The sequence below is a fragment of the Seriola lalandi genome, unplaced genomic scaffold (genome assembly GCF_002814215.2).
Source record: "Seriola lalandi dorsalis isolate HSWRI2012SDOR001 ecotype SW California unplaced genomic scaffold, Sedor1 jcf7180002054474, whole genome shotgun sequence".
In the NCBI taxonomy this organism is placed as follows: Eukaryota; Metazoa; Chordata; class Actinopteri; order Carangiformes; family Carangidae; genus Seriola; species Seriola lalandi.
In genome coordinates this window covers 1,295,602-1,367,306 of record NW_019525027.1, presented here as the reverse complement: position 1 = coordinate 1,367,306, position 71,705 = coordinate 1,295,602, and the positions used below count along the sequence as shown (strand labels likewise).

Genomic DNA, 71,705 nt, shown 5'->3' with positions numbered 1-71,705 from the left:
GCTTTGTTTCTGGAATGACACATTCACACTGAAAGTTTCCAGTGCTGCAAGCACCGCAAACAAAACTCCATCAACTTGTACTGTATCAGGGTGGAGGCAGAGATCTCAAATATCACAAAATGTTGGCATACTAAACTAAATCCGATGAAGCAGTAGAGGTGCTGAAAGTAGGACTACTGAAAGAGCAAAATCCCACCTTTAATAGGGGTTTAGTTCACTTTTGTAAGTGAACACAATTCAGTCTTCAGCTGAGGTCTTGTACCTCAGTGTTAATGTTCTGTTTGCAGGGAAGTTGTTTTACATTTTATATTGAATCTGAACATAATGTCAGAAGAGTTCTTGCACACCATAGAGTCTGAGTGACAACTAAAAAATGTATGTTCTTGACAGTCTGTCACATCATCTAATTAGTGTAATTAGAAATATAAGTTATCTGGAGAAATATTAAGTTTACAGGATTCATAGGAGAAGCTACATAGAGATGAATGATCTAGTTTTAATCACATTACACATGGAAACATGCTGTGATTCACCGAAGATCTCCATCCCTACATATATAAAGAAAGAGCAAGTGTTTATGTGAATATACAAACACTGATTGATCTGGGGAAGCCCTGCCCACTGTGTCAGCAGCCATGTTAAGGTTAAATATTTTAAAAGCTGTGCACACTGTTATATCCAGCAGGACGTAGGATCCGCAGCGTGCCTCCAGGCGACTGGACTCCATTGTTGCACTGCAGACACAACCACACACAGAACAAGTGATTAGTTGTCAGCTATCCAGCAGGTGTCAGAAAATTCCCTCTCTTTTAGTCTTAATAACAACTTAAATATTACGTCTATGGAGAATCATATGACACACATGGGTAGTACACTTATATTGCACAGTTTTCATGTTGTTGCCTCTAAGTTTTAATAAATAGCACCAACTGTGACCTGTCTCCTGTGTCTGGTTTAATATGATGCAAGTCCAGGCTCTCTTCACAGGCAGGATATTTCGATCAGAAAGACAACATCGCACATCACACAACATCTCCAGGACTGTCAGAAGTTAAGAGCATGTCATTCTGGTACACATCATCCATGACATTTTCAAATTCAGCACTGACTCTGCAGAGATGTTCTCCTCTGTGCTCTATGACACGACTTTGTGGAGGACAATGTGCTGTCCCTGGATCAACAGTAACAGGGTTTTAACTTTATGATAGTACCTGTGACACAGATTGATGGGAAGCCAGTTTGAGAAACTCTGAGGAGTTATCATCAGGGATAAAAGCACCAGGTGCAATGGTTCGTAGGGGATTGAGATTGATCAAAACCTTGCTTAACATGATTTACCTCAGAGGAACTAAGTAACCAACATTTTCTTCTAATTACACTTTTCCCACACACATAAACACAGCCCTCAGTCCATTAATAGGAAGTATGACATTAAACAAAACTGTTTCTTGAGCCATGCATTAATAGACCGTTCACACCCTACACCTTTAGGATGAAACCTCCATCTGTGAATGTTAGGATAAAATGGAATAATTATATATTATTAAAAGAATTTCTATGCAGTCGCTGGAAATTACAGGCATGTCGACCTATGATATATGTGTTTGATACATGTGCAACAAGTTATCTAAGTCCTTTTTTATACATATGTTATGATGTTTTATATTGTTTTCAGAGGGCAGACAGTGGCCTCGCTGTCACTGACAGTATGTGAGGGCAGTGCGCGCCCTCTAGTGTTCAGAGGCTGACAGTGACAGTACAGGCTCGACAGACCTCAGTTCGCTGGGCTTGCCATTTCAACTGCCAGGTCCTGATGCGTGCTGGCAGCCCTCCATGATCACATTTCACCCTTCAGTGAACAGCAGGGGTGTAACACAGCACAACAACAGCAGCGGCAGCTCTGGAAGCTCCACAGTGTTGCTTCTCATCTGTTCAGGTCCCAGCACGGTTGACAAGCTCGTTCCCAAAGTCTATCAGTTACAGATTACTTTCTCCATGCTTAAAACTGGAGCTTGTATTGTGCTGTTTCTCCACATTGCAATATAATGCTATTAATTTTATTTATCTGGGCATTACTTGGCTACATTGACATTAAGGTTATTTACTATAGAATTAGAGTTAGTTCTGTTTATAGTGTACATACAGTATTTCTCTATGTGTGCACTGGCTACACATGCGCACACAGCAGCGAACCACTGTACCACATGTTCCAACGCACACACACACACGTACGCACGCACACATGCACACACACACACAAACACAGAAACAGAAAGTTGTAGCTTGTTGTCAAGGACATGTTATTTCAAACCTCACATGATCTGTGTCCATGGCAACTGAGAGCTGTTTGGCCTGTCAAACTGGACTGAGGACGGCCTGGAAATGATTAAAAAAAAAGAAAAAACCTTGAGGATCATAAACAGTGAAAACACGTGTGAGTGACAGTTACACATTTCAGCTCAGAACATAAATCAAGTGCAACTGTTTCAAGTGCTTGAAAAGTGACATCATCGTTGTGCATTTAATTATCTCCCGTACACGGAAACGTACGAACTGTATGTCAAATTATTTACATCCAAATATGGATCAAGACATCACACGGCTTCCTGTTTCAGGTGGTGAAGTAGTTTGTGAGCTTTAATCTGTGGGTTGGGATGTTTATGTCCTAAACAAATATGTAGGAATCCCTATCCAAAGTTTACAATTTGTTCTGAGACCAACCGTGAAAAAAGTTTGAATAAGCCGATAGTCTTTCAAAGCAGAATTTAACAGTACAACAGTTAACAGTAGAATAACCATAATGGTTTCAACTCTGATTTATCTGAAATGAGAAATTTATCTCATCCCATCCAACTTTCATCAGGCACAGGAATCAATAGAAAGATCCAGCTTTAAGAGACAAAAACTCCATTGTGTGTCTTGTGTCTTTTATCATTGCACATATATAAAAACATTTTTTTTTTAAAAACCCATCAAAAAATGTTTTTTTAGTGTTTTTGTGGTTAAGAGGGTCAAATGCGTTAATGCAGGGTCAAACAACAGAGAAAACAGACAAAAGTCCAGAGTGAGTCCTCCATCAGAGCATTTGCAGTCACGTGCCGTTCTCAGTCTGCACAGAACAACCCATCAGCCAAATGACATGCAGTGTGAAAGCCAGCTGCCAGGCACAGGCACAAAGAGGGACCTGGAGAATTTTTCAAGGCTTAAACACTTTAGAAGCCATTACTGGCTGTTCAGGGTTGGCAAAAAAATGCGTTGCGTATGATTGCCTCAGCGACTATGACACACATTTGATGGCAAAGTATATTGGGTTTTTTTGTTTTGTTTTTTCACCATATTTTACGTTTTTATTCACAAGCTATTTGGTATGCTGTGGAGATGGAGCTAATTATGTCTAAATCTTCACTCTCTCTTTCTCTCTTTACAATACTGAACTTTCTCTTCACCTGCATTGGTTCAACTACATACGTCATGCATGTGACACAATCTTTCAGAATATAAACATATATTTAATTATGAAACAATATAAATAAGCAAAAAGTGGGTCTATTTCATATCTACAGTATCAATGTACTGTGTATCAAGATTAATGGTTTGCATAAGTTTAAATTATAACTAAGAATATGACAGTTTGAGCTGTGCGGTGTCTATGTGGTGCTTATACTTTGAGCATTTCTAAGTTAACAGTAACATCCAAATCATCCATATTAAAAATGGGGGCCTACACTATAGGAGAAAAATTAAAAACATACACATTTGGCTCTCAAGACTGTCTGAGTTTAATACTGTGATATCAAATTCAGCCAGATTTACTTCTTACCTGTTACCTGCTGGTGTCTCAGACCAGACGTTGTCATAGACAGACCATGAATAATTCCAGCTGCCTTGATGTTATTTGAGAATTATCCTTTCTACCGCTCTCCTTCCAAATGATTGTAAGAACCCTGGTTTAGTTTAGAGAGACTGTGGTTGTGGTAAGTGACTAGATTTTGAAAAAGGGAACCTCTGTATTTAGAAATGTATGTAAAATCTGTCGCAGGTTATGGGAGATCAGATACCGGATCAGCTGTCCTACCAAACAGCTTTGAATACTCAGGGATTTCTTTGGAATTTTGAGACCTCATTTATTTCCTGCTTAACAAGATTTTTTTGTATTTCCTCATGGAGTTGATTTTAAATACTCTAGGTTATGATGTGCATAATGATTAAGCTGATTCTAGTTTTAGCCTTTGTAACATGCTATGAAAGGACGCTTGGAGGCTTTTAACAAATGCACATCGCTGGTTTGCTCAGTGACCTCAGCTGATTTGGGTGTGACTGATATGCATTTATTCGTTGTGTGACGATTTGATGAAGGAAATCATCCTGTCATAACATAGCTGGCCTGTAGAAACTCAGGACATGGAGCTACACAGAGCTAAAATTAGCATTGGGTGATTATCACCCCTGAAGCATGTGCCCACATTTTCTCACAGGCAATGGTTCATGAAGGATGCATCTGAAGGCCCGCAGTGACAATCTCAACTCAAATCTTTCAGCAATATGAAAACTCTGGATGCGGGAAGTGAAGCTCTCTCCTTCCCTCCAGCAATTGATGTTGGTCGGTAAGATATTTAACCCCCAACAGCTTCAGTGAAGTTTGTGATGACTGTCAACAAAAGATCCTAGTGGTAGTTTGAAGTTCAGCTGAATGTGTGCATGTTCTACTACTCTTATTTCTGTTTACTGCAACCACACACCAAAAATTTTCATCATATCATACTGATCATACTTTTTTTTACAATCATACTTTTGAATTGAGTCATGTTGTATGAAACTGTGCCATGCCGTCGTGTATTGTGTTGTTATGAGTTGTATCAAGTTGTATCATGTTTGTTATCAAAGGATGGGATGTTAAAGCGTGGGGAAAAAAATGGCATTTTGACATCACAGAAGAAAAGGCGCGATTAATTGTCAGTATTAATGATGGCTGCATTCCATTTAGCTCTCCCGGTTCCAGGCCCTGCTGTTGTTCGCTTACTTGCTTAATTGGACACACACTTGGTCAATGTTACAGCTGTTTTCACTAAAGGTCACTAAAACTGAGCTTACGACCAAAATTCTCAAACCATTTCAGCCACCACAAGATTGATAATCTCCTGGTATAGTAAGTATAAACTCAGATTCCCTCCTTTCTGAACTCAATTAACACTGACCTCAACAGGTACAAACACTAAATAGCAACAACTACACAGCAAACAGACGGTCAGGATCAATAAACAGGAGTTGTTCTCAGCCTGGTGGGGGAAGGTGTGTGACAGGAATCTCTTTCCCCGAGTGGGAAAACCTTCAGCGGCGCTGGAGGAGGCGTGTGGGGACATTCCACTGGAGTCCGTCCAGGAGAGGATTCGACACGCCAGGGGGTACTTCCCCCCACTGCCTGGCCAGGCCTAACGTTGCGTGTGATGTGTGGATGACATTGTATGGCCTCATCTAGCCAGAACCTTTATACACTGTTTATTATCAGTACTGTAATAGCAGGTTTGTGTTTGAGATGAATTAATTCTCTCATTTAGAATATTTTATCACCTAGTATGAGTTTGGTGTGCTGGTCAGTCATGAAATAACACTTCTTTTTTTTTTTAAATGTGAGTGTTGATCATGCTTGTGTGTCTTTTACAGTAACATGTTTTTAGTGATATTTTAAACATAATTTGAGAGTGTGTAACCAGTAAAACACGTAATCGGTGTGTTTCATGTAGATGGAAGAATGTCTACTTGCAGAGCTTGACTAGTTGTTGTACATTTGTAAAGATTAGTGACAGATTCTGTGTTGATAGTTTTGAGAGAGGAAATCTTAGGAAATTTGTCTAAGTGCTACAGCTGTGTTGTCATCATATTATTGTTTCTACTTTGATTGTCTGTGACCCATGATAGCCATTCGCAATGAGTTAAATTGTTCTTTGAATCACAAGTCATTATTGCGTGTCTGTCTCAGAATGCATGCATACATATCTGTGTGTGCTCATATATGAATGCACACATGTGGTTTTTCATACACACATGTGAACAGTGCAGTGGTGGGAACGGCAGAGCAGAGGGGCCAGGAATGTGTCCACTCTAATCCCAGTGAGGGACAGAAGATGCTTTAGCAGATCTCCCTGGTCCACATGAGTGGCCATGGCGTCTGATGTTCCCACAAAACCCCCCGGAACTGGATAAAGAGAGGCCGACGCCTGTTTGGTTAGCACCAGACTTTCACACTGACGAGAGGAACTCAACTAAATAATCGACAACAATGCCAGCAGAGATGGCTACAGCCCTTCCTCTCCCGATGATATGCTAAGACATCACAAAATATCAAGAGCAGAATGTCAAACCATGCGGAAGAGGGCTGCATGGTTCCCAATGGAAGAGTACTATAGGAAAACAGTGAAGATTTAACTACCTCATAGTAGTAAGCCAAACTAACAGATTCAATCAAAATTGCATTTGTTTCCTTTTGAAGTGACAAAACTCAGTCAGAAAATAAACTAAACTGTTTTTTTTACCCCTTATCTGGAAATATGAGATTTTAAGCAACTTTGTGAGACACACTATTCCTTTACTACATCTCATTCATTTTAAAGCAAAGGAAAGCTTTTAATAGTTTCATTCTGTCATTTTGAAAAGTGTAGCCTATAGAGGTAAATTTTATTCAAACGTAAAATTATAATTCATCAGTGCAAATTATCGAGCAGCCACAACTGAGCTGATGGGAACCGCGTGGTGAAGAGTCCGAGGCAGCGCAGCATGCGCTAAACGAGGCAGACAGCTGACTCAGCACCACCCTGTTGTCTGTGTGTGTTCACTTGACAATGTCTTTATCCCCGGCGACAGAATACAGCCTCAGGGCCCAAACACCCCTCACAACTATCTGGAAATCCTACTCACAGCCCGGGCCCAGGAATTCTTACAGACACCCCTGATCCTGATCCTGATCCTGATCCGCCCTCTCTTTCTCTTCCCACAACAACAACAACCAGAATCATGAAGTATTATAATAGTGTCATCTAGACAAGTAACGTTAAAACACGTACAGTCTGTGATAATAATTACGGCCCCAAAGTATTGTGTTGTCAAAGTTTCCAAACAGTGAAAACCACATCTGTAACTCCCACTGAAGTCAGTTACACCCGTGTTTGCTCTGCTTTGCTTACGTGGCTTTACATCCTCATTGTTTGGGATCCCACAAATCCCACTGATGGATGTGTGACAAATAATAATAATAATTTAAAAAACTGAAAAACCATAAAACACCAAATAAGTTAAAAAAAATGTATGAGTTATATGGGCAAACATTAACAAATATATTTTCCCTTTGCCAAAATGCTATTCACTGACAAGGAAATCGTACATATTGATGAGTGATGATAGCTACTTCTGTTTTGTTGTGTTTACTTCGACAACATTAATGAACATGCTCGAACAGAAGTAATTTGACATTTTCTGTAACAGACTGCTCAAACATGTTATCAGTTCAAAGTAATGTTTAGGAAATTAGCAAAAGCCATGAAGTGTCCAGTTGTGTTGTAAAAGAGGACCCAGGGGTCTCTGAGACCAGCACATTAGACTCAGTTAGAGTTGAAAGAAATATAAAGCTGAGTTGAGACAACATCGCTCTGACACAGTCTTGACTAAAATTGTATATTTCAAGTCAAATGTAATGTTTATTACAATGCTGCTAAAGTGGATAGCATTATATTATATAGTAGGTGTATGTTACTTTGTCTAGTTAAAATATCCAGTTTGACTAAAACATATTCACTGTACATTCCTTCAGTTCATTCAAGCACATTTCATTGTGTGACATCTTTTCATTTTCTCTACCATAATCTCCTACTGATAATGTGTAGTGTCACTTCACTAACAGTCTCCCGGGCATTTCTTTTCAATACACTGCAAACAAAGTCAGAGTACCGATCATAGATACACAGTCTGCTTCTTCTGCCACATGAGTAACACAGAAAATGATTTAAACAAAATGTATTGTAAATGTAATGCAGTCTGTTCTGTTACTAGCTGTGGATGCCGCATGGTGGCCCCCTGGTTTCTTCCTCTTGCTGCTTTCTCAAGATGGTTTTGGGGACAAGTGAAAATGACAACAGTGGGGATGGTGTTAATCTATATGTACTTGTATTTATCTATTAATATTGTCTGCTGTCTGTAAGCTAAATTATTCCTCTGGGAAACTAAAGCTTCATTGTATCCTAAGCTGCAACTGCTGGGTATTTCACATCCAGGATGCTTTGTTTTTAAACTCCTTTTCAATTGTGGCGGTGGTGGCAGCAGCAGCAGTGTCTTTTTCTAAGATTTCGATGCTTCCATTTCTATACTAAAGCAGCCTTTTCTGAGATGAATAATTTTAGAAGTGGATCATTTACACCTGCGAAACAGTCAGCGAGGTTCAATGTAGTAGGTAAGTGACTGGCGACACAGAGAAGCTTAGTCACTGTGGCTGCTCTGATTCAGCTCAGCACATGCACAGACTCGTCTGCAGGTAATCACGGCATGGGTTCTGCTCTGCTCAAGGCCCATGAAAGCTGCAAACCTGCATTCCCACACCTGCCTGAGGCGCACACCGTTCGCTCCTGTACTCTGACGGAGAGACAGAGAGAAGCCCAGAGACAGAGGAATCCGCTGCAAGAGGGGGAGACACAAAGGAGGTGGGAGAGAGAGATGAAGAGAGAAAAAGACCAAAAGAAAAATGGCTTGAATAGAGGAAGAGAGAGAGGGAGTGAGTGAGGCCTTCATACCAGAAGGGCAGACAGCACAAATCTCCACTTCACACACATTCTCGTTGAAGCTTTATGATCTCAACGGGGAGAAAACAGGCGCAGATGATCTGATGTTCTTTGCTGGAGGGGTAAAGCACATGCCACTGCCTGCACCTGTATGCTAACTGACTGCACATAACAGGCTGTATAATGAGATACAACTGTGATAGTCTGTGATTCCTGGAATACTCAATACAGCAATTTGTAAAAACGCAGTGCTGCCTTTAATCACTATGTTGTGCTCACACAGTTTCACAATTGGAAAGTTGCTTGTGAAACGTTGCTTGTAGTAACTCCCCTATGTTTACACTCCAAACAGCCTTTGGGGCACAAAGCAGGCTTTTTCTGTCCTATACAATGACTTTATCGTTGGTGACATTCATGTTTTCTTGTGTCTGTGTTCTCTTTTCATCGTCTGTGACCGATGGCATCCAAAGGTTTTGCTCTTATAAAATCAAAGGAAGTAGCATGCTTTAAAAAGAATTGAAGATACACACAGCATGGGTAGAAAATTGCTTATTTGGAGCTATTTCCTTCTCCCTCTGCATGGGCCCCAAAAGGAGGAAAGGGGAGAGCGAGTGGTCAACAGAGGTCTCACTTTCTAGGAGCAGCTGAATACCAGAGGAGCTGACAGGTATGTACATATTGGAATGTGCTTCTCAGCCACACCTGGTGGGAACACACCCGCCAAGCCTGGCCTCTCTCATCCCACTGGCTGATCTCCCTGTGATTGACAGCTGGAGGAACTATTTGGCTCCAGTCCACAGGAGCCAGGGGGCAGGTATGGTGAGTTCAGAATATGAACCAATGGCAGCTGTGAAATCCCTCCGAGCCAGGCGGGGCTGCAGTGAAATAAAACTCATCAATGGGGTGTGTCTCAAAAGTCTGTCAGCAGTCAAACAGTGAAGGGCTACTGCTGCAGGAACCCACTTTGACTAGTTAAAGCTTAACTAGTTCCTCGCTGTGTAAGGATCTGGGCAGTTTTCAGCCTGCACAGACGGTAGAAAAAGACAGAGAGGGACCTTTTTTTTTTCTATGACAGATTCACCTCTGCTGTGACTGAATGATGGAAATGAAACAACAGATCTCATCTGCTCTGAACTCGGGAACTCCGCTCTCAGGTCCAGGACTTTGAAGAAAAGGATGGTAGCTTCATGCAGTTCTTGGTTGGGGACCTTTTAACATTCCCAGCATTCATTTTTGTCCCTAAACAGGTCCCGAAACAGGTCCTTCATCACAGTAGGACAGAGATTAAAAAGATGCTGTGGTACTGTGGTCGCTCACATCTCCTTATCACTTTTCCAGCCCAGCTATAGATTCTGTATCCGTTGGACGGAGAACTGATAAGGGCATGTGCATGACATTACCTACAGACACTGGAGAGACATCAGTCAGACAGCCTTTGGGGTAATTCAGTCACTCAGTTCATAATTTGTGACCATGTTGAAGGCTGTTATTCATTTCTGTACTATATGCTTTGTTTTTTTGAAGGTGGCAATAACTGTTATTCCTTGTTTTTTAAACATGTAAGAGTTGTTAAAAAATAAGAGCTTTTTGTCAAAAGTTTAAAATGTGAACTTGTTTCAGTAGCGAATAGAAACTTCATTGTTCATGCAAATTCGTCTGCTCTAACATTTAAGTTGCATTGTAATCTAGCTCATGATTTGTCATTAAATAATGATTTTTTTTTAGATGATTTAATGTTGGATAAATTAAGTTGAACTTAAAATCCAACGACTGACAAATGGAAATGTTGGTCTTTGTATTTCTGTCAGGCAAAATGATTGACAGTGGAATATTAATTGAAACACAAATTCCCTTCAGGCAGTTTAGAGCGCACCTGTTTTAAAGTCATATTTCCCAGACATATGACAGAAAGCAACAGCGCAGTTTTCTTTGCCAGGTGCGACTTCAGGCAAGATGATGCCTTTCACCAAAATGGGCAAAACCTGGTTTGACAATTTAGAATAGCAGCAGGATCAAAGTGAACTCGGACATCCTGACATGACAGCATGACTAACATAATCCATTATCTATATACCGAGGATGATGCAACTGGCTAACTGGAATACAAAAATTAGGTGAGTAATGTCAATATAATGCACGCCAACACGCTGTCATGATTTCACACCCACAAGCACGCAGCCTTGGCATTTCTACACTTTAATTAAGGCTCAGAGATTGAAGTTTCGAAGGGAAGGAAATATATATCATACTTAACATACTATACATGAATACTCATGTTGATACAAAAAGATAGATCAACATCAAACTGAAAGATAGTGACAGCTGAGAGCTGAAAACAAAAGTATGCAAATTAAATGATATGAAAATCCTGATATGAAATATTTAGTGACGTCAGAGCAAAGCTGCTGATTCATCATGAAAAAGCTCCTGTCATTATTTAAACAAGTGGTGGGTATAACAGCTGAGGGACGCTTTGTTCTTTCAAAAGCCTGAGCTAATTCAGCTAATTCCCATTTACATTCTCATCTGGCTTCATTTAAAAGAGCTCTGGGAAAACTCTTTTAAATTACACAGCTTCCAATAAGGAGCTCTGGCAGTTTACCCCCATCTTCAGATGCATAAACTGCTCTCAAATACAAGATGGGGCTTCACTCAACCTTTTCAGCACTTCATCATCTTATAATGCGCTGATAGCCTGGTCACAAAAGCTTGTTTCTGCAAGTGATGAAGTGACTCTAAACAACGATTGATATTTTTCCTCATGTGCAGCCGTTCATCTTATACAAACACACCGCGTGTCTAATATAATAATAGTAATAATAATAACAACAACAATAATGACTGGCAGAGGAAAATCACTTTTAATCAGACATTTATTGCCAAAAGAGTTACACTGCTGTTGCCTCCCTTTTGTACACTTTGTCAACACAGGCACATAATTTAATTCTCACCTAAAAAGTAACAAAACACCAGATCTACTGCATCATGATACAACAAACAGCATCTACCGTGTATAAAATACACACACACACACACACACACACACACAAACAAACACACAATCACACAATCTACTGGGTGTTTCCTAACTGCTCTCTGCCCCTGAGGCGTCCACTCCCTCTCCACACCTGGCGGAGGATCCTCTGTCCTCTCAAGTGCAACAACCTTCTCACCGCTGCCAGCACCTACGGTCACTTCCCAGCTTTTACATAACACTTCAGGACTACTTCACCAAAGTCTACTTCTTCACCCTGGAGGAAACAAAATTCGCTCTCATCCTCCTTCCCTTGTAGTTGAAACTGTAGTATTGCTTTATATGTTTTTACGAATGTGTTTCTGCACTGAGGTTGACACAGAAACTGTACAATCATCTTACTGTATGTTGGTAATTGTTGTTAGACGCCATGAATAAACGCAGAAGTTTGAAGCCTTACGCGTCTCTTTGAATTTGCAGCAACAATCATATGATGAAAAAAATGAGAACCTGTTTGGCCCACAAGCATTTTAGCTTTTCCAAATCAAAACATGTTAGAAGTTAAATGCATAACAGAAATTGCTCACTGAAATGCAAACAATATAATAAGATAATATGATAAATTGATGAATAAGCAAGTATAACCTTGTTTTAATAAGGATATATGAGCACACCGTAGATACACAATAAAGCACAAATTATTAGGTATGCAGAATATACATTCTATAATATAAAGATAAATCAGTGCACCTACTTTTAACATTCAATCAACTGACTGATAAATTAGTGCAAATTGTTTTACTCATCATCAAATCTTTCAGCTATAAAAGACTTGGAAAAGTAAAAAAAAATCTTGATAAATGCAATGCCCTTATGCATAGTAGATAATAAAATTAATTTCTGTAATTTTTCCACCCATGTAAACAGGGCCACTGACTCCAGCAGGAGGAATGTCAGGTGAAAGCAGGGCGGGATGATGCGTTTAAGCCAGACCAACCATGGAGTTACTGAGGTCCCATAGCTTCCTGGCTGCGGCGTCATCCAGGGCCTGCGGTGCCGCCGTTTTGGGGGCACAGTCACTGTACGGTAGAAGAAATAAAAGACGAGGACAAGATCAATAAAAGTGTCATACAGTGGGGTCATACTCTAATCTGTTGTAGTAATAAAGCTTGTGTAATAAACCATGACTTAGCCATAAAACATTTTTTCATTGTACAATGGAGATAAAAGCATGGAAATGACATTCGATAGATTCATTTTTTTTATCTAAGGCTTATTTATTGTTATTTGTTTAATAACTCGTTATAGTGAGAGAGTGGTGCAGCAATGCAAAATTGTAGTGAAATTTAATTAATCAATTTTGAGACAACTAAGCATTTCCTTTTACTTTACAGCAAGTAAAGGGAATGAAGTAGCTGTCATCCAAATGTAGCAATATTTTTATATGGGAATTCCAATTAATGAGATTTATCTTTACTGTCAGGTGAGTTTCATTGCAGATGTACTTGCCTGTAGTAAAGGCCGCTGACGTTTGCCAGGCTCTCGTCCACGGCGCAGTAGATGGTGGTCTGAGCTCCTTCCCAGGGACTTTTGATCAGCATCAAAAATGGCTTGGCTATGACCCTCTTCCACAGGGATAAAGTAGGGAACAAGTGGCGGCCTAACTCTGTGCGGATGACCCCAGGGTGAAGGCTGTACACTGTCACACCGGTGTCTAATGAGAGTGATCCAACACATCAAGCGTGAGCTACAATACATGACACTTTAAAGTCAGAAAATGTGGGGTGTTTCCTTCCTTTACCCTTGGAGTACATTTGGTTAATAATAACAGACATTATCTATCCTTTTTTTTTTTTTTTTAAACAATGCCGTATTGTTAAAAGTGTGCATTTTACACTACCTTTCAGTCTTGCAGCCAGCTCTCTGCAGAAGAGCACATTGGCCAGCTTGCTTTGGCGGTAGCTCTTCTCACGTTTGTAATCTTTATCCAGGTTGATGTCATCAAAGTGAATTTGACCTGCAACAAACAATCCAGAGTAGGAATTACAATTTAAAAACCAGAAACAACCATGTAAGCTTTATCTGTCATAAAAATCAACCAAAAGGAAAGTAGCAAGTGAAACTTTACAGATACTATTTTAACTGTGATGATATCTGAGACTAAAAAGCCACTGTTCGACTTGACTGAATTTCTAATGTGTTGACTGACGTTGCTGTGATGCACTAAAATGACAGGACATTGCCTTTACCTTTCTCATGTGCCAGACTGGAGACGATGACGATGCGACTTGGAGCCGACTTCTTCAGCAGGTCGAGGAGACAGTTGGTGAGGAGAAAATGTCCCAGGTGGTTCACACCAAACTGCATTTCAAAGCCATCCTCAGTCTTCCACTTAGGACACATCATGATACCTAAAAAAAAAATACAAAAAACACTTACATGGACCAAAACAAACTAATAAATAATCTCTAACTTCAGCATCAGTTCAAAACTGATTGGTTTTTGGCTCATAAATGTTGGCAGAAGAATAATAAAGCTAATACATACAGCCAGTTCAATGTCAACCAAATAAGTTCACTGACATTTTAACTGTGTCCAAAACACATTTGTCTCCATTAAGATTATCTCATCTAAACCATATGGAGCATGTGAGAGGCCATTTTATTCAACTGAATTTTAATTCTACTCACATACACTGCCCTCACACACAGATTCTGTTTGCACCTGGGTCTCTGTATGTTGTTTATAATTACGTTGATGTTGTTCATGCAGGGACAAATGAAAAATACCTGCATTGTTGATGAGGATGTCCAAGCGTTCCTCGTTCTCCTGGACGTCTTTGGCTAGGTCTCTGACTGACTGCAGCGAGGAGAGGTCCAGTTTCTTCACCACCACGTTGCCGTTCCCACTCTTCTGTCGGATTTCATCAGCTGCAATGCGGGCTCTGGTCATGTCCCTGCAGGCTAGGATCACTCTGGCCCCTTGACAGAAATAAAAACAGAATCAATGTATTTAGGATTTAAACAGTAATAGTGGAAGTAGCGCTGAAGCAGTCAATTAGGGTAAATTCAATTCTACTCTATAGTTAATGACACAGTGTTGCACAAAAACAACAACAAACAGCACTTATAGGAGGTAAAAAAAAAAAAACAGTTATGAGGGTCTCACCTCGCTGGGCCATATCCAGGGCCGTCTCTTTCCCAATGCCAGTGTTGGCTCCTGTGATCAGGACTGTTTTCCCATCCAGCCTGACCTTGCTCCGGCACACTCCTCCGGCCATCCACCTACGCAAGGCCAGCAAGCCTGCCCCTGAGAGAAAACAAATGACACTTTAAGTATCATTACTTTAAGTACATCTTGTTGCTTCTACATCTGTACTTTTACAACTACATATGAATGCAGATCATTTGTGATTATGTGCTATTGCTGCTTTAAATCATCTAAATACTTCTTCCACCACTGCAAAATAATCACACAAATAGACTTTTGAATTTAGTCGATGTACGTGTTTTTTTTTTTATTTTGACTTGCTTCCCTTTATTTTTGACCAACCTTAAAATATTGTGCATTTATTTTGAAAAGTAAAGTGCAGGACTTGTGCTATGATGCAACCATTGATTTTGATCGTGGTGTAGCTGCATCGCAGTAGCATGTCGCTTCGTGGCATTAACAGATTCAGCTGGTTTGTGTGAATACTGTTATCAAAATATAAGTATTATTTTATTTTCATTAACACTATATGTAGTGTAATATGACTTGTTGTGATTATCTTTCTTCATTTGCCCTTTCCCTCTACTGGTTTCTTCTTGCTTTTGTGTCATAACTATAACTGTTTACTTAACTATGCTGAACATAACGAAGAACAACAATGAATGCCTTTGGAAAAAATGTCATACTTCTCTGACACAGTTTCTGTTTGGGTGATGGATTGTCATCTACTAATTCTATATTCTCAATAATAAGAGTTAACCTCTCTTGCATTGACATCGAAGAAAATGTGTTAACGTACAAAACACCTCACACACTATTGTGATGATTACAGAATCGACTTACCTGCAACAAAGGCAACAGTGAGACCGGTCGCATGGCTCTCTAGAAAGTCCTTGATCACCTCTGCGTAGTTTTGCATGTCTCAGGCTGTTAATTATTAACCAACTACAATTAGCCAACTTCAATTAGCACACGCCTGACTGTGCAAACTTTAAGTTTAAAAAAGATCCGTTTACACTCAAAATATGTAATTCACTGGATAACACGCCATATAACGCCAAAATCTGTGCCAAAGACCTATTTTTCCTTGGTCTATTTTGTAATGACAACTCGCTGTGCGGAAGTGGGGGCGTGGTTTGCAGTGGGATTTTCATAATAAGACTCCTGTTTAATGTTTACCCTTTGTTGTCACAGCAACTGATGTATGCAACAACTGCTCTGGTGATGTTTTTTCCCTTCTTTTTCTAATGAAAATTTAATTTGGCGTTGTGAGTCAATGTCTGACTCTCTGACGCAGATTTGATAATGTATTAGAAAGGCCCCAGGAGAGCAAAGCAGTCTAGATGAATAGTTTACACACGCCCTACAAAACACACCCATCAATGCAGCTCGCTGACTCATCTATGTTAATTTAACGTAGAGCAATTCAATATCTCTCGGCTGTCACGATGCCTTCGTGCCAAATCGGTAGAAATAATACAAATACACCTCCAAAATAAAACCCTACGTATTTGTTCGTATAATGATGATATTATTTATTCATTCATTCATTCGTATTCTCATGTGCTACTTCATACTTTTACTCCACTGTTTTCTTTAATTATATCGTATTTTGTATTCCACTACATTTTTCTACTATTTTTACTATATAACTTAATACAATATGCAAAGTATCCGTTTTCAAAATATGATGTGATTTTACAGATTGAACTAATCAACAACGTGTGCAGCAGTTAAAATAAACCCTGCTTGAACCAGCCACGACATTAAAATGCTATTTTGATATCGGTGCATCAATGACAAATGTCGAAAAATATAATAATATAACAGTGACAGGGGCCATACTGCTTAGTACATACTGCTGTTTTAAGTACATTTTGTTGCTGATACTTCGGCACTTTTACTTGAATATCTGAATGCAGGACATTTGTGATTATGTGGTATTGCTACTGTAAATTATCTGGATACTTTTTCTACCACTGCAAAATACTTAAATATAAATGGACACTTGGATTTATCCTATTTATTTTTTGTTTTATTTTAACTGCCTTTATTTTATTTCTGAGAAACCTTCAAATATTGTGCACTTACTTTGAAAGGTAAGCTGCAGGACTGTTGATACTACGACGCTATCATTGGTTTAGATCGGGTTGTAGATGTATAGCAGTAACATGTCGCTTCGTGGTTTTAACTAGTTTGAATGTTTTGTCTTACGTTAAGATGTTAAACTGGATTTTGTCTGACAGTTTTCTACGTTTGATAACAGCGGACTAATATTTTACAAAAAAGTAAACAAACCTGCACCGGAAGTGTTTTGAGCTCGTGCCACGTCAGAGCTAAGCGTTATCATCAGTAGTACAGTGAAGAGGAGTCTTCTGCTTTCTGCACTTTCTCTTTGCCTTCACCATGCTGTACCTGGGACTGAGCTCTTTGCTGCTGTATGTGTCAGTGGTGTTTGGGACTGAGCTCACATTTGAGCTCCCTGACAACGAAAAGCAATGTTTCTACGAGGACCTAGAGAAAGATGTGAAGTTCGACATAGACTTCCAAGTAAGTTACTCTGAAAGCTGCTCCACTTCACCGTGTCTACAAGGTGCAACAAAAAGGTTTTTCTTCGGCTATTAATTTGTAATTTCAGTGGTTTATGTTTCTTGTTCATAGAAAGGAAGAATGTGCATAGTTTTAGTTCTTGACAAGCTTTAAAGATGTATCTGGCCCCATTTAACTACCCAGGTTACGTTAGTTCCTTTAACTGGAGTTTAATTCTACAATTAAATTGAAAAAAACATGTTTTGGTAAATGTGTTCTTACCCAGTGTTACTTAACTGGTTTGATGCACAGCCAGTTTCAGTCAGTGCAACAGTGCACAGTCCAATATGTTTGTACAAAACATATGTCACATCTATCTTGGCATGCATATGTCCTGTCATCCACATGCGTTTTTGATGTGTGCTTTGTGTTTTCTCTTTTAGGTCATTGCAGGAGGCAACTATGATGTGGACTGCTTTGTCACCGATCCTCAGAACAATGTCTTGTACAATGAGAAGAAGAAGCAGTATGACAGCTTCTCTCACACCACAACTATGAAGGGAGTCTACCAGGTGTGCTTTAGCAATGAATTCTCCTCATTTACCCATAAAACAGTCTATCTGGAGTTCCGCCATGGAGATGAGGACCCTCTCATGCCCAGCATGACAAGAAGCACAGCACTGACTCAGGTAAGCCAGAGGAACCTAGTTGATAATTACGCTTAAGGAACAAGGTGTCTGCTGCAGTGGAAACCCTAAAAGGAAAAAGATTAAATGTGCTCAATAATTGTTAAGAAAAATGCAAATGTTTGCCTTTATGTTGCGGATTTGTTGTCATCCTGTTCCCTTGCTGAGCATTCTGTTTTGTCTCATTTCTCAATTTTTAAACACTAGCAAATAAAAGATGGTGGGCAGGCAAACAAAACATACAAAAGACAACCACAGTAAGCCTACATAGTTTCATATTCAAGATATGAACCAGATTAAAGAGGCACTATAGCAAAAACGATATTCTGCTGTAACAGTTGCTGTTACATTATTTTTAGAATATTTTCAGAAGTGGGACGGTTTTTATAAAGTCCACCAGGTGGAGCCAGAGTTGTTCTGAGATAATTCTGTGTAGTGGGAATACTAACAAAGGTTGAATATTTATTTAAAGTCTTTAATTGTGCTCTCCTTACCCCACCATGCCTGAAACAGTTGGACGTGTGAACACTTGTGTGTTTTTGGAGGGTCAGTCCATTTCAATTTTGTATAAAGTGGAATAAGACCCGGGAATTGTCAGAAGTGTAGGAAGTTGAAGTGGATTTTCTCAGGAGCAGTTTGGAGAATTTAAGTCAGTGGTTGCATACATATGACCCAACTTCAACTGTGCCCTTTGCCCCAGGCCATTTCCGTTCTCTTGACTAATCTTTGTTGATCTTTCGGCTTTCAGTTGGAGTCATCTTGTGTCTCCATTCATGAGATCCTGAAGGTGGTGGTGGACTCGCAGACATGGTATAGGCTGAGAGAGGCACACGACCGAGCAAAAGCAGAGCACCTCCTCGAGCGGGTCACCTACTGGTCCATCGGAGAAACTGTCTTGCTGTTTGTCATCGGCATCGGTCAAGTCATGTTGCTCAAGAGCTTCTTCAGTGAGAAGAAAGGCTCTGTAGCAGCCACCACTTAGAACCTGTGGTCTCAGAAACTCTTCAGTGTGAATGCAGAAGTGCATCTGGAAACCAGCACACATCTTTTTGTATTTTCAGCAAACCCTCTGTTAAAGGGGTAGTTCAAGGAATTTCACTATTTCTGAGTGCTTACCCATTGTCTGAGAAACTTGTGAATGCCTTCTTCATGTCTTAGTAGTTCTGTTCTTAGCAAGCTGTATTGAAAAGAAACACCACTCATACTTTTGTTGAAAACAAGGCTGACACCTTTCAACCTTGCACAGATTATTTATTATATTTTTATTCAAGTACAACATGAAATAGTTTTGGTTTGGTCCATCTGTTGCCTTACAGTAGGACCGTCAAGGATTTTCATGTGGATACCCAGCAATTACAGTGAATGTTGTGGCACACTAATAGAGACCAAAGATGTGTTGTTTGTTTCTGAATGTTAGTTTTATTTGTTTTATAGTGTGTATTTTGTTTATTATTACCTTAATTTATGTGCATAATATTGTTGTTGTCGTTGTTACGTGTCCTTCATGTCGTACTCTGTCTCATACAAAGTGCCTTAATTGTTTCCTACCAAGTTAAAAGTTTACTGTTTAAATATGTTAGTGTGCCATCCTGTTGTTACTGATGAATGAATTCTCAGTTTCCATAAGTTTTACATTAATAGATATTGGAAAGTGACCAACTGTTACAGCTGTTTGTTTTTTTTTTTTTATTCAAAAGTTATGTTTTCAGCCCTCATTGGTTTATTGGTCTGTTATCTGTCAGCAGATTTCAATAAAAATTGGTGGAAAGTCATACGTTTTGAACTGTGTGAAGAATTTCTTTACATTGCCAGATTATAATTTGCATTTTGAGCATTTTTGGCTGAAAATTTTCCTGGCAATCTGTGTATTGTGATGCCAGTTCAGATCTAAACTCACATAACAATCTATTTTTAATTTTCAAAAATTTAAATACAAAAACATGTTTTATTATTAAAAGAAAAAACTTGGGCAGCTCTGTCTGATATCAGCTCTCTTAGTGTTTTCTAAGTGACAGATTAACAGCACATTACATCATAACACTCAGGCCCCTATTAGTAGCATCTTTTCTTCTTTTCATTTCATATAAAGATCAAACTGTAGAGGGAAGAATGACATAGAAAGGGGGTGCATGTCAAATAGAAAGGTATTGTGTGCAAATCCAATTCTATATTTAATACAGGTATGCAGATTCAGAAAAGGCTAAAAGTATCTGGAAAAAAAGCTCCCAAACGTGTATCTTTCGGTTTTTCAAGAGTCAGTTTTAAACAAAAATCTAAATTTAAATCAGTCAAAAGTTCAGGCGCTATAATCCAGTGTACTCTCTGCTTTTAGTTTATCAGTTTGGATTTTTTTTTCTGAAAGAGAGGACCCCTCCACTCAAACATGTTTTCTTTTTCCTTAATGTTAATTCACTTGGCTGTTTGACCTTCACTGTGCACAATGATGTATGTTAAGAGTTTGATGCTATAAGTCTCTTCACGTTCATTTGCTGAAGGGAAAAAATTTCTCTGTGATTCCCCCCAAAAATCAGGTAAACACATATAGGTAGATACATGATTTGGAAACCAGTCATGGTCCAAAACATGTTTGAAATGGAAATATGAAGGCTAGTCACAGACAGGAAGCAGCGTGTTGTTAAAACTCCTCTCCATCGTGAATGTCTCCAACCCGCTACACGTTGTTGTGGTCAGCGCGAGGAGCATGTTCAACCAGAGCCTCCGAATGACTAAGTGTCCCAGTGAACACCACAGGAGGCCCAAACTTCCTGTGGTTACAGACTTTTAGCAGGGGACCTTTAACATGCAGAGGAATGTTAAACTATATCTGAGAAGAATTTTTGTCTTTTGATATGAATGTTACTCCACCAGTGTATTTACAAAACAGTGGGCTGGGCTGCCTGCTGTGTGAGGGACAGGAAAAAGCAAAGAGGAAGAAGGGTTGCAGTGAACTTGAGCTCACCGTAGGCCCGGGGGCAGCTTGACGAGCAGGCTTCATTCCGATTGGTTTGCGGTCGGCTTTACTGGCCAATCAGAGTGAAGCCTGTTGGACTTCGAAGCTGACGTGGGTGGAGATTCAATAGCACCTAGGTGCAGCGTCATCACTTCACCGGGCTCTACCGGCCTGAAGTCCATTCACAAGAGGATACAGTCACAGTGACCGAGTCCCTGACCGTAATCAATATCTTGTAAACATGGCAGGTTACCTAAAGGCTCTGGCGACCGTGTCGAGAAGTGCAGCTGCAGCGCTGTCGCAAAACCCCGCAGTGCTCTCACCGGCCGCCGTCTGCCACCACAGACTGCAGCAGAGGAACTGTAAGTTATCCGTCGATTAAAACCTCAACTGCATGAGTCAAAATGTACCGCGGCGAGCATTTTACAGCGAGGTTCACAACATTAAAGTGGGCACCCGCTTTTTCAATGTACAGTTTGGACTGAGTGAGTGGGCGAGTTAGTGCTCATTCATGTGTGACTATGTGACAGCGGAAACAGGCTGGAAGTTCCTGGAAATAGTAACAGAAAGATCATAATAGATAAAAGATTGTAATTGTAAAAAAAAAAAAAAAAAAAAAAGTAATAAAATGTGTAAAACTAAAGAACACGCAGTTGTATAAATCTGACAGGTGAAAGTGAAAGCATTGATGTAGTTTATGCAGCCTACATTAGCTATGAATAACTTATTGTATGTTGTACAAACACAAAGTAATCTTGTGAAGCCTATAACAGCAGCTGGTGCCAGCCTGTCTTGGCATCTAAGTCCACGTGTTGTTTAGTACAAAAAGGGCTTGATAGGTAAGTGCTGTCACAGCTGTCATATAATCCCAAGGTCAGAAAGTGAACTCTGCCTAACTAAGCCGTGGAAGAGATACAGACAAAAGACAAAATGCAACATTGTGTGTCAACAGCTTGCTCTTTTCTTAAAGGTTGTTATTTTAGAGATATTCTTGAGTTGTTGATGAGAGGGATGAGAGTTAAATACTCTTGGCCAAATTGCAGGGACAGTCACACATCAGTCTGAATGAATTCAAGAACCAGGAACTATAAGACAAGGCAGTGAATTCAGTCCAAAGCAAGGAAAACATGCAAATGATCACTGAAAATTGGCCTCAAGTTAAATGAATTTTAAGTAGATAAGCTGTACAGCGGCAGCCTCAACTGTGAAAAAATCTTTTTGTTTCCCCCAAACATTTTCAGTACCATAATCCCTGTGCCACTGTAAACACTGTGAAGTATGAAAGTTTATGTAACTGTACATTTTTCAGATGCAACAAAGCGTATCAAGGTGGACCAGCCAGTGGTGGAGATGGACGGAGATGAGATGACTCGCATCATATGGGAGTTCATCAAGGAGAAGGTAGATCATACAGGCCATCATTGACATGAACTGCCCAAAGCAGTGTTTTTGGAGGATGCGTCTTAGATCCAGAGTTAAGATTGGTTACAGCTGAAACAGTTAGTCCATTAATTAATAAACTGAAAACTAATCAGCAGCAATTACAATAATCGATTGATTATGAATGTTAAACTTCGCTTTGTAAAGAATTTTGATTCTCATGAGGAAGTTGCAGAACAGAATATATTCTTCCTACCTGCGATGGTGTGGTGTAGGAGCATTACATGTGTGGGTGTGTTTTTGATGTTGCCATGCAGTGTTATCCATAGAAAAATAACACAACAGCATCTTGTGCCTCCACAGCTCATCCTGTCCAACGTGGATGTTGAGCTGAAGTACTTTGACCTGGGTCTGCCCTACCGAGACCAGACTGATGACCAGGTCACCATTGACTCTGCTCTGGCAACTCAGAAATACAATGTGGCTGTCAAGTGTGCCACCATCACCCCTGATGAGGCCAGGGTTGAGGGTGAGTTTGACTCATTCTTAATTATATACTTCATTTTTAACTAGAAGCAATGTTGGTAAGTATGAAAGTGAACCTATAAATAATAATAACACATGTACATCTGCAATGGGCAAAATCGTATCTATATTTTTTCAGAGTTTAAGCTAAAGAAGATGTGGAAGAGTCCTAATGGAACCATCAGGAACATCTTGGGTGGCACAGTTTTCCGTGAGCCAATCCTTTGTAGAAACATTCCCCGTCTTGTTCCCGGTTGGACACAAGCCATAACAATCGGGAGACATGCTTTTGGCGATCAGGTGAAAAAAAAGAAAAAAAACACAAATATGTGTTTGCTGTGTCTGTCAAAGGATCAGTCTCACATACAGGGTTTGATTTTTAATTTCACAGTACAGAGCCACAGACTTTGTTGTTGACCAGCCTGGCAAGTTCAAGATGGTGTTTTCCCCAGCTGATGGAAGCAAGCAGAAGGAGTGGGAGGTGTATGACTTTCCTGCTGGGGGCTGTGGGATGGGAATGTACAACACTGATGAGGTAAGAATGCGTTTGTTTATAGATTTATTTACCTGAGATAATACCAACATTTACTGCAATATTTATAGACAATTAAAGATAATTAGCTAAAAATAGATGTATAATGAATGTTCTCTGAAGTGATTTCGTTCTGGACCTTCCTTCACATTTTCTTTGCGCAGTCCATCAGTGGATTCGCCCACAGCTGCTTCCAGTATGCCATCCAGAAGAAGTGGCCTCTATACATGAGTACCAAAAACACCATCCTCAAGGCGTACGACGGGCGCTTCAAAGACATCTTCCAGGACATCTTTGAGAAGTAAGATGCTCAACAAACAAGCATTTACACTTTACTGCTTTATCACGTGGCCTAAGGACACCTGTCTTCAGTAGGCTTGTCACAGATTTGTGTGGCAAAGCCAGACAAACAAACAGCGTACTGTCTCTAGTTGTGTTACACGGGGCCATTTAACAACCACCGTGTCACTGAATTTAACTGCCCCAATAGAGTGTTTTATTATTCTGTCTCCTTCAGGAAGTACAAGCCAGAGTTTGACAAGCTGAAGATCTGGTATGAGCACCGTCTCATTGACGACATGGTGGCCCAGGTTCTGAAGTCCTCTGGAGGATTTGTTTGGGCCTGCAAGAATTACGATGGAGATGTGCAGTCAGACATCCTGGCTCAAGGCAAGTGCACTTTAACTTGATGATGGGTATGTCGTCGTGGAGTCGCTCTACTGGCTGAGTGAATGTCAAGTTATTTATATCTGATCTACTTCTCTTGCTTTGTGTATTTGGGCTTATTTTTATATGACATGTTTGTCTTGTGTGTTGTACCAGGCTTTGGTTCTCTGGGTCTCATGACATCAGTGCTGGTGTGTCCTGATGGCAAGACTATTGAGGCTGAGGCTGCACACGGCACCGTCACCAGGCACTACCGTGAACACCAGAGGGTAAGAGTCATCAGGGGAAACTGCCTGGAGTGTTTTTATTTTGGGAGCAAAGAATACTGTGTGTGTGCATTTCTACCTTTGTACTTCTACCTTCTACCTAATTGGAGTTTTAGACCTTGTAAGTGAGGAAATGTTTGCAAAGTGATGCATGTTTTTGGCCGGAGCCAGTTTTTCAGTTGAGTCATTCAGGGCTAGAACGTGGCATCATGTTTGTGTTGGTGTTGGTGTTAGAATTAGTCTGAAGACTGGGGCTTTAGATGAAGTTCTGACAGTTGGAGATTAGGAGCTGTTAACATACATGTGCCAAATACTAGCTGGAGTTGGAAAAAAGTTTTTTTTTTAAATTGTTACTGCCTCATCTGTATTTAATCACAAATGTAATTAAATAATTACGCCAGTCTGAGTTACTGCAGTCACTCAAAAAACAGGCAGGATGGAGTTCTTAATTATATATTTTCTTTGTTTCATGTTTCCTAGCTATCCTTACCACTGGAGGGTGAACTCCACCAGATATAGTCTCTCAATGAATAAAACTATGTTAATATTTTGACAGTGACCATTCTTCAGAACCAAATTATTCAGAAATTGCAGTTTACAAGTCTTTCAGTGTAGAAACTCTTGTACTTGACATGATAACGTGATTTTGTGATATTTTCAGAAGCGCCACGATTAAGTTTGAAAGCAGATCCTTTTTCCCCAGTGTTTCACGTCATCAACAGTTAATGTCAGGTTACGCTGCAAGTCCCTTAGACTCACCTTGTTACACATATTTCCCACATGAAAATTAATTCCCTAAGTCCATGGCAGAAGAGGCACAGATACAAATGTCGCCATTCACTGTGGTATCTATAGACCTGAATGCAAAGCAGCCACAACACATGTTGAATTTTCAGTAAGTGATGATAACAGTGTCCTTGCTTTATAGGGAAAACCAACCAGTACCAACCCCATTGCCAGTATCTTTGCTTGGACCAGAGGACTGGAGCACAGAGGCAAACTGGATGGAAATCCTGATTTAATAAAGTATGTTGTCTGGTAATTTAATATGACAAACTGTATATTTGTATAATATTATAGCTCGCTGATTTGTTGCTCTGCATTGTCGCCCTCCAGGTTCTCCCAGACGTTAGAAAGAATCTGTGTGGAAACTGTGGAAAATGGTGTAATGACCAAGGACCTTGCAGGCTGCATCCATGGCTTGGCCAAGTGAGTTTACATATTCACATCCCTCACTCATGCTAAGTGTGTGTTGTATGTGTGTAATTGAGTTTTACGAAACTGTGTATGATGTTATCTTAATACATTTATATTTATCACAAATATAACCCCCTGCTCTGTGGTCTTGCAGCTGCAAGCTGAATGAACATTATGTCAACACCTCAGACTTCCTTGATGCTATCAAGACCAACCTGGACAAAGCTCTGGGCAAATAAAGAACAATCAGAAGACGCACTTGCCAATGAATAGAGAAAAACTGTGCCTGTGGATTTTTAGCTCATTTTTACCTGTCGTTTGTATGAACCTTTGTATCCAATTTTGAAGAAAAAACTTTGTGCCTTTTTTTGTATTTGTATAGTTCACATAGACATCACTGCTCGTCTGCCTTTCCTATTGCCAACAGACCATTTTTGTATTGCACAAATTGAATGATTGTACTGTATGAATTAATATTAATACCAATGTTAACTTATAATGGTCATTCCAGTCTTTTCACATTTAATTAGAAGGCATCTTCAGTGAACAGTGTGTACAAATTCGGACAATAATGCCATGTTTTGCACTAACAACATGAATACAAAAAAGAAATAGTGATTGCTCATCACTCAGTAACAAACAGTTGTCATTTTGTCTTTATCTTATCTGAACATTTGGGGAAGAAAACACTTATCAGCACAGACGTTACAAAATAACTTTGGGTGTGGTTAGATTAATTTAAAACCTCCTGCACTGTGATACACACCGATTTCATTAGTAAGGCAGATGGTGGCATTTTCTATTTATCAAAATCTGGCAACAGGAATGTATTTACTAAGTGTGTGAGATGTCAGAATAACACTGTGAAATATTTGTCTGATCAGTGTTGAGTGTGGGAGTAGTTACCACTTTGCCTTCTGGAGGAGCTTCAAGAGTGATTCAATGAGACATTGTTTCAGGGCTGGAAAGAGTTAAATCCACAACTCCTCCAGACTGTAGAGGTTACCTCACAGAGGCTTCAGCCAAATGGCAAACCCGGATGAATTCAGGAATACTAATAGTAAAAAGCTGTCCACATGCAGTTCCATTTTAATATCATGCATCTGCTTAAATGAGCCTCTGTCCAGCAGTGCATGAATGCAGCGCTGAATGCTCAGTTAGCTGGCGTCCTTGGTGCCCTCCTGTGCATGGCAGGGAGTGGTTTGCACCAGCAGGGGGCCGCACCTGATTGAAGATTTGGCAGTTGCTGTGGAGGCAACTACAGTGGATCACCGGCAGATGTCGACATATTCACTGTCCGACAAGTATGTATGCTGATACTTCACTGTACCACGTTACAAGATACACTGGTTCATCATTATGTTATCCTATAAAACAACTTATAAGTAAGTAAAGTAGACTAAACATAGCTGTCTTTATACGTTATTGGTTTATATGTGAAGAGGACCTCATCAGGACTAATTAGTGATCTAACTGAAGGCAGCCTGAGTGAGTATGAAGACATACAAACACTGACAGGACAATAGTTAATTTGATATTGTGTTATTAATGCTCTTCATTTTCAGTCTAAAGCACTTGGTGCTCAAAAGTCTTGACAGACATTCACTTTATAGCCAGGGAATATACTCGGCCCTCTCTCCCTGCGCAGTCATTAAAAAAGTAAATTATGAACAAGGTGCCTCTATCAAAAATAAATAAATAAATAAATAAATAAAATACTAATTAGCATTCAAAATGCCATTTTACCCCCTTTTTTTAACATTTCCTCCTGGAGGAACATTTTCCTGCAACTGCCAAGTGCAAAAGAAGCTCCCACTTAATATGATCTACAGAAGAATAATATCTCTGAGCAATTTGATCAATCATGTCCCAGGAAATCATTTCTGTGCACAATGCCAAGCATCTGTAAAACACTGTTGGACCAATCCACGAGTGCACACTTTACAGGAGGAGGGTTTGTCCCGGTGTTGTCTGAGGCTTCAGAAAGACCAAAAAGTCACAATTTATCTCCCACAAAAGGAAATGTGTCCTCAGAGAAGACATTAACCTCCAACCAGCTGACTGCATAAAATAAATCAAAAAGAACATGCTGAAAGAGAAGTGATGATATTTCAAATGAAGAATGAAGGAAGCTGCCCCCTTTACACTACGTTACTGTGCACACAGAGCAGTAAAAAAGTCAGACTACATATCTGACTTATTTACTGCTCTATATCAGATTTAACAGAACAACCTCCTCCCTTTGGTCTTCAATAAATGTCCTAAGAGTTTTTCTCTTTATATTTGCATTTTTTCATTATTCCCTCATAGAAATCATTGGACCTCCTGAATGCAAATCTGCGTTGAAGGTTCCCAAGAGCACAGTGGCCTCCATAATGGAAGACGTATGGAACCACCTGTATAAACTGAGCAATCAGGGGAGAAGGGCCTCGGTAAGAGAGATGACCAGGAACCTGATGGTCACTCTAGCTTAGCTCCAGAGATGCTGTGTGTAGATGGGAGAAACTTTCAGAAGGCCAACTATCACTGCAGCACTCCACTGATCTGGGCTTTATAGTAAAGTGGCCACAAAGACTGTTAAAAAAAAAAAAAAAAAAAGATTTGGCATCAAACTTGAAAGCATCATGTCTTGAGGAAACCAAGCTTGTTGTGGGGGTGTTTTTCAGCGGCAGGGACAGAGAGACTGGTAAGGTTTGATGAAAAGCTGAAGACAGAGATATCCTTAATGAAAACCTGATCCAGAGAGCTCAAGTTCTCAGACTGCACTGAAGGTTCACCTTCCAAAAGGACAAAGACCCTGAGCACACAGCCAAGACAATGCAGGAGTGGCTTACGGACAACTCTGTCAATGCCTTTGAGTAGCCCAGCCAGAGCCGTGACTTGAACCCAATTGAATATCTGAGGCGAGACCTGAAGATGGCTGTCCACCGATGGTCCCCATCCAACCTGTCATTAGCCAAGGGGTTCATATACTTTTTCCAACCTACACTGTTGTGATTCCGGTGTGTGGGCGCTCTTTGTATGTTAATGCTCTTGCATCATAAACCCAAGTGTTGAACAAATTGAAATTTTGAGCTGATGGCGGTATATGAAAGATTTTGGGATCACCAAAGTGATTACATTTCATCCTGAGGGAAACATGAATGTCTGTTCCGAATGTCGTGGGACTCCATCCAGTAGTTTCCAAGATTTTTTTTGTTGTTGCAAATTTATTAAAAATAAATGAAAAACTGAAAGGTCTCATTGGTATAAAGTACACAGACCCTTAATTCAGTAAATTTCAGTGATTCATAGAAGCCAGTTACCTCTCTGTATTTGGCTTCATTCATCCTCCCCTCAATTCTGACCAGTCTCCCAATCCCTGCTGCTGAGAAGCTACCCCCCCCTCCATGACAGTGTTTGGAGTTCTGCCCAAAGGGTTAAATTTTTGGCTCATCAGACCAGAGAATCTTTTTCCTCATGCTCTCAGAGCCCTTTAAATGCCACTTGGCAAACTCCAATCATGCTGTCATATGCCTCTTACTTAATGTGGCTTCCGTCTAGCCACTCTACCATAAAGGCCTGATATATTGAGTGCTGCTGAGATGTTGTCCTTCCTTCTCTTTTAGACTGACCGTTGGATCCTTGGTCACTTGCCTGACTATGGCCCTTCTTGCCTGGTTGCTCAGTTCAGCCGGGCGGATGCCACAGCGAAGGGTCTGAATACTCTTGTGAATAAAGATTTCAGTTTTTGAATTTTAATAAATTAGAAAAATCTAAAAACATGTTTTCACTTCCTCATGATGGGTTACTGAGTGTAGATTAATGGGCGAAGATGGCAACTTTGTCCATTAAAAATAGTGAAGGGGTCTGAATACTTTCAGAGGCCACTGTAGCTGGGAAGCAGCAGGAACACCCCACCCACCTCCTCCCCCCAAAACACAGTGAAAGATTACGACTCCAGTCTCCATCATTTAAACTAGAGAACCTTTATTAAATAATTCATGGTCAATTTCCATGAGGTCTCAGTTTGATATTCCTCATCTGAAAAAAAGAACTAGTAGACCATTCCTCTGGTTTAGTGTGCATATCAAGGCTGACCTGCATGGCAGGACAGGGGGAGCTGACTGTCTTCCCCAAAACAGAATTATGAATAGCAGGACTAGTCTCAGTCCACTTTCAATTCAACCATTACAAAATGTAACCAGGAGCGCCAAATATTTCCTTTCTTTTTTTTTTAATCCGCATGTTGGATTTAATATCCATTCAGTATTTTTTTCCTAGTTCTGGTTGTTTGACGTGGGGTTGTGTGAGGTACTTAGTCAGATTATATACTTAGTCGTACATAGACAGTGTATTACCTGCAGTAAGTGTATGCTTCTTTTGAACATATTCACTGCTTTATCTTGCCGTTAAACAGCCCTTTCCTTTGGAACTACATTTTTGTCAACTGCTGAACTATCGCATTAGCGCACCTGTGCGTAGTAATACATTAGTTCAACTGTTGAGAGAATGTAGTTCCAAAGAAAAGGGCTGTTTTATGGCAAGATAAAGCAGTGAATATATTCAAAATAAAGTGTATGCTTTAGCTGATATTGGCTTTTTTTTTTTCAGTGGGCATGTTGAAGTGGCTAAAACACGTTTCTTCTGCTGACCCCCTGAACAGCAGTACATCACTCTGTTTCTCTGTCACTACTTGTGACTACTCCTCCAAACCGGAAGCACATCGATCTAATCTATTGCAGACAGTACACTGACTATAGATAAGTATCTGACAGAAGCTCACGTCAAATAACCTGAACTATCACTGGAAGAGGGAACATATCTTTCTGAATTAATTGAATTGAAAGTAAAGTGCAAACAGCCCTGGATTTAAGAGTGCTGAAACTACAAACAACAAAAAACCCAAACTGCTGATTCTCCATACAAACTGCTCATTCCTCAATTCTCATTTGAACTGACAACTGTGGAATACCCATATCAAGGAAACTGCACTTTACAAAAACCTACTGAGAAAGCATATCTGTTTGTTTTTAATAATATTGCCGTTATGGGGTTTAGAAGATTCTACGATCTTATTTCCCCAAGCTCTTCTCCTTGAGGCAAATGAGTTCACTCTCACTGAAGATGGGCTTCACAGAAAAATGACGGGTCTCAATGAAAAAGTGCTTTGTATTGTTCACTCAGTAATTCAAAAACTAGAGCTGTATATTCACTACACGGGATTGATTATTAATGTAAAGCTAAACCATGTGAAACAAAAACGGGGTAAACACACTGCATGTTGCAGAATCATTTGTACAGTGAGAGGGCTTGACATGCCGGCAACGTGGTTTTCTGGCATCAGCCGAAATTGGACAGTAGCAACTTTGGTAGTAAGTGCCCTGGTAAGAAAAAGACTACAATGACCTGTGCAAAAAGCACAAACGCACTGAAAGACCGGCCTGTTTAAATTTTAAACTGAGGGCTGGGCAGGAACAGGTAACAACAATTAGGAACTGTTTAGTAAGAGCATTCAAACCTATGAGTATGTTGTGACTATGTATCAAAAGTTCGATATACAGTGAGTAAATAGCTGACACGGTGGAAGCTTAGTTGCAAATGTATCTAGCTGGCACTTTCAGTCAAAAATATAAGGGCATACATTGGTTGTGAATGACAAAAATGGCAAATGGTAAACAGTTTTCTATCACATCAAATGTAACTGATGGCTCTGCAACTGCAACGTTTTTTCTTTTTTTTTTCTTTTCAAATAACTGATACATACACACAACATACAGATTTCACTGTCCACCAGACAGAGTGTCTTGGAGTTGGTTCGCGTAGTAATCCCCAAAAAGGAGCTCCAGACCATGTCAACAGTTTCAGCGTCTCTGCTATAAGCAACAGAGCTGAAACGTGTCCTTTGAAGTGTGTCTGCTTCCTGGCCTCCCATCAGAGTCCGGCAGTTCTGGCTCTTCTGGAAGGAGGCCATAACTAAAAGAAAACCCTTCCCCCAAAGTCTCCCAAAGCCTTGACAACAAATCTGTGATTTCCTTCTGCTTTGGAATAAAAAAAAAAAAAAAAACCCAAATCATGTTTGCTGGTCCATCATCACTCAAGGTGTAGTGTAGCTGCTTGTATCCTTGCCAAAGTTGTAATACTCCTCCATGTCCTCCATGTTTGCTGTAGTGAGTTTAGTGAGGTTTTGGGAGCCACCGTTGTCCATATTGTCTGGTGATGTAAAGCTGAAGTTCTGTCCTTCATACTCCCCCTGGCTTTCCATTTCTGGAAGAACTTCTGGAAAACACAAAGATAGAAGTATTATAAAGCACATTTCCAAAGCTACCTTCCTCCTTAAACTAGGTACAATCTTAGTTACCATGCTGAAGAAATTCCTGAACCAACATTTCCAATAGAGTTGCCCATCATGCTTAACATCGTTTTCTTGCTTAAATGTGAAGAGATATGAGGAGCTATTGCCTTGAATGAATAAAAGTTATCATTAATTTCCTATGATTGTGCTACAAAACCTTTTACGGTTATAGCTTTTTTTCCAGTTTAAAGCCTCTGAAATAAAAAAAAAGTACCATTAAACATTTATGATTCAATAAAGTAACAATCATAGTTAAAGTCTGGAAAAATACCCGTAGGTAATTTTCATTAAGAGTATAACACTCAAAAACTCTAGTCTGCTTCAACAGAAGTGTGTGTGTGATGTAAGATCAAATTTGATTAATAAGCAGGCAACGCCATAAGTGTCAATTCTGATTCAAATGCTGCTGAATTCTGCAAGGAAATACACGACATCATGTTGGATGTCGATCTGGTCAAAAAACAAATCAACATTGAACTTAACCCATGAAGAGCAGGGAGCTCTAACAGAAAAAGAAAAGCCAAAACAAAGCCAAGCCAAACAACGCATATTATGAAACAGGCTTTGGTTGAGGTCGGCAGCTCAGGCTGAGTATGACAAGGTCCAAACATAGTGACGTATTCGTGCTGGGTTCAAAGCCTATTTATTTTTGTGCACACTGACGCATCATCAGAAACTATTACGTATTACTTCAAAATTAAAAATTACAATTAAACGCTTCGTAAAAATATTTGTGGGCATGTGCGGATGAGAGACTGTGTTTTAGATATTTTTTGATGCTCACTTCAAAGCCGTCCGACCATGACCAGACCAGTAGCAGGTTTCTGATCAGAGGGTCACTGGTGGGAATTGTGTGATACCCCTTAGGAACCAAAAAGGGGCGTGAAACCAATAAAAACCAAGCTGTCTGGATGTGAATGTGAGGTTGGGCACTGCTGAAGAAAAGCATGCACATTCGATCAACCTTTTCTGGATAAATACAGGTTAAATCGAAGAAAAATAAAATGACAGTACGTGCAGCGGTCCTCACCTTGTCCCTCTGGTGAAACGTCCATTCCATGCTTGACCTTCATGTGCCTGCTGAGGTTCCCCTTCAGGTTGAACTTACTGGTGCAGTAAGGACACTTGAAGGGCTTACTGCCAGCATGGAGGTGCATGTGGCCCAGCAGGTTGTACATTCTGTTGAAAGACTTTCCGCATACCTGAAAAAAATAACAAAAATAATTTAGAATAGTGACATTTATGAGCACGAACATCAACATAAAAGATATGTCAAAGTAGTTACTGGGAGATGGAAGTTAATGATAAAATCATCCGTCCTGACGACAGTTGGCTCTAACCTTTGGGATTTTCTCTCACTGTAAGAATGTGAATTTGATTTTGCCGGAACCACTGACATCAAAGCATAAAACCCTTTTGAGCCGTTTCCTAGCAGCATATTTTCTCATTTCTCCTCTTCATATAATACTGTTATATTTAATTGAACTGGACTTGTAACATCTTATTTCACACCAAAATTAATTTGAAAATTTTACATTTGCTATTATCACCGAGGATCTCACCTTTTTTTTTTTTTTTTTCAATTAATCAATCAGGCTCAAATACTCGCCTTGCATTTGAATGGCTTGACAGGCAGGTGGACAATCATGTGGGTCTTGAGGGTCTGTTTCTGGATGAAGCTTTTGAAGCAGACGTGACACTGGAAGGGTCTCACGCTGTTGTGGATGAGCATATGCCTCTTCAGGTTGGCAGACAGGGTGAACTCTCGGGAACAGACGTCACACTTGTGGCCTTTCATCCCCTGCAGAGTCCAGACAGAAGGAGAGGGTTAGTCATTCCCGCATAGCAATGTGTATTGCTGTGTTTTTTTCCCTTGTCACATTGTTTACTACAAGTGCAACAGAAGTGGATTAACTACTTAATTGACAGGTTTTCAAACTGTGAGGGGGAGGTGTGAGAGACTTGAAGTGGGGTTGCGGAGGGAAATCAGAAAAAAAAAAAAACCTCTTCTTACAACTCCAGACCGATTTCTTCAGTATCAAAATAATCCAGTAATAGTTTGTCTGAGCAGCCATTGGTGTATTGCAAACAGAAACTGCAAACAGCTAATTAATGTTGCCAGTTTGTCAAAATATAAACAAATATCGGGCTAAAAAAAAAAAAAAAAAACGTGCTCAAGTTGTAGCCAACTCATTGAATCCATGGCAACTGTACACTTCCTGTTTGCATCCCTCACAGAATGAAGGGAACTGTAATTCTAAAACACTGAGACGATTGTCCAGGCGAAGTAGTGAGACAAAGCATAATAGCAGTGACATAATCAATTTGTGTGACGTATTATCAATGATTTTTCTACATTACTGTTCCATCAACGTGGTTTGTTTATCTCTGGAACAGTGTGGGGGCATTGGGGGTGGTAAGTTGTCTCAATTTTGTCTGAGGGGGTGGCACAGTATAAACCTCTGGCTTAATTTCTGCTACTGCAACTTAATATCTAATTTCATCCATAAAAACAACAAGAGATGTATAAGCTTCCTGTTACGTACGACCTACAGGGGAGGTTTACAGCTTTACTCCAATGGACAGACCAGCTTGTCGGTTTTTTATCATGTATACTGTATACAGCGTAAGGACAATGTGCTTTGATGGCAAAGAAACCTTTTTTTCTGGGATGTCAGCTGTCAGTTTTGTTAAACATTTTAACTTAATGGTATTCACATCCTGTCATTTCTTTGATATAAATATCCATGGCAGCCATTTTAGGTGTACCAAGAGGTTACTCCAGTACAACAGCAAAAGCCCTTTGTACGTGTCTTTATACTGCTCCCATAATATTCTCAACCACATGCCACAGGAAATGCGTAAACATTGAGAAGCGGGACACAGGAGCAGGCCATTCACAACATCTAAGGCCTTTGAGGCCTGTCTACATGAATGTGCTGCTGCACCATACACTCCACTCTGCAGTCAGTGTCAGTCGACAAACAAGAGGTGCTGAATAAGTGGATTCTGGGTTATTGAGAAGAACAAATATGTATTACAGGTCACTAGTTGGTCGAGAGACCGTGTTTGTATAAGCAGACAAATCTGGCAGACTCTCAGTCCACCCACTGTCTGCACAACAAATGGGCTGTGTTGCCATTGTCCACCAGGGGGAGCAGTGAACAGACAGCAGGCTCAAACACAAGCCTCAAAAGAGAACATTTTCTCCACTGAGAACACAGAACCCTCTCCCGTTTCAATGATGAGTGTGTCTTAGGGATTTTTGTCGTCCTCAAAGTCCTAAAATTCAGCTGATTCCTAAGGATTTCAGCATTTTCACTGTGTGTGATTTCCCTTTCTCTCTCTTCCTCACCTGTGTGTGCGAGTAACTGCGTGCATGTGTGCGGAATAGGCAGGGGGCACTGAGCAATTACAGACAGTTCACTCAGACAAGGATTATAATGAGGAGGACATGAGGATGCCTGGTATTCTGGATGTACAGAATCAAACCCTTGTGAAAATGCAGCACTGAACACTAAGTGTCTATTCTACATCTCATTTCCTCTGCTATTTCACAGTTTTTTTTTTCACAGGTAATTAAAAAAGATTTTTAAGAAAAGACATTTTTTAAAGCTTACAGTAGGATTGAGGATCTTGCAACAGATCAGTCCTGGTTTGTTAACATGAACAACAAACTCTTTCGAAGCTAGAAACTCAATTCTCCTGATCTCGTCCAGGGGAGACACATCCTGGAGCTCATTCTATTGAACAGTACATGGGTGATGACTAGACTCTGGGCGACTGCACAAAAAATTGCCACATTTCTGATCAAGCACTACAATGATAAAAACCTTTAAAAATAATGTCTGTCAATGCAACAATGTCTGTCATTGATTTTACTTTAATAACATTTATGCTGGGTGTTAATGAGTGCATGTTACAACGGAACATTTAATTTCTTCTATTTTGACCTCAGAAATCTGACGGGAAGTTTCAGGCACAACAAAAACCCGTCATAAAGACACAAAAGGATTCAGGACGCAGGATGGATGCCTGCCTGCCAGGGGAAGTGCTCTTACCTGTCTACTTCACCCAGATCTCAGTGGGTAAAGGACAGCAGATGAACTGAGGTATGGCGTTTAGACAACAGAGGTGAGGTAGCCTCCCTTTGGTGATCGCATATTGCCTCTTTTTTTTTGTGTGCGTGTCTGTTCGCTTTTGCTCTCTGCTATCGTTTTCTTTTACGTGACGAGAAAAAAAAGCAGTGTCATGATCTATACATGTAATATTTACAGCGTGCCTGTAACAAGAGCAGTCGGCATGTCTGGGTGGGAGCAGAAGTGTCCGGCGGTGGTGTCAATACCTTATGAGTGAGTGAGTGCTGACGTAGGTGGTGGAGCTGCACAAACTCCAGGCCGCACTGGGAGCAGGTGTAAGGCCTCGGGCTCTGGTGCTTCAGGAGGTGGTTCTGGAGCTGGCTACGGTAAGCGAACGACTTGTTGCACTCGGTACACTGGAAGGTGTGGGGGCCCTGGTGGCTGGTCTGGTGGCGTTTGAGGTGGGCGTAGGTGGGGAACTCCATGCCGCACTGCGAGCACACGTGGCAGCGACCCCGCTCGTGCTTCACCTCGTGCGCTCGCAGTTCGCTGGGATAGGCAAAGCCGCGGCGGCAGAAGCGGCAGCTGTATGGCTTGACGTCAGTGTGTTGGAGCATGTGTCGCTTCAGGTGGCTGGTTTGGGTGAAGCCCTTCTTGCAGACGGTGCACTTGTGGGGCCGTGTACCTTGGTGGGTTAGCAGGTGCGTTTGAAGATGACTGGGCTGCTTGAAGAGCTTCCCGCAGTGTGGACAGGCGTGTGGTTTGATCCCGTTGTGGCCCAGGATGTGCGTGACCAGGTTGTATTTGGAGGTGTAAGATTTATCACACATGCGGCACTTCCAGCGCTTCAGACCGTCTCCCACGTCCACGCAGTACGATTCGTCGATCTGGATGTTGATATCTAGCCGGTCTACTCTGCGACCGCCGTGCCGACGTGGAGGCTGGGGGTGCGGAGGCGGCTGGTGCTGCCCTCCTGCACTCCCGTCTGTCCACATCATGCTCTGGCTGCCATCTTCGTACTCGCCCCCCATGCCCATTTCCCCCGAGTCATAGCTGCCCACTTCACTGGTCTGGAAGTAGCTGCTGATAGCTTCCTCCTGCTGTGTGGGCTTCATCATGTTGTTTCCCTGGTGTTCTACCTCTTCTTCATCCTCCCGGCCACCTCGACCGTGTCCCCCCATAGGGCGTTGGCCCTGCAGTCCTCTGTGGCCCTGCTCCCCTCCTCTGTGGCCCACCTGAGTGGGAGGAGGGTGGACGTGTGTGTTGGCTTGCTGCTGGTTCGTTGCTTCCCGCTCACACTCTGCACAGTTCTTGTTGGTGCCTCTGAGGGTGGCTGGATCCACTTGTACTAAACCTCCTCTGGGAGCCATGTTGTTAAGCATGTGGACACAGGAGGACATTCCAGAGTTCACCCCTTCCCCTTTCACATGGGACGAGGACACGTCACCGCCTTGAAGGCTGTGGCGATCGGGGCCAACCATTTTCCCGTCCGGATGTTGAGGCGGCCCCTGCTGCCACCTCCTCTGACTGCAGCTGGGTTGCATCTGACCGTCTTCTCCCAAGTTGTCTCCTAAGTAATCTCCGTTGGCTCCGATAAGCTGGTCTGCGTACTCGTAGTCGACTCCGTCTACTGGGGGTGCAGGGGACTCTTTGGGTTCACCGGTGTAGAAGCCGTTGGGTGCAATAGTAGCTCCGAACACTTCATTCTGGGAGATGAGACCTAGCACGGCGGCCTGGGCCAAGGACAGCACAACTACTGGATCTGTCTGTGTGCCTATGTCCACCAGCCTGGCCATTACCTTGGGCTCACATCTACCCAGGCGCCGGCTCGCCTCCTCCTGGAGGAGAAAGAGACACACATGCAGATGGTCAAGACATCAGCACGGCAAAGAAGCAATTAACAAATATTTATCTGACTCTGGAGATATAAACATCAAATTGACTTTGTTATAACTGTTATAACTATTTTATTAAGGGGAAATATTTGAGATTTTTTTCATCTTAAGCTTTGCTGTTCCAGCCAATTTCTAAGGTCTACCTCACAAACAAAAGTGGTTATAACAAGCTAAGTAAACAATTGAGACACTTGCTGTTGAGAACTTATGAAAACAGCCCAAATTTGTCGACACAGGACCCTTGGGCTACAATCAAGATGTCTGCAATTTCAATCAGATTGTTTTTCGAGAGAGAGAGAGAGAGGGAAGGAGAAAGAAACAGAGTTTGATTTTAAAGAGCCCTTTATTGCATCACTAGGAAGCGTACACATTTCCTCCTACAGAGACGAACCTATTCCCAAAACACTCGTTCTGGTACAAGTCAACCTGAAACAAGACGGTCTGAACACAAACTTTTAGATCAAGTGACTGACACAGAGCAACTATGAAAGACACCATCCTGAATCAGCGTGCTAACCATGTATGGCTTGTGTGTGTCTGTGTGTGTGTGTGTGTGTTGTGGGGGATTAGATGGCCTACTGATCTACACACAACACACACACACACACACACACACACACACACACGTTCAAGTGCAAGAGGGGAAAAAAAGAGAAAGAAAAAACTGAACAAGATTAGAGAAGAAACAAAAACAGAAGAGAGCAGAGAGAGAACAGAGGGGGGAAAGAGGAAAAAGCAGATACAGAGAGAGGGAGGGAGGGAGAGCTTAAAGCAGGCATGAGTCTAGTGGAGGGGAGGGGGGGAGAGGAAAAAAAAGAAAAAAGAGAAAATGAAAGGTAAAGGGAGAATGAAGGAGAGATAAGGAGAAGGGGGAGGGGAGGGGAGACAGGAGGGAAGGAGGAAGGCTGAGAGAGAGAGAGAAAAAAAGACACTGGAGAGGGAGGGAGGGGAGAGCTGAGTGAAAGAGTGAGAGGGTGAGTGTGAGGCAGCAGGCAAAAGAGAGCAAGAGGAAGAAAGAGAAAGAAAGATATTATGTAGAGACAGAGGGAGGGAGGGAGAGGCAGTGAGCAACCAGTAGACAGAGGGAGAAAGAAAATGACAAAATGAAAGCCAGACAGAATGAAAGATAAAACATTGTGAGGAGAAACAGACGGGGGGGGGGGAGAGAGAAGAAGAGTTGACAAAAGCTCCAAACAGGACGAATGGAGAAGGTGCTAATGAGTTAATGCCAGAGATAATTCTCAATTAGTGAGAAATAACAAATCGGCAAATGGGAACTTTAAAAACAAAGAAAACCTAAAGAGAATCAAAGCATCTCCGGCAGCAGTCCTCTACCTGTCTCTCAGCTTCAGTGGGATCAAACCCATGTTGCCCGCCACCTCTTAAACATGCTACGAGTGAGAGCCAATAAACTCACCACGCTCCTCCTGCTGTGAGGTTTCAGGTGCTTTAAGGATCTCATTCTTCAGTGTGAGTGTTGAGTGGGAATAGACTATGTTCGACTCCTATTTATACGTGAGGAATGAGGGGAGGCGGAGCTAACATTGCCCGCCTCCACAACCCCCCCCCCCTTTCCCCCTCTCTTCTCCTTCTTTTTCAACACAGTTTTGGTAGTGACTCTGGTCACACCAGCACAAACACACACCACAAACAAACAAACAAACAAATATTCTCCCGACAAATGAGCATGGGGCCAGCAGGTTTTATAAAGATACACACAGCTCATACGTCACTGATGCACAAGGCTCCTTGATAGTCTGGTGATAAATGGGCTAAGTCACCTCAAAGTCACAAGACACACCAACAACAAAAATAAAACCAACATCATATCAGTCTGAAATTATGGATCCACCAGGCTGCCCCCCCTCACTCACCGGCATTTCCTCCATCTTCGTCTGTCATTCTTTGTCTTTGTTTCTGCCTATCCCTGTCTGTCTCTCTTCCTTTATCTGTTTATTCCTGTAGCTCCATCTATTGCTGACTCCTTTTTCTGTGTTTCATCTGTCTCTCTCTCTCTCTGTCTCTCTCTGCCGCTCTCTCTCTGCCTTTGTATCTTTCACTCTCTCATTTATCAAGTAAGGTTTATGAGTAGGGAAAAGTGTTGGAGGATTGTTTCGTGCACAGACTGACGGATGCAAGAGTGTGATAGGAGAGGGGAAGAAGAGAGAGGAGGGAAAGAGATGGAAGGTGACTGACAAGGAGATGAGCGAATGGAAGAGATAGAGAGAGAGAGACAAGAGAGAGAGAGAGAGAGAGAGAGAGAGAGAGAGAGAGAGAGGAGGAGGAGGGAGCGGAAGGAAAGAATACTGAAGGAAAAGAGAGGGGAGGGGGTGGAGGGGAGAGAGAGAGAGAGAGAAAAGAGAGAGAGAAAGCGACTGAGGGGGATGGGGAGAGTGGAGCAGAATGCGGTAAAAGAAAAAGAAGAAATGGAAGATAGATGAAGGGAAGAAATAGACAAAATGAGAGTTAAGGGAGGAAATAAAGATATTGTACTACTCGTAATGATGCATCAAGCAGCCCCATGAATCCATCTCCTGGCCTCAATCACACACACACACACACACACACACACACACACACACACACACACACACAGGGCTGCTGACTGACACCTTCAGGAAACATCAAGGTTCAAGTGTGAAGAACTTTCATCTCTTCTCACAGCATCTCATGACCAGCGTACCGCCACTCAAATTAGGGACGCATAGAGAGATGCGATGGCCGTGGAGCTGTGAGACGGTGCCAACGTTGGCCCAGGAGGCCACAAAGGTCATGCATATCCCGCCAATAATGACACTGAGACGACACAAAAGCTGCAAATTACAGGGCTGCAAACCATGGCGGGAAATCAGACAATTGTAATCTAATGACTGACTGACACTTCAAAGAAATTAATAAAAAAAAAATACATAAAAAAAATAATCATATTTTAATAAAACACTATATATATGAAACTCTACATGTATTTATTTAGCAGGTATTACTTCAGACATGTGGATTGATGCATACTAGGGCTACAACTAACATTTTCCTTTTGGATTAATCTTCCCATTATTGTCACGATTCATCGATTAATTGTCTGATCTAATAAAATAGTGAACATTGTCCCAGAGCTCAAGGTACCATCCTCTGCTTGTATTGTGTGATCTACAGTCCAAAAATCCTGATTAATGTCATAGAAGACTAAAAAAACAACAAATATTCACATTTTTCCAGCTGGAACCAGTGAATTAAAAAAAAAAAAGATCATGATTGTTGCAGATGAATTTTCTGTCAACCAACTAATTCATTATTTGACTAATTGTTTCAGCTCTAAAAAAACACCAAAGACATATTCATGTTGCTGTGATTCCCTAAGATGACGTGAATCTTATGAATGGACAGCAGATTGTAATTGTAGAGGGTGATATGCATTATTAATGAGTGTGTGACCCAATGCACGGTATGTTGAAGGTGTGTCCGCTCTACACTATGTTGTAAAGTCACAACATTAATTTCCATGAAGTTAACATCCTTCCATTTCCATCAGTCACACATCCTCCCATGTCACAGAACACAGCTACAGTAATGTCAGCCTGAGTTCAACACCGTTAATACAAATGTAAAGACACTGACAGGTGTTCGATCTAGGTGCAGGTGTGTTTAAGAAAAATCGAAGGAGATAACTGATCACTCAAGAAACCAAGGATCTGATTGAAAGAATCTAATCAAACTCTTAAATAAGTGAACAATAGACAAGAGAAGCTTCTATCAATTCATAAATAAATAAAAATAAAAAGAGGAATAAAAAGTAAATCCTGAGAAAGCCATATACTGTTCATGATTACACTGCTTGAGAGAAAAGAAAAATGCCAAAACTATAGTTTGATTCACAACCTAAATAGGTTTTTCTCAATTAGAATTAGAGCCAATAGCATTGATTGATTAGTTGATCAACAGTACATTGATGTGCAACAATTTTAATCACAGATTAAACGTTGAACTTATTCTATTGTGCAAATATGACAGAGATTCAGGTGTTCATGCTTCTGAAATGTGAAAGTTTTCTTGTTTTTTTAAACTTATTTTACATTAAACGTAATATCTTTTGGTTCAAGACAAAATAAGATATATATTTTTTTTTTTATTATTATTCTCAAAACTTTAGGGGATTTTTTTCTTAGCACCAGTAGTGTTGTGTTGGTGGGTAATGTGTGGATTTGGTTCCAAGTCTGTCTAATAAAAATCTCAATCTTTTTTTACTCCAGATCTTTGCATATTTTGATAATTATCTCTTCTGTCATAAAAACTTGTTTCTCCTCATTTTCTTAGTGTGTTTCTCACTGTTTCATGTGAAAGCACACACTCAGAAGTACAAGAGCTGAGCTGTGACGACTGGGGCTGTATTGCCTTTACTTTCAGCTTCAGTGATTCCCATGTTTTCATCTCCAAAATAAAACTTTACACAAAAAGCTAACGTTCTCTGTGGTTACGCTACAACCCATCTCCTGTCAATCATAACCCAGTCAAGCACAAAACGCTTCCACTGAATGCAGTCTGTAAAATTTAAATAAAAAAAATATCAGTTTGATTTTAATATTATAAGTTAAGACATCCTACAAGTAATGCAATAAAGCAAAAAATACAACTATATGTACAACAGAATGAAACTCAACTCAGTTCAGTCAGTTTTCTTTTGCATAGTTCACCTTTGCTTCGGACTCTTAAACTAAACTGCCTGAGTAACTTCATGTACAATTATTTCATTTTTACTTTTGGTTTACAGCTGTAAAAAGTACTTATTTTGTTGTATCTGATATTTTCCCATGATCACAGAGATACATTTTGTCTGTTTGGTCTGTGATCAGACCACAGGCAGAAAGTTTAAGATATGAATAAATGTTTTACCCAAAATGAAAGGAAGACACATTGCATTGTTGTTACACAATCCAACGCAATGAATTTTCCAAACTCATGTACATTTGTCCCTGGATCTGATGCAGACTAAATTTCTGACTGTATGACCAACAACAAACTTTTGTTTCTGTCACAGTCGCAGTTTCCTAGAGATAAAATCAAATGGAAGGGGGAAGCGAAATCTGACCAACTGTGGCCAATGGGAAAGATCCTGATGCCAGTTGTCAACTCTTCTGTCTCAACTGGATGCAGACTCTTTCTAGATACAGTATATCTGGATAAAAGATACTGAAGAGGGTCAGATCTGGCCCAAACAGATGTGGATGCCTTTGACCTATGACCTTTATCAGTGAACCAGTGACAACCTGCGTGGCCATAGCTGTGGCAGCCACGTTAGCTCCACTGTGGGTCCAGTCAACAGAAAAGTACTGGTCAACAACTGTGCAATTGTAATAATTGCTTAAGTCATTAAGTCATTTATCAAGCAAAGAAGAAAACAATCACTGGTTCCAGCCTCTTGTATGAGAGGATTTGCTGATTTATGTCATTGCACATTTGAACAGAACATTTGAAGACATCATCTTGGACTCAGGGAAGGTGAGGGCCATTTTTTTGATTATTTTATGTAATTTTTAGGACTAAATGATTAATCCAGAAATAATCAACCATTTGATAAGGAAAATAATTGTTAATTTAAGATGTATTGTCAAAAGTATCATTCAAACAGCAAGAACAGCACCTAGGGCTGGGTATTAATCCTCAATATTCTTTGGTAGCGAAAACTGTCAACCACCATAGATTGGCAGGCAACATTTGCTTAGATTTTTACTCACAGTTCTTGATTTGAAGTATTTTGTTAATTTTAGACTGTAGTTTTTTAAAGGTCTTGTACAGCAACAAATGTTTAGACAACATTTAGTGATAGAGAACTATGGTTTCTTTTGATAAATGAAAAAAGGGTTTGTAGAAAAACACATATTGTATATTTCCCAATGTAGGGGCCCATAAATAGTATCATTTTAGTAACTGTAAGGAAATTCAAGTGTTTTCCCAATTCTGTTAAACAATATCCTCAGTTTTATTTAATATAGAAACACAGGCCTCCCCCAGATAATAATGATCCTATAGGTTTATGTTATGACCACCAGTTCTGATTGAATCAACTTAATTTCTGAGATATCATATTCCGTCTGTAATTTTGGCCTGGAAGACGAATCAAAATACTACAATACCCATGAGCCTCAGACATCGTTGCTATGGAGTAGGCAGCCAGTCAGAGGTGCAAATCAAAGCGGATGTAAATTTAAAACACTTTGTTGTTAGAGTTGTAAACCGCCATTGTCAGTGCATGTAACATTTTTACGATCAATGTTCGGATGTTCTTTGCCAAAATGCACAATGTGAGTTGTAGTTACTTACAGTTGCCTCATCCTTTATGTAGCCTGGCTTGTACCTTCAGCTTTTTATCAAAGAAACCAAATATCTTCTAACACAGTTATTCATCTTCTGATGATTTAACCTGGACAGGTGCTCCAGCTGTGAGCCATGTTACATTTTCTATGGAGAAAATGAATGGGAATTTTACATCCGGGACCACGGGCACCTGAAACAGCTCATCCCACTTTGCAACTGTATAACACTGAATCATTTCTAAACCTTGCCCAGCCCAGGCAGAAACACTTGTATTTTACTTGCAGTAAATCCTCAACCGACTATCAAATGGTTGCAGCTTCCAGCTGTGCAGAAGAAACAGCACAGTTTATGAGGTCACTCTTTGTGTGAAACAGAGGTGAAGCAGTCACCTAGTTCATATAGTTTACATTCCCCTGAGGATGACCACTGTCATTTGTGGTTGTTTTGTGGCCCTGCACGTAGCCACTTGTTGAATATGAACAAACAGAAGCAACCACCATGTTGGGGTAAACGGCTATCTTGGGGTCAGATTGTTACAGGAGACAGGGAATTATATTTTGGGTTAATGAGAATATCAGAGGCTAGTGAATGGCACCAAAGATGGACGGGTTAAATAAGAAACAAATATGAAGTGATGGGAAGCTTTTTGTTCAACATGCAGCTTTTATTCTAGAGATATAACCGTTTCTACCCCAAACATGTTTGTTTTTTCTGATAGAAAATCATTTTTTTGAATAAAGTTTGTATCATAAATGGTATGGGGGAGTGTGGTAAACAACAGGATAGAGAGAACATGGAGGATAGAAAGAGGCGAGAGAGGGAGAGAGAGAGAGGGAAACAGCAGAGGACAAAATGGGGCGTAATAGAGGAAGCAGAGAGAGAGAGAGAGGGAGAGAGAGAACAGATGATTGCATGGAATGAAAGAGGGATTGAGGGGGGAGGGAGGGGAGGAGATAAAGAGAACAGGGATGGGAGGGGGAGTGAGTGAGTGAGTGAGTAAGTGAGTGAGTGAGTGAGTGAGCGAGTGAAATGGAGAGAGGAGAGAGAGAAAATGAGAGGCAGCAGTGGGGGAGGGGAGGATGTAGAGGGAGAGCAAGAGAAGCAAGAGAAAGAGAGAGACTGAGAGCGAGACAGAAAAAAAGATAGAAAAAAAGGAGAGAGAGAGAAAGCAAAAGAGAGAGGGAGAGAGAGAGAGAGAGAGAGAGATGGGGCAGGGAGCAACGTGAGAGCGAGAAAGAGAGAGGGAGGGAGGGGCAGTGTGCAACGTGAGAGAGGAAGAGAGAAAGAAAGAGAGAGAGGGAGGCAAAGAGAGAGAGGAGAGGGAGGGGTAAAGCGTGATGGAAACCGAGAGCAAGAGAGGAAAAAAAGGGAGAGAGAAGGCGAGAGACAGGGAGGGAGGGAGAGAGAATGAAAGAGGGAGAGGAGGAAAGAGGAACAGAGAGAGGGGGAGGGGAAGAGAGCTAGAGCGAGAAAAACAGAAAGAGGTAGAAAAAAAAAAATAGGAAGCGAGTGAGGGAGAAAGAGAGCACAAAACATATCTCGCTCTATTTTGAGGTTTCACAAACATGGCTGCAGCAAAAGGAGAATAAAAAGAAGAATGGTATTGTTGGTTTTTATACACAGACACACACACACAACCACTAACATCATAATCTATCAGCATCAGCTGTAATCACCCATGTTAATCATTGTAGGGTGGAAACAGCTCCATTCAGGTATATTGTGTTGTGCTCACAGACTTGCTAAAGGGCCCTCGTCTTTTACTCTTCACAACTAGTACAGCACTCAACAGTACAGTGCAACTGATAGATGGGCCGATGTTATCTTGCCAAAGATAGATTGATACCAGTGTATCGCAGAGGTGAGACAACTGTGCCCCTCCATCACTCTCCTCATCTCTTCCGTGTCCCCATGGATTCAGTGAGTTACAATGTGGGCTACAGGTTGAGTCCTGTTATTTTTTTGTTCGTTTTAAGCCTAAATTTGTTTATATTCTGGCAAAGTGGCAGCATTAAAAAGTCTGGCGAATTAGCCATTAGCAGTTCCTGCTTGCAGTATACCCATGGATGCACAGTACTATTACAACTATATATATATATATTTATATAAACTATTACAAGATTATTGTGAAACTGGAGAAACTTAAAAATATGATAAATCTGGAGTTTTAAGGAACATGATTTCTTACGGACATGTATTTGCTATGAACATCAGAGATAGTGATATCTTCGTAAAGTTAAAATCACTCTTAATCTCAAAATATGTGTACCAGTTCTGTGTGATCAGGTGTGTCAGAGTTGTGACTCTAAGAAGGAGTGTGCTTTTTTTTAGCAAATTGCAGCAAACATCACACAGTTTGTGTGCTGGACACTGGTACAGTATAATGATACACTGATTCCATACACAGGCTCTGTATCAGCAATGATACTGACCTTTTAAGTGGATCGTGTATTTGCTGAGACGTGACTGCTCCACACCGAATGCAGTTTCTTTGTAAATGTAATCCTAATTCAGTGTTTTATCTTTTAGGCTACTTACATTCATTCAGCCATTGCAGGTCAAAAGCTCTATCTTAGTGCCACAGAAATCCCTGACTAAATGTTAATTTACATAAAATGTTGCTTAGCTGAGTTTGAAACCATGAGGTATAGAGATTTAAAATTTTGGGAAAAGAGAACACTGGTATTGGACCAGTATCTCAGTATGAGCTGCGGGATCGGACTCAGTACTTTAATAACTAAATTTAAGTAATCAATATCAAAAACATCTAAGATCCAGCTACATGAGTGATAAAACACGTGCACTGGAAGCACTGAATAATGAGGTACAATATGTGCTCACATTTGAAATTGAAGCGACAAATAACACAAGAGTCGAAAACATGACACATTGTCATTTTATGCCCTCATAGGGCACAGGAAGAGTAAACAAAATACACAAAAATAATACACAATAAGAGAATACACAAGAGGAGCTGACTTCACAGGGCCCAGAATATCTTTGGAATATAAGAGTCTGATTATTAGTTTGGAGGCTAGAGCACAAAGAAGGAATGGAGTGGACCTATTTTAGCTGTATTTTATAGCAAATGTCCCAACATTACCATAACCATTACGATTTTGTGTCAGACTCAGCAGTGATATATTTCTAGCTGAAACCCTGATAGTGTGGCTGTAAAGCATGGAGAAACTTTTCAGTGTTGTCATTTGTTCCAGTGAGCAAATGACCACAGCAGCAACAGCCTTCACCCACCAACACAAGTGACCTCTCTGAAAGGTGAAAGTGTCCTGACGCACCGAGCTGACCCCAAAGAACTAGAGCCAACACACGCAGACTGACCAAACATCCTGCAACAGAGGACAGGAGCAAATACTACGGCTGGCAGCCTGTTTGAAGAGATAACAATTAACAACAATTACTCATCAGGACTAAACAGTCAGTTAACCTTCCTCAGCTCAGTGAAGCTGGTGTTTTGCTCAATGTTTTGGCTGCAATTCTGAAAAGAAGCTATGCTAGTTACCTCAGAGTTTTTTTGGTATGGTAGAGTAGATGCTGTTTCCTGAAGGTGACAATCATTGACATGCAGTTTCTACAGTAGTGGTTCAGGTGTGCATTAAGTGTGAGAATGGGCAGCGCTCCAAGTGGCTGTGCCAAATCTCTTCTCCTTATTCCTACCCAGTGGCCCATGTGTTGGCAGCAACGGACAGGAAGTCTGCCATCAGAGATGATACGCGGGTGGAGTGTCACCATAAACAGGACAAAGTTTGCACACCTTCACTAAGCTTTTTATAACTTCCATTAACTTTGCATGGACCCTCATTAAACTTTTTCAGATTAAACATACACAGATGCCGTTTTTAAAATGTTCTGTTTAAGGCCATTTTGTTTGAGCTCTTCATAAGCATCTACAGACAACCGTAAATTAGCCACCATACACTTCATGTTGTAATCTCATGTTTTGTCTCATTAAAGGAACATAGCTTGAACTTGTCGTCTTCCCTTTGAGATTCAACATGCAAAAGGTCACATGAAGTTCACTTTTCACACACAAACATACAGTGGCAAGAAAAAGTAAATGAACCCTTTGGAATTACCAAACACAATGCACTTCAGCTGATAACACACAAACAATTATAATTGTTTGTGTCTTTATTGAACTCTACCACTAAACATTCACAGTGCTGGTGGAAAAAGTAAGGGAATCCTATGATTTAATAACTGGTTGAGCTGCCTTTGGCACCAATAACCTCAGTCAAGCTGCTGATAAGGGGGAATTTGGACCATTTTTCCTATGAAGCTGCTTCGGCTCAGCCATATTCCTGGGATGTGTGGTGTAAGCGGCTCTCTTCAGGTCATTCAACAACATCCCTACTGGATTAAGGTCTGGACTCTGACTGGGCCACTTCAACAGGTGGATTTTCTTTGTTTGAAGTCACTCTGTAGTAGATTTACTTTGATGTTTAGGGTCATTGTCCTGCTGCATCAACCAGCTTGTACTTCAGCAGGTGGACAGCCACCCTGACATTATCCTGTAAGATACCTACGTTAAATTGTTTTCCCCTCGATGATGGTGAGCAGTGCAGGTCCCGAGGCAGCAAAACCAGAAAATCATGATGCTCCATGCACCTTACTTCACCTTTGGGATGATGTTTTCATGTTGGTATGCAGTGCCCTTTTACACCCTACATAGTGCTGCGTGTTCATCCCAACAATTCAACCTTAGTTTCATCAGTCCATAAAACATTTTCCCTGTAGTGTTGTGAAGGGCCAAGCTGCTCTTCGCAACCTTCGGACATGCAGTGATGTTGTTTTTGGAGAGCAGCAGCTTCCTCTGTGGTGTCCATGTCAGGACATTATTCTCCATGCAACCATGATTTGCGTATGGCAGGATTGTGAACAGAGATGTGAACCAGCGCCAGTGACTCCTTTAAGCCTTTAGCTGTTACTCTGGGGTTATTTGTTACGTTACTGATCATTCTGTGTTGTGCTTTTTGAGTCATCTTAGCTGGACGCCCACTCCTAGGGAGAGTAGCCACAGAACTAACTCGTCTCCATTTATAGACAGTTTGTCTGACTGCGGACTGATGAATATCTATGCTCTTTGAAATGACTCTGTAACCCTCTCATGCAAACCAATAATTATTGATCAAAATGTTTAAGTGTTTTCTACAAGTCAAAGTAGCTCTAACTCACACCTCCACTCATGTCTCACTGATTGGACTGCAGGTTTGATAACTCTTTTTGTTACTATCTTTAGTCGAGGGGTTCACATACTTTTTTCCAGCCAACACTGTGAATGTTTGAATGATGCTTTCTATAAGGACAAGAACAATGTGTTTGTTCATTATTGTAACTTCATGAAGATCTGACCATATTTTAAGACTAATGTATATATAAATGCAGATCATTCCAAAAGGTTCACTTACTTTTTCTTGCCATGGTAAGTTGTGAGAACACATGAAAGTAAACTCTGCTTAAATAAGTACGACATTGTTTATAGTCATAGTATTGCTGTGTAGCGGAGCTGAAGTACATTCATGCACCATTTATAGGACCAGTAAATACTTTAAATATTTGATTACTTGAACATGAGAAAATTGAAAAGATGTCTACTCTGTCTTTCTACATCTTGTAAAAAAAAAAAAAAAAAAATTAAGAGAACAACCTGAATATATGTTGGCCCATAACAAATGTAAATTCTTCCATACAGAGCACAAAAGGTCACTGAATGGTTTAATGAGCGTGAAAATGATGTGAACCTTGTGCTATGGTCGCCCATCTTTCTATCTCAGATGGTTATACCTCATTATCTATAAATCCAACCCCATACCGTCTATCAGTTAGGGTGTATCTTGACTGTAGGTAGCTGCATTTGGAGTGAGTCATGCCTCTTTGTGGGAAAGACTTTTTGAAAAGCCTTAAGTTAGGGTAAATGTAACCTCCCTGTATACATTTTGGTGTCTTATATACATTAACAGGGCAAAGACAGTTATGTAAAATGCACATCACTCAGGCTCCACAGGCTAAACTGAATCAGATCCAACATCTCAGATTTTGTTAAAAAAATTTTCAAAGGTGCACTGTGAAGAGAGGAAGCCCTCTCCTTAAACATACATGAAGCCGACATCAACAACAGCTCTGGCACATGAATTGCCAATTTAACTCCATCTTTAATGGTAGAATCGAAGCAGTGAGCACCAAGGTCGAGCACCACCTTCGCCCCTGTATTGAACTGTATTTCAGTGGCCCATAAACATCTCACGTTTTACTTGAAATTCCCCAGAATTAAGAAAAAATGAAGTCAGAGGAATCAGGACAGACCATCTGAAGTGCTCACTTACTTCTGTTATATTTCCTTTTTTGTTATGGGGGCCAATAAAGGAGTGAAAAAGGAATTAAATTAAAATAGGTTTTGATCTGACACCATTAGCATGTATGATATATGCCATCACAGTTTACAGGAGGTGTAAATGGCAGATTTAAAGATTTAAGGTATTACACTTGCAGCGCTTCAGGCAGGTATACAGTATAATATATTCATGATGAGCTGTCTCTTGGGGATAAACACCAAATTTCCCAAAACTGTGGCATGTTAGCTGTTCCTGGAAACATCTTAAAACAGTTTCATGACACTGCCCTTGTGTTCAATTTCTCAGTCTTTCATACAGATATGAAAGAACAGACAGATAAGTCTGGTTTTGCTTGATGTTTAATAGGTCATCAATCCAAACCAACCTAACAGCATTAGAACATCGGTCCCAGGTTCAGTTTTATTCGTACCATGTTTCACCTTTATGTCACAAATTCACCTGTAATAGCTTGATAAAATATCATGGCATGAAACAATCAGACAGAATCACTTGGAATCACGTGAAATTATGAGAGAAAATTTAAAGTCTCAATCTACGTAGGCTCGGTTGCTCTGTTAAATGCTGCTGTGGGCCTACCATTTTGTTTCAATGCTTTATAACTAACAGTTTCAAACTACATCACTCCTTTCTCTTCCTCTCTCCCATCACTCGTTCCTCATGTTTCCATGGAAACCCCCCCTCCCCCTTTTTCTCTCTCCCTTTCCCCCCTTTTCATCACTTCCTTCTTATCTTTTCTCTTCCAGTATTATCCCCATCACTCCTTCACTGATCTGTTGTTCTCTGCCCAACCAAGTTCTCTCTTACAGATTTCATTTAATGTTCACGTGGCACAGTGATCAGATTCGCTACTCAGCATGTAATAGAAAATGTCACAGACAGGACATAACCTTTAACACCACTGCATGCAAAGTATGTAGCGCACTATTGTGCATTTGCCAAGTCTTGAAGATGCTAAGCTAAGCTGTGCTGTCCACTAAAATTCACAATCTTTCTAAAATGTATCACTGGAATCACTTAAAGCTGCTGCTAAATTTCTCATAGCACAGTGTTTAATTGATTAAACAGCACATTTGCCACATGGATTTCTTTTTCTAAATGTACTAGAGCTGCAACTATTAGTCGATTAATCAATTAAGTTGATTTACACAAAATTAATCAGCAACTACTTTGTGAAGTCTTTGTTAAAAAAAATAAAAATAATAATGTTTAGGTGTCTAAATTGTGATCATTTTCCTCTGTCTTATTATTACTAAATTGAATATTTATAGGTTTTAGACAAATCAAGACATATCATGCATCCCCTTGGGTAATTGTGATTTATTCACTATCAATTCTTGACCTTGCAGCATTAATTATCTGTTTAATGTGAACTGGTTTACATTCTTGCACTATGAGCTCCTGTATTACAGCTAATTCTCAGCATCTTGCACACACATACTGAGACTGAGCCAATTTGACAGCACTGTCTGAGGACTGTATCCATTGAAGCAAGTTGTGATGATAGTAATGAGGTGTATGTTTTGTTTAGAAAAAGAAAAAACAATTATGTGGCTTGTAGCAGGGATTTGTTATTATTTCAAAAAAAGAATAATAAATGATCAGAAAAACTGAATATTCTTTCCTTCCCCCAAAACTAAATCTAGAAGGCCTTCACTGAAATCTGAAAAGGAGATTTAACTACCAACTTTTTTATCCAATACTCTTATACAATACTTTTCACCCATTCATGGCCTCACTGTCAACTCTATATCAGCAATAAGGGCTGAGCAACACCAGGTGTCAATCAAACCAACACTGTAAATTGGGGGGGACTGTCTCTGACTCCCTCTAGCATTACACCATCCATCCACAGAGGTGTAGCAAAGCTGAACATACATCACTAACTGTAAAACTACTCATAACTAGCTCAGCATCGCTGGCCCGAGTATGGCACAATGTCACAACAAAAGCCACGGACACAGAGACAGTGTGAAAGGACAGAGAGGGAACGAGAGAACGGGAAACAGATACGGTGAGAGAAAGAGACAAAACAGATAAGCGTGCACACACACATATACACACAATGCATGCACACAAACACACACACAGCTGAAATTACATTCAAGAGGGCATGAACTAGGCCACTGCTCTGCATTATGCTGGAAAGTGGTAGTTAGTTAAGTGAAAGGGGGCTTCCAGTGACCTGAAGGCTAAAGGCTAACACTGAATATTGTTGCATACTGTATACTCAACACTACACCCACTGTCAGCCCAGATGATTATGGTCCAATCATGTCTCAATATAGGGACTAATAATCTAGATACAATCAGAATAAAAGAGGGAAATGGAGAAAAAGATAAGCAGTAGTCTGTCTAACTGAGGACTGAATATTCAAAAATAATTTCAGCCATAAAATAATTTGCAGATTGTACAACACCATGTTCTGTTAAACTGCAGCAAAACAAGTTCAACACTGCTAATCTTTTTCACGCAGAGAATTTGGCAGGATTTGGGAGGACTGACGGGCACAAACCAACTCACCAGACAACTAGTAACAACTTCACACAGCAAAAGCTGGCAAGGACAGCATTTAGCCAGACCACCAATGAGACCAAAAGTGACAGGCATGACTCGCACCTAATGAGCATTACATACTGGAGTTGTCTGTTAAAAGCTCCATCTGCATACACTCCATGAAGCAGAGTTAAAATTCATAAAAAAGTATTCTGTATTAAAATAATCAATTTATGGCCCTAATTTATTTACGGCAATCCAATAACCCTAACCCTAACCCGCACTGAAGGAAAAAGTCAACGGCCTTAAGAAAGTCACAAAAGTCCATCCTCTGGGGACCACATGACAATCCAACAGCTGTTGGACTTATTTACCTAAACAAAAATTTACAGGATCACCAAAGTCACTATGATTCATCCTCAGGGGACCATGAATGTCAAATTTAATGACAATCCATCCAATAGTTGTTGAAATGTTTCAGTCTGCACAGAAGTGGTGGACTAACAGACTGACACTACTCCCTACAGCCAAGCTGCAAGCATGACTAAAAGTTGTTGCTGATGTTTGCTACAAATATTGGCTAGAATATAGGGCACTGAAGAAAGAGTTGCTATCAGTCTTGTTAAATAAAAGACACGAGGTGGGCTCCCATCCACCTGTTTTATTGTTTTTGTTTTGAATTACAATCATATTTACTCTGATGCTTCTTAAAAGTCAGACCATATTCTGACAGTGATGTTATGGGAAAAAAGCAAGTTGCATTTATCAATAATAAATAAAGACTAAACTGTCAATTTGCTTCAGTAACACAATAAAAAGGCCTGAGCATTGTGGCATTTAAATGGGCCTACACACTACACTCACACAGCACATACAAACAAACCGGCATTACACTCTAGAGGTCGTTGAGCCTGGCTGTAACCAAGAGGCCCTACACTACACATTAGGCCTTTGTGCTTCGAGAAACATCAGCCTCTTTTTTTTTTAACCCTGCCTGCAGCAAAGCCAAGCGCTGCAATGTGCTGACACCATCATCAGCTATTCTAAACCTTTAACCACAGCTATATTCCCACATCCAGATAAAGAAAGGATGGAGTAAAAAAGAGAAAGCCTAATTTTCATTTACAAGAGATGTGTCTAATTTTCAGTGTCTGTAAGGATGATTGTTCTTTTTATTTTTATTTAGAAATACTGTGAATGTCCTGACATGCTTTCTGTTTAGCACTACTGGACCTCATTCAACAGACTAACCCTGCCAGTGATGATCCATGGATGAATGGCTTATGATCCCTTGTGTAGCATACAGATTGTGTAGTAGCAGCAGCAGCGTAATAACACATTATCGATCCAAACTTGGGAAAATTCATTCATCACTGTATAAGTCAAGCCAAAAAATAAAAAACTGCACAGTTAAACTTGGAGGCATAAATTCTGCAGACAAAGTACTGAATTGTTGAGAACTTGCCAGTGCTTTTTGTTGATCTTGACAAATTTTCAGGACACTATTATTAAATTAAGTTATGGGATCTTCATACATAATGTCAAATACTATTCTATCATGATCAAGCAATCTTTCATCACTTCAAACAGAGTGGTCTGGTCCATAGACCAATACACAATGCCTGTATCAGTCTGCAGAATACATTAAAATCACAAGCCAGAGCAAATTCACTGAGACGGTTCATTAACACAAGGTTAACACAGAGGACAACAAATATAGCAGCCAGCTGAGAGACAGCAACTTTGCAAAGCAAATTAAAATTTGCAGAGATGCCTTCAAGCAAAAACAGACTGGAGAAGTTATCATCAAACAGTGGAAGTCAAAGAGCCTAAAAATTGCATTCAGGGAGCCAGAGCCATCCAACAATCCAGAAAAAAAAAAACTACAGTAAGTGACATGGGATACACTATTTAGAAGACAGAGGTGGAGGTGGACTCTACATTGAGAAAATACCAGGCCAACATCACCTGACAGACCCTCATGAGCCAATAAAAAAGACCAAAAATGGCTGGACATGCTCAACCTAAGAGCTGCAATGAAATAGGATCCCCTGACAAAAGGCTACAGTAGCACTAGAAAAGGGTGAGTTGGACAGTAGTGGTTGACGCCCTGCACTCCCTTGGGCACTGAGATGATTAAGTCAGTTAAAAGTGTTATTTCAGGACCCTCATCTGCTCAAACTGACATCAGAAATGGGTCACTTTCAAACAATGCAAACAGTAAGATCTGCAGCATGAATTAAGATCTGCACAGCAGTGATACCTTGGTTAAGGATGCTGAGTCATTTGAATATTTCCATCTAAATGACCATCAATCAGATGACCCACAGACCGCAAGGGGAGGATGTCTTTTTAATTACTGCCAGCCACTGAAATGCACTGACACTGAACTGCATCAGAGCACATCTATAGGCCCCAGGCTGCCAACTGGTATGCACAGTATGCAGCTGCCTTGCTGCATGCAGTGCACCATCCACATTATATGATTACACACTGCATGGCAGGTATGCATGGGTCGTCAGCAGTGTTATTACTTGTTCTGGCTTTGAATGTCATCACAGAAAATGGCACTAAGCAGTCCAACATGAGGGTGTACATATGCGAATCCAGACAGCCATACAGGACCATCACATACATCCCTTGGCAGCCAGTGCTGAGTAGCACTGCCCTCATTAGTGCAGTGGAGGGTACCTGTGGCCTATCAATGATCTCTGACAGAGCCCAAGTGACGAGTCAGCCCACTGGTGATAGCCTGTCTCCCCCACAGGAGCGAGCAGCCCCGGCTACAGGTTATCTGCTGCAGTGCATCTCCCCGGTGCGGTGCGGTGTCAAAATATCCCGTGTGCAGGGTTGTGACCAAAATGTGGCCTCGACTGTACGTTACATACACCAGAGCTGACGGACACGAGCGTTATCTCAAGACTGGGATTGTGGACACTTTTGTCAGCTCAAAATAAACCATTATCCCCCCACCCCCGAACAAAAAAACTTGCGCTGTATCTTTAAAAAGAAACACCCGACAACTTAACGGCAAAAACTTTGTTCAAGACGGGCCTAAGCAAGACATCTCGGCCTCCGGTGTCTTGGCATGAAGAGGTGGGTTGTGTGTATGTTCAGGGTATAGATTAGTGATGGGCAGACCCGGGCTAATGTGGCCTGGTATAGCCCCTACTCCTTTATGCGTCTCTTTCCCCATTCTCTCCATCCCCCCTCTCGACGCCATCTGTTTGTGCCATGAGAGAATGTGGAAGTAAAAAAAGAAAAGACGACATTTTGACTGTAGTTGCTGACCTACATCGACCATTTGTTTTCGGTACAGCGTGAAAACCCGCACCCAAAGACACCCGTCCAAATCGCAGAGGTGGTAAAATCGGCACACATAAGGCGCATACATTTAGTAGCCTGGTCAGGAGGAATTTAATAAGTTACGGTTGAAACACTCCTCCTCCTCCTCCTCCGCCTCGCCGGGCCGGACAAGTCAACGCTCCGGCAGCAGATATATCCCCTCTATTATCGCCAAAGCAAGAGAAACGGAAAACCATAACTCACCTGGTTCCAAAATCGGTTTATGGTGGCGACGTGACTGTGGTTAATTTTAATATGGGAAAAACAGTTACAACGGTGGGTCCCCGTTGTGTGTAGCAGGAAGGAGGGAAGGGAAGAGGGGCTGACGTGAATGAATAAACAACTGAGCTCCTCCTCAACGCCACAAGTAAAGGCGGAATGTGGCTGACTTAGTGCAATTCACCACCAGCCATTAAACATCATCTTTATGCAGTGTTTTTATCAGTTAATACTGATGACTGTCTTCTCTTTCTTTTTTTAAACTGGCTTCAAAAGCTTTGATATCGGCTGTTATATTTAGCCTGAAGGTTTTCTTTTGCTGTTTTAAAGAAATACTTAGTCATTGGATAAATCTCTAATTTTTGATTTGTATCATTTCTGTTTAAATTTCAGGAAACAAAACCTTAGTCGTAATTCTTTTTACTGTAAAACGCATAATTTGCACGACATTTACAAAAACCACCAGGTGGCACTATGTCTGTACCCGCACAACAGGACTGGAGTTAAGGATGGTGGCTATCAAAAATCCCCTTCAGACCTGTGTTCAGACATAAAAATACTTTGCTTTTAATAAGAATTATTTGTCTGACACTATTCGAAAAAAAAAGTTAATACAATTTCTTCCCATCTCATTGAAAAATCCACAATCTGTGAATTTGCAACTAAAAGGTCAATTCTGAACTGAAAGATTAAAGTTTCCATGTCATTCACATTTCACACTCGACCATGATTGGCTTTAAAATTAGTTGTTACTTCACAATATCATGCTTATACGTAAATGTCTTAAATTTAAGGTGAACAGAGAGAAACTATCCTGCTTCAACAGATGGATGTGCAAACAGCCTGCTATAATGTCAAACTTTGACCATACATTGTTCTGCACACTGAACGTTATGAGACGGGGAAGGGAGACTTTTAAAAAATTAAGCCTTAACCCCAAATTGCGATGCTGGGAACCAGTGGTTTGTCCCCAAACTATATATGTGTCTCCATAATGAGACTGCATGAACAACTTCCCCCCACAATGTCAGTAATACAAACACACACAAACACGGAGGCAAAAAACATTGTGACAAGCAATAACATGGATTACTGAATTTGTATATTATAGATATTTTAGAGAAAATCTGTCACCTGTATTTTTGACTATTTACTATGACACGATTATAATCTGAATACCAGAACTCCATACAAATATGACAGGTTTTTGTTTGTTTGATTTTCCATTAAGTCATGTAAACAACAATCTGAATAGATGGGGAAATGCATTAGGTGGATAAAAAGAAAAATCGCCCCTTGATAAACCCAAATGCCTTGTGCTCCCTAAATTGCGTCAAAATAATTTGATTTATTCCATTAAGAGTTGTCTCATATATCCTTGAGTGAGGTGACTCTGATGTTTCAACACAGATCCAGAACCTATGAATTATGAGTGAAAGTCCTGAAATGTTCTGCAATTAACAATGTCCTGAGAGAAATTTACAACCCTGACACTAGAGGGCACAGGCACTCCACTGAACCTGTCTGAGCAGTGAACGTGTCTTTGTCAGTGTCAAAGTGATTAATGTGTTAAATATCTTTATCTCAGAAAGGTCAGAGGTGTTGGGCAAACCGGCAGACCCCAATCTATTAATGCACGTGATTGTTTGTCCTCCATGTACATCCCATGATTCAACAACAGAATAAGTCGGACAAAAGTCTGTGTAGATTGATGTTAAATGAGTGCGACTGTAAACTATTCATGATACAAGAATGAAATCTTTGGTGTTAGTACCAGGCAACAGTCCTGCATCCAAAATTGAGTCAGGTAGTTTAATCTAGTACAGTGATTCCCAATTAGGGCTCAGACCCCTCTGAGGGGTCACAAACTAAATCTTAGGGGTTGTGAGATAATTAATGAGAGAGGAAAGGAAAAAAAAGTTTTTTTTCTGTTTTAATTTTTATCACTGTACTTTAATCTTTGCAAAATTTTCCCAAACTATTGGATAATTTTACCTCTTTTTGTCTTGAACAGTCATTTAAAGGAAAGCATTTGAGAAGTTTAGAGGATAAATGTCTCTTTGGTGGAGCTGCTGACAGCAAATTAGACATCTGAAATGTGACAAAAGACCCCAACTAGGTTTTCCATTATTGCAAGGAGTCAAAAGCCAAAAAGGAAAGCACTGATTTCATATTCTCCAATGTGTTTTATTTTATAAGCTTATGAGTTTTTTATGAAATATTTTAATCTGAAAAATAACTATAAATGTACTAGAAATAAATGTAGAAAGCAACAAGTAATGGAAAGCAAAGTAAAAGCACTTCAACACTGTAATTAAGTTCAATAACCAAGAAAATGTATTAAATTACTTCCACCACTTAAAACAACTCTATTGTATTTTTGATGTTTAACTGTATAAAATGTCTAGGTCTTTGTTATCATACATCAAGTCGTGCCTCAGCAGGAAAAGCACATGAGTAAGTAAAGGCTGCATTACATTCAGGTGTACCAGTTTCAGGGATATTGTACATGCCGACACACTGAACTTCACTTCAAAGCAACACAGCCATGACTAGTGTCATTATTTTCACCCGTGCATCTCCTGCTATGAAAAGTCAAAATGTCTGCTTTGAAAAAGCCTGGTAAAGTACAGGCACAAATCACTGTCAGAATGTGTGTTGTAGGTTTTGTAGTTTAAGGCCATAAAGTAAGTCTGTTGATCATATGACACTCTACTGCAACCTTTTATCTTCATTGTAAAGCTTCATTTGAAATGACATGTCACCATATAGGTAAGGCAGCTTTACTTATACAGCACATTTCAAACACAGAGCCAAGTCAAAGTAGGCAAGGAAAAGTGTTAGAACAACATAGCAGTGTTGTGAATGACCTGAAGTTGTAGTGTAGTTATCTCCACCCTGCTGGAGCTGAACACATGTATGAGTTAGCATGTACACACACACACACTGCACACACACTACACACACACACACACACCCGTCTATATCACACATACTTGTGTGCGCCCAAGTGGATGTGTGTGTGTGTGTGTGTGTGTGTGTGTGTGCGTGTGTGTGTGTGTGTGTGTGTGTGTGAGTGTGTGCGCATGTGTGTGTGTATGTGAGTGCCGTGTATCCCTCTGTGGTGTAACAGTAATTGCAGGTCACAGATGTGTGTCTCACTGTGATTTTAGGATCTATTCCAGGCGGTGACACAGCTCAGGAGAATGAAGAGCAGAATCACGAGGTCGAACATCCTGTGAGAGACCACACATCGGCAAAAGTTACAGAGCCCAAAGTCAAACACAAACACTTAATTTAATGTGTCAATACACGTTTTTATATCAAAATCCCTCTCCTGTAAAGCCTTGAAATATTTTTGGTGATTCATCTTTTACTACTGTCAAAATGTCTTCATCAAACACCATCACCATCATGGAAAATCAGTAAGGATGATGTGGACCACAATTATCTGTTATTCTATCACATTTTCAGGACTCCCCAGCCATATATGATAATAATTCTGAAAAAGCAGGTGTAGAACATGGTGCATCCATACGTGGCAGATTTTGATAACTTCAGTCTGACCTGCAACCTGTCAGATCCTGTGATGCCAGAGGATTAGCAGGTGTTGGCAGGAAAGTGTTGGTTAGTATCTATGAAGTCAACTTTGTATCTTGTCAGCTATCAATTAATTTTTTTAAGTAGAATACTAAGCAAATCTATGGATATGGTTACATCACCTTAGTTAGCCTAACATCATGTCGTGATCATCAACGAAAACTTGCAAATGTCAGGAGAAAAAACAGCAACTGCATAAGAATAATAAAGACACTTACCATTGTGCCCAGTGTGCCCAGTGTGCTCTGATTGGTCAGCTTGCCGCCGACTACCATGGCAATGAAAGTTCTGCATGTAAACAAATGGTTGCGGCGGTTTCGGTTCTGCCTTATCGTTTTGAGCAAGAGTCCGAACTTGAACTAGAAGATGTAAGACCTGATCCACCTTTGCAAGCTGGACTGGAGAAGAAAACGAGCGTACCCACTGCCAGGCAGCCGGAAGGAGGGAGAAACATGAAGAGCACTGACGCTGGCCAGTCTGCAAACATTTCGGACGACAATATTGATAACTTGGAATACTTTTATGAGAAACCCTTTTGATTTTTTATGTGTGGACACTTCCGGAGTAAAGGAATATAAGTAATGGAGGAACAGAACTGAACAGACAGAAGTTGTACAGGTAGGGAGTCTCCACCGCTTCACCTCCTGCTGGTTACGATGCCGGTAAACGTAAATTAATTTAACTTAGTGCCATAGTTACTGAAAAATGAACTCAGCGGTTAAATTATGGATACTTTATCTGAGCTAACGAGGTAAAGCATGTCAACACTGAAAAAACGTTAAAGCATTTATATCTTTGCTGCTGCTTGTTGCTAACGTGATCAGGTCGCAGTAACCGTGAAAAAATGAAGCATTTCTCCAGGCAGTTGAGAACACAGTGTCTTTTCGACATGCAAACATAAATATAAATAAAATACAAACTAAATAAAAGTCTTTATTAAAAGTAGTTATGTGCTGTGCTTTGTGTGGGGGCGTGCCAGGCTTGCAGGGGGTGTCCAGCTTGCAGGTGGGCAGCACGAAGAGATGAATTGACGTCAAAAGGACCAGGAAGTAATGTCTGGACCCCCAACGAGTGCATTTCATACAAAAGAGAAAATTGTGTTTTTACCCTGACAGAGTTACTCTCTTTGGTGTAAACTTTGATCTTTATGACTCTGTAGACCATTTACATGCACAAAAACCTATATAACACACTATAAGAAAAGCATAAGTCCCCTTTAAAGCTAAGTGATGCAAATGTTATTTCAAACCCTTGGGAATCCATTAATGTTTCTATGGCTTCAAAGCCATATGAACACTAATTATTCAACATAACATTTTTGTACACACGGTGTGCGTCTGTCAGACTGCTGGGACTGAGCTGCACTGGCCCCATTGGCAGCATGGATCCCCTCTCATAGACCCAGTGCAGGTATCCTGGCATCATATCAGCCATGCGTTTGAACTTCCTGTGACATAGAGAGAGCTTGTACTTGAGAAACTGTGAGATTGATGACCAGTCATTAATCATAAAAGCTGATTTCATCAGATTTCCTAACAGCTGCACTTTGTACACTGTGTGCAGACTGTAATGCAGCACTGGCTGGCTGACTCTGTGGTTGAGCCGTGTGATATCCTGGTGCGTCCAGTCTTTATCCAGTGTGGGGAGGATGTGACCTACCGTGCCACACAAGAGACGTAACATCACACAAACAGTGCCAGTGTACTTAAAGAGCTACTTCATGATAAAGAAACCAAACCCGACATCTGTTTTAAGCCTGACATCTACTGGTGAACAGCTGATACTGTAGTTGCTGTCTGCTATAGGCTGCTAACTTGCCGAACAACTCATCATTACAATTCTGTTATTGTGTCATTTTTTATTTTAATATTAAGCAAATTATAAATATTTTTCCTAAAAAAAGGCATGATTTGTCTGACATTAACAAAATTTAAGGAATAATCAGAATAGAGGAAATACATAAGGTGGAAAAAAGGAAAATCTCAAATCTCAATTAAAATAATTAGACTAATTCCCTCAGAAGCTGTGTCCTGTATCCTCAAGTGGGCTGCTTAGATGAAAGAGATGTTTTATGTGCTCAGAGAAATGTACAACTCTGACCCTAGAGGGCACAAGCACTCCACTGAACCTATGTGAGCATTAAACATATATGATCAATGTCTCGTATGATTAAGATTCCTTAATTAATTCAGTGCTGTTACATCAGTGTTACTGTTATAAACGGTCAGAGAAGATCGAGGCAGGTCCACCGGAGCAGCGTTCGACGATATGACACTGAAACTACTGAAACCAATAAGTGGAGCGCTCCTCCTTCAAAGGATATTTGTCTGTGTGTCATAACAGTGGCTTCCACGCCTGTTGTACTGTGCTATCAGTGTACACAGAAGGCCGTGTAGCTCCCTGCAGCCTTTAATTATCCAGTCTTATTGACAGAATATGCTCTTTTACATAAAGATGCTCCTGTGCCCTCGAGTATTCAGAGGCCCATCAATACCAATGCACTGTGATTTTAAATGTTTGCAAGTTGGTGGTCTCTGAAACTGAAAATGTGTCAGCAGAGTAAGATGAGTTGTTATTGATTGTTATGTAAAAGGTTCAAGGTACTTGTTTTCCTACAGGTAGAGAGCAGAACTGGAGCATACAACATACATTGTTGTTAGTGTTTTGGGAAGCTCACTGAATTATAATTCATGCTTGTTATACACTGGCCATTCGAGGCTCTCTCTCATCTTTTTTCATGGCATATGCTTCTGTCTTTCTGTCATTTGTCAGCAGAAAAAGTGCTGTTCACATAATGGGCAGAATATTTACGGTAATATGCAGCAAATGCTTTGACTTACAATGTACCGTACTCCCATATTCCATGCCAACATATTAATATTCTAGTCTGGTACTGTTGGTTCATCATGATGCGCTACCATGATAATTGGAGTGCCGGCTTTTTGCACTGCAGAAATCTGTACAGTGTGCAGTCTTTGAAAACGGCTTTAAAATGTTGTTCCTGTGGGTGGTTGATTTAACAGCGAGGCCTATCTCCTCCTCGCCTACCTCCTCTCTGCCCTGCCTGTCTAGACTGTGATTACCATCTGCTTCATCACTTTGGACGGTCCACTATTTACTGTGCTCTCTCTCCCTCTCTTTCTCTCTCACACGCAAACACAAAACAGCCACAAACACAATCAAATAAGATACTAAAGCAGATTCTTGTCAGCCTGATGTGCCATTTCATCCGGCCGCCTTTCATTAATCAGTAATATGTAGCATTCAAAGCTGGTGTCCGCCCTGTAAATACAGTGTTTCTAGACTGAAGCAAGAGTCGCACGATGAGTTCAGTTTGTTTATCTCTCAGGTTGAGAAATGTTGCACGATGATTAATCTGAAACAGGCATTCTCTCAAAGGGAAAATGTGAGAGAATATGCCATGTGCTACTTGTTATGGCCTCAGCTAGCTGAGACCTGTTTTGTGATCAAGTGTAATTTTCTCCTAAAACTTCACATAATAGAGCCAGTGATGATGTCATCTGCAAAACAGTTGCACAACGAGTTACTGACAGTGACTGTAAGGCAGAGTTTGTGAGAGAGGATAAGAGGAATCTGGGCACTTTTCCTGCAGAATACCTAAAATATAGTCAAATGAAGCTCAGTTTGATGACTATGTAATGCTGAAGCTACAATTTTGAGCCCACAAACCCACTTGAAGTCATAACAGAGCAGCCCACTTTGTCCCTTTATTACATAACAAATCAGATCCTTGATTTACATCCAGCCTCGGGGGCCAAGCTCAATTATATTCATCAGATTGTCTAAGAAAACAGAGGGTGAATTCTGGTTTACGTTTGTAGCCATGCTAGTGACGTAGCTCTAAGGATAGCTGGGTCGGTCCACTGCTTGGTCCAGACTGAAAGCTTTTGCAGACATTCGTGACTCGCAGAGGATTAATCCCTCTAACTTTGGTGATCCCCTGACCTTTCCTCTAGAGAGGTCAGGTGAGAGGTTCCCTATTAGAAGTTGACATTTGTGGTTTTGAATCACATGTCTCAACAGCCAGTGGATGGATTGCTATGAGTTGTATTAAACATTCATGCCCCACTCAGGGTGAACTGGAATCACTTTGGTTATAGTTTAACTTTTTATCTCGCGCCACCATCAGTTCAAACTCTGACTTTGTCCAGTACTTTGGTTTATGACTAAATATCTGTAAAACTAATGATGTTCCCATCAAGCGTGTTAGCACTGTCTTTGTGACCATGTTAGTATGTGATTTTATTCAGAGAAAAGAACCTCTGTGTCTAACTGCAGCCGCGGCTGTAGACTCTCAGTCTTGTTCTATAATGATTTATGAAGAAATTATTCTTACAATTAACCTAGCTTAACTTAACCATTACTTAGGATATAGGGTCAGTTTGTATCTCATGTAATGATTGAGCACAACCCAGCTGTCCTTAAAAACCATACGTATCAAACACCTTTGTCATATTTAATTACACTAATTTGAGAGGGCATAAAAAATGAAAGTGCCCAGCATGCACAGTTTGTTACACCAGTGGATTTTTAACTTTTGGCTGCCATATGTTTGCTATTCATTCAATGCAATGTAGTACTCTGTTTTCCCATTCGCTTGACAGCATGTTTTTATTAGGGTGTAACAACATTACCTCATTCCTCCTCTGACAGCTCGCTCCAAGCTTTCAGTGCTTTCCAGAGATGTACAGGCAGGGCGTGTTGGGGCAACTGAAGTTCACATGTTCAAATTCAAACTAAATCCCCAGAGAATGCACAAGCTGTTGCATAAGACCCTCTTTCAAAGAAATATCCTGTGTTGTCATGAAGCATTTAAGACAGAGTACATTCTTTCTAGCTCCTGAACAGCTGTGAGTTTGGGTATGAGGATTTATATTCAGCTTCAAACTTTAAAAATGTATTATTCTATGTAAGAGTATCTTGTCTTTATGTATGCCACTTTACAAAATGCCAAGGTACTGCACAACATATTGACTACACATTCCTCAGGATTGTAGGAGAAGTATGTGAACTCTGACAGGGGTGTGAATGCCACAGTGGGGTCAGGGTGTCTCAAGAATCCCACTCTAGTGAGGGGTTTAATATAGCTGAAGTCCTCCTCACCCCCTGATGAGAGACCAATAATTAACACTGGGTGATCCTCTCCTGCATGACATCCTGCCCCACAGCCCACTGGACCGGGCTCTTATGCCTATTTCAGGATATGTGGCTCCACTTAGGTTTGCTCAGGAGTGTACAGCAGTAAACGTATGACAGTGTGCAGACAGACTGTCCACAGACAGACAAGAAATGGCAGAGACATCTTCATCAGCAGCTGGGTAATCATCCCAACACATGCAGAGCTGGACCGGTCATGGAGGTCTCCTGACCAGCCTAACAGCTCTTGTTATTTGTTCCATCTGAATAAAGAAAAACAAAACACTTGAAGACAGAGTCAAAGAAGGTGTTCAGCACCGCATGTATCTACAGTATGTAATTAAAGTGAGACTCCTTTGATGGGTACAGTCCACTCCCCCGCTGTCACAAGATGAATAACACTTGAGTAAAAATATATATGAATCTTCTTTTGAATACCGCACTCGATCTGATTGCTTGAGTGCAGACGTACTTGATTTATGATTCTTCAGTGACCCTTGAAATGTGGTTACATCATTCACAAGGTGAGATAAATCAAATTATCTTCATTAACATTAAACGCTGTTTACTTAACAAACATTGTGAGTTCAGCATCCAACTTAATTCCTTTACTGTCAAAGAGCCGTCTGTCCTCTGTCTGCAGCTGCTAACTCTTGTTTTGCTTCTGTGTCTATCACTGCTTTTCTTGAACTACTGAAGTTAGCATGTTAACCAGTTAGCTCTGGCATGCCCAAACTGTCTCATCACTTTCTGATATTCAGTCATAGTAGTGTACAGGCTGCCCTGAGGAAGAAGCCCTGGGCAGAGAGTGTATTGTAACCTCTTGTCTTGTAAATGTAAAGATGGCTTGGCAAGACTGGTATGTAAATAGCTGGTAATGCTAACAATGGCTATCTAGCAATAGCAGGACTTACAAATAACTCCTTTAAGATTTTAGTCTTGGTTGATTGGTGGTGACTGTGAAAACAGCAGGTGTAGTTTAATACCAAGATGAATGAGCTTATTGTTTTTTCCAGTTGCTGTTCACAATGAAGCACTACACATTCAATGTGAAGCCACAGCAGTAGGATGTTCTGTTAGCAGTAACTTAATGCAGCTCTGCAAAGAGAGTAAACAATAAGCAGTGAGGGCTGCTATCAGTGAGATTAAATTGGATGAGATGCTGCATCGTTTCCTGTGACTCCCTCTTGCACTAGAAGGTAATTTAAATCCAGACCGGGAATGGCCACTAATGAAACAAACAAAAACTATTGCAGAAAAATGTACAACAGTATCAAGTTTGATCTCACACTAATTGTTATTTCACATTAATTGCCTTGTTGTTCTCTGCTTCTTGACTGGCCAACTGCCTGTATTACAGCTAATGTAGGTTTTTCCTTTTAACATGTTGGAAATGTGTTCATGTCTGTGAAGGATATCCTCATTACGTGGTGTTGAAAGTGGCACTGACCCATCAAGTTTCCTTGAAAACTGCACTTCTAATCAGTTCGTAATCGAGACCAACGAACACTTCATTGTTCTCGTGCCACTTTTCCTTCCCTTTCAGAGCCTACTGGCCATTTTTAGAGTCTTAAAACACACAAAAGCAAATTAGCTCATTGCATGCAGACTTGCTGCTCAATAATACTAAAATGTCACTATATATAATAGATACAGTATCCTGATATTTATACATTTTCTTTGAAATTGGAATGAAATAGAATTAAGATATACACTTGCAGTCCAGTCCCAAAACACATGAACTAATGCTTCTGCAACAGAACAATGAGATGAGCTTCTTCTCTTTCTTGCCATTAAAAGGAAAATAACCTGAAGATCAGGATTTATCTCCACCCCCTTCACCACAGAAAAATGTAGATTTCTATCTGTAGAATAAAACAGAAGATGCATTGTCTTTACTGAAATATATGAAATAATGAATGCAGGTGGATGCATTCAAATGATCAGCATTCACTACATTGCCCATTATCACATGTACTGTAGATGTGTGAATGAAGGTAAAAGTCACAAAACATAGTGAGTATAGTTGCTCATAGGCATTATAATAAATGATGTGCGTTGTCAGAATGCAGAATGCAGCAAAAACCCCCAAAATTTCGTCCAGCAGATAATACTGTATGTGAGCAAGCAATTTTGTTCATCTGGGAGGAGAGAGAATTCTCGGAGATTGTTGGTGTCTGTCCGGCTCCAGTACAAAGCTTTGATACAAACCTTGTGATTTGGTGTATGGGAGGATGTAAGCTGTGCACCTGTTAGGGGTTTCTCGATCCTTCTTTGAAAAATAGAGTGTTTTGTAGCCTGAGGTGAGCAGCTAGCACAGGTGCTGCCTCCGTTTGATGTAGACGCTCTGACTCGGGGAAATCCACCCACCTGTATCCATCTGAGTTATTGGAAACTTTCTCTGAATTCCCAGTGGGCCTTACAGTACCTTTTGAGTCTTTGGCACATACTGTAACAGAAAAGATGTAGATGTTTTTTTACTACAGGTGGCCTGAACTAAAGGTTAGACATACTATAGTTCATGGGCTTTATAATTTATATTATTATTAAGGTTATTGCATCTCAGTCTCTCTCTGGTGAAACTAATCACACTTTGATTCAGTCAATCAATAAAATATTGATGACTCTCACCTTTTTCAAAGCACTCATAGTAAACACATTTATTAAAAAAAACATGAGATATCAAACTAACACATGATAAGAACAAACAGATTAAGGGCTTCAACTAGAATCAAAATGGAGCCAGATCTCTACAACATGCAGTACTTACAGAGAGGGGCATTTTGTCTGGTTTTAATTAAATATATGACCAATCAGCCTCTGTATATTAGCTCATAGAAAATGGTAAAGGTCTGAGCACTGTCCAGAGTAAATGTGGCATTTTGTCTGGTCTCTCCCAAGTCTTCCAGATGCTTTGAACACCACAGATAAAATTCTGCTCATCCCTGGTCTGGCAGCTGAAGTCTATCTGTGGATATATATATATATATATATATATATGTGGATATCTAAAAATGTCAGCCACTAAAACCAATGCTATCTGCATGTATAACCCCTAGTGGGAAGTTGGAAAATATATTCTTTGTAACTTTGGCAAACCTTTAATTAAGCTTTCTTGCTAAGGTCAAATAAATAATAACAGTTTACTAGATCAATTTGTAAAAGAGCTGGTCTGTTTCCACTTTATTGTTTCATAAGTAGTAGGAAGAGAAAGACTGGTGAGAGCTTGCAGCAAGCAAGTGAAGTGTCACAGAGGCCACATTTACCACATGGCTAAAAATATGAGATGGGGCTTTGGACCGGCTGAAGCTGCACTTCATACTCAAGGGATCTCAAGTGTCTGAAGGAACAAACTGTTGGTGCTATCATTCAGCTGTGAATAGAGTAAAACAAGGATCTCAGGAAAGCAGTTTTTCAAAAATGAACACTGGACAAAACCATAAAGACTTTAACCTTACCAGCCCACATCAGCAAAAATGCACATCCATTATAAGTCATTAAAGCATGACACTGGTCACTGACTCATATGTCGCAGCGGCACATTCCTGTGAGACTTTTTCACACATGCTTTTATGTATCAATCAAATCCCATCAGTCAAAGGTTATCCAGTATCTCGTGGGTCAAAAGATGAGCCTCGGATGATGCTTCAGCACATCCTGTTAACAGTGAGTCACCTAGCACTGAAAGACCAATTGTATTCATTAAAGAGAAGCAAAATGTCCCAGTGGCCTTGTTGGTCACATCTCCCTGGCTTTATTGTGGGCAGTGAAAGCTTATTACTCTTCCCTTCTCTCAAAGGTGTATTAAGCCATTTCAAATCCCTCACTTCACTGGGGTGTTGAGTTTTTGATGTCAGAATTTGTGAGGTCAAAGAAGCTTTAAATGACAGTTAGGCTGAAATGTTATTTTAATGTTGCTGCAAGAGAACTGTTTTGCATCCAGAGTGTGATACCACTTTTTATTTTTTTTTATGAAAGTGGGGAAACTACATTTTTGACTGTGACAGTCTCTTTTAACAAAAAAATGTTTGCACTTTCCTGGAGAAACTGGATGGGACTTTCAATTTAACCGCAGGTCTCCACTGGAAAAAACAACAGAGGACCAAGTGGATCCAGAATTAAATCCATTAATTCATCATCTCTCCTCCTTGCCTAGTGGGCTCTAGGAGGAATGATAGCACAAACACACGCCACTAGAATTGCTCAACACAGCTGAAATGCATTTGGTGATTCCTGCAACACAGAGAATTCTGCCATAAATCACACCATGTGTGTTTTTCCATAAATCAAGTCTAGATAGCATACGTATGTATTGTTCGCAACAACAGTGTTATATAAAGTGGTTTTGACCTATGGATGTTTATAAACCACTGTTTAAAACTGTAATTCTTTCATCTGTCCTACCAGTGTAAATCATATAGGGACTAGAATATAGAAGTTCCACATTCAGTGCTTATGGTAAGGGCACCCTGTGATGTTTTTACCTTAAAAACATCACAGGGTTTTGTTTTTGTTTACATTCGACATTTCTAAAGGTTCTTAAAGCTGCACTAATTAACACTTTTTATATTAGCAATGGATCAAATGACAACGTGTAAAGGAAAAAAAGACAAAGAAATATGACACCAATCGGAGGTTTTCCTCAGCTCAGCGGATCTTTATAGCTTCTTTTAGCTCCTTGTTTTGGTTTTACAGATTGCAACTTTAATGTTTTCAGAGAAAAAGCCTCCCAAAAAAACCACTGTTTAGACTAGCTGCTGGTGAACATAGTGGAGAATTGAGTATCTAAAGAGCCAGATTTTTCTTTTCTTTTTTTGAACCAATAGAGCAGAGGAGATTGAACACTGGATTTGCTTTAGTCAGAAACACAACTCTAAACGAATACCTTTAGGAATAAGGATCAAACTGTCGTCTGAATAGGTAAGCATTCTCTAAGATAAATCTTTTGCAGTTTTGTTCTTTTATATATCCCTCAGCATCCACAGGATAGACCAATCAAATCACCAAACATGGATCTGCTGACATTTTTATAGTGCAGTATAATGTATACTCTCATCTGAAATTGAGGAGGGAAACATATGAATTGCTGCATCTTTATCTTGAAACACCATGAGGCACCAAGGGATCTGCATTACAAAAATCTAAGTTTTGGCCAAAAGTAGAAATAATTCGAATGACGCTAAAGAGCAGGACATGCTGAATCTTTCTGGAAAATGACTGTTTATTGTCAAAGCACATGTCATTTGTTGCATCATATCCGCCTTTTCCCGTCTGGGCTGACTGGTTTCATATGTGCTGCGATGGGCTTGGTTGGGCTGGACAGCGATGACTCTCCTACTTCTCAACAGGGTCAGAGCTCAAGAGTGTAAGAGTGTGATTGTTGTCTGCTCTCTCCTGGCTCTCCTTCTGTCTCCCTCTGCCCTTCCTCTCAGATGTGTCAGTCTATCAATGATTGATGTCTCCCCCTAGGACTTGACTCATCTTTCACCTGCAGCCTGCCTCACAGCTGTTCAGTGAGCTCAGCACAGGCCCACATGCAAGAACATACAGCTCTGTACATAAGCTCCTCAGAGGTGGTGTGGTTTTTTTTTTTTTTTGGAGAGTCCACAGACTGATGTATCACATGCCTCTGTCTCTACATGAATCATCTTGCATCCCGTATTTCTCTCCCCACTGAGTTTCTCCCTCTACATGTTTGTTTCTTTATAGATCAGGAGGAAATTCGGGAGTGACGGATGAGTCCAGATGCTAACTGTGCCTCCCTTTTTTTTCCCTTTTTTTTTTTTTTTGCTACTTGCGTCTTTGTATGAGAATCAATGCTTTTATTCAATACATGTCCCACTCTTCATTGCCATTCCCAGGAGTGCACAAATAAAAAGCCACTTTTCAGCTGCAGAGGCTGTAATTCCATGTTGTCAGAGCCTATTGTATTGCAGAAGCTGCATCTGTTCTTGTCTTGTATTGTGCACTGATGGTGTGAGAGCGGCAGACGCCTCGACGGGCACAATTATACAGCTTTACAAACCAACAAAAACTGCATCTCTCTACACAGGGATCAGTGTTTTCTTGAAGCCAAAGGTGAGGAAAGGCTGAATAAATATGTTTATCCTTCTTGGAAATGGACCTCAAAGCTTTGTGCTAACCCTTGGGTTCACAGTGCCTACAGTTATATATTCATGCAAATATGATGAGCAGGTCACATACCCTCAGCACTGGCTTAACCCT

General features: G+C 40.5%; 4 protein-coding genes across 5 annotated transcripts; 2 read left to right on the top strand and 2 right to left on the bottom strand.

The window, feature by feature from the left end:
* Window positions 1–11,600: 11,600 nt before the first annotated feature.
* LOC111659164 (retinol dehydrogenase 13) lies at window positions 11,601–16,064 on the bottom strand. Its single transcript, XM_023412013.2, has 7 exons — window positions 15,790–16,064; window positions 14,905–15,045; window positions 14,526–14,717; window positions 13,986–14,147; window positions 13,637–13,753; window positions 13,246–13,450; window positions 11,601–12,815 (listed from the first exon to the last, which is right to left on the bottom strand). Exons 1-7 carry the CDS (start codon window positions 15,863–15,865, stop codon window positions 12,719–12,721), a joined length of 990 nt encoding a protein of 329 aa, XP_023267781.1. The 5' UTR covers window positions 15,866–16,064; the 3' UTR covers window positions 11,601–12,718.
* Window positions 16,065–17,113: 1,049 nt separating this feature from the next.
* On the top strand, window positions 17,114–19,933 carry tmed3 (transmembrane p24 trafficking protein 3). The gene is made up of 3 exons (XM_023411985.2): window positions 17,114–17,496; window positions 17,919–18,164; window positions 18,910–19,933. The coding sequence occupies exons 1-3, from the start codon at window positions 17,353–17,355 to the stop codon at window positions 19,141–19,143; spliced, it is 624 nt and encodes a 207-aa protein (XP_023267753.1). The 5' UTR covers window positions 17,114–17,352; the 3' UTR covers window positions 19,144–19,933.
* Window positions 19,934–21,253: 1,320 nt separating this feature from the next.
* LOC111659144 (isocitrate dehydrogenase [NADP], mitochondrial-like) lies at window positions 21,254–26,317 on the top strand. The gene is made up of 11 exons (XM_023411984.2): window positions 21,254–21,473; window positions 22,421–22,512; window positions 22,855–23,020; window positions 23,156–23,316; window positions 23,408–23,551; window positions 23,713–23,849; window positions 24,066–24,217; window positions 24,371–24,483; window positions 25,409–25,506; window positions 25,597–25,689; window positions 25,832–26,317. Exons 1-11 carry the CDS (start codon window positions 21,353–21,355, stop codon window positions 25,914–25,916), a joined length of 1,362 nt encoding a protein of 453 aa, XP_023267752.1. The 5' UTR covers window positions 21,254–21,352; the 3' UTR covers window positions 25,917–26,317.
* A 3,309-nt stretch (window positions 26,318–29,626) lies between these two features.
* Window positions 29,627–56,826, bottom strand: znf710b (zinc finger protein 710b). Of its 2 annotated transcripts, none has more exons than XM_023411997.2 (5): window positions 56,709–56,826; window positions 36,357–37,928; window positions 33,621–33,812; window positions 33,042–33,213; window positions 29,627–31,935 (listed from the first exon to the last, which is right to left on the bottom strand). In XM_023411997.2, the coding sequence occupies exons 2-5, from the start codon at window positions 37,884–37,886 to the stop codon at window positions 31,754–31,756; spliced, it is 2,076 nt and encodes a 691-aa protein (XP_023267765.1). In that variant the 5' UTR covers window positions 37,887–37,928; window positions 56,709–56,826; the 3' UTR covers window positions 29,627–31,753. The 2 variants fall into 2 exon arrangements, with proteins under 2 accessions (XP_023267765.1, XP_023267764.1); XM_023411996.1 differs by lacking the exon at window positions 56,709–56,826 and adding an exon at window positions 39,403–39,447.
* Window positions 56,827–71,705: the final 14,879 nt, after the last annotated feature.

Bases quoted from the DNA above. Each gene is read 5' to 3' on its own strand.
- LOC111659164 (XM_023412013.2), bottom strand. From the start codon at position 15,865: ATGCAAAACTACGCAGAGGTGATCAAGGACTTTCTAGAGAGCCATGCG. The intron at 15,046-15,789 runs GTAAGTCGATTC...GTTTTCTCTCAG, and splicing joins CACTGTTGCCTTTGTTGCAG to GGGCAGGCTTGCTGGCCTTG. The intron at 14,148-14,525 runs GTATTTTTCATT...TTTTTTTTTTAG, and splicing joins CATCCTCATCAACAATGCAG to GTATCATGATGTGTCCTAAG.
- znf710b (XM_023411996.1), bottom strand. From the start codon at position 39,447: ATGAGATCCTTAAAGCACCTGAAACCTCACAGCAGGAGGAGCGTG. The intron at 33,813-36,356 runs GTATTGACACCA...TGGACTCTGCAG, and splicing joins AGCACTCACTCACTCATAAG to GGGATGAAAGGCCACAAGTG. The intron at 31,936-33,041 runs GTGAGGACCGCT...TGTGTTTTCCAG, and splicing joins CGTTTCACCAGAGGGACAAG to AAGTTCTTCCAGAAATGGAA.
- LOC111659144 (XM_023411984.2), top strand. From the start codon at position 21,353: ATGGCAGGTTACCTAAAGGCTCTGGCGACCGTGTCGAGAAGTGCAGCT. The intron at 23,021-23,155 runs GTGAGTTTGACT...ATATTTTTTCAG, and splicing joins TGATGAGGCCAGGGTTGAGG to AGTTTAAGCTAAAGAAGATG. The intron at 23,850-24,065 runs GTAAGATGCTCA...TGTCTCCTTCAG, and splicing joins TTCCAGGACATCTTTGAGAA to GAAGTACAAGCCAGAGTTTG.
- tmed3 (XM_023411985.2), top strand. From the start codon at position 17,353: ATGCTGTACCTGGGACTGAGCTCTTTGCTGCTGTATGTGTCAGTGGTG. The intron at 17,497-17,918 runs GTAAGTTACTCT...TTTCTCTTTTAG, and splicing joins AGTTCGACATAGACTTCCAA to GTCATTGCAGGAGGCAACTA. The intron at 18,165-18,909 runs GTAAGCCAGAGG...TTCGGCTTTCAG, and splicing joins GAAGCACAGCACTGACTCAG to TTGGAGTCATCTTGTGTCTC.